Consider the following 71,537-nt stretch of genomic DNA (forward strand, 5'->3'; position numbering starts at 1 on the left):
CTGTGGTCCAGTGGCTAAGACTCCACACTCCCAACGCAGGGGGCCTAGGTTCAATCCCTGGTCAGGGAACATAGATCCCACATGCCACAACTAAGCATTTGAATGCCACAACTTAAGTTCCTGTGTGCTGCAGGGAAGATGAAAGATCCCACATGCCCCAACTGAAAATCCTGTATGTCTCAGTGAAGATCAAAGAGCCCACGAACTGCGCCTAAGACCTGGGCAGCCTGAATAAATAAATAAATGTGTATATATTTAAAAGAATGTAACTCAGGAAGAGCCAGATGGCAGAGATGCACAGGCAAGCTGTGTGGGAAGGGCCAGGAGTGTCCACCGCCTCTGAGAATGCTGCTCTTCCCCAGTCTCCACGAGTTCACCAACCCAGAAGCTCTCAAAAACCTGTTCCTTAGGGTTTTAATGGAGGTTTCAGTGCATAATCATGATTGAGTAAACCATTGGCCATTGTTGGCCACGGATCTCCAGTCCCTCACTTTCTGAAGGTTGGGCGGTGGGTGGGACGTCCGGCCCTCTAACCAAAGGCTTGGTCCTGCTTCCATCCTTGGGTGATGTTGTTGTTTAGTGTCTGACTCTCTGCGACCCCATGGACCGCAGCACACCAGGCTCCTCTGTCCTCCACTGTCTATCTCCAAGAGTTTGCTCAGATTCACGTCCTTGGTCTGACTCTCGGCGACCCCGTGGACCACAGCACACCAGGCTCCTCTGTCCTCCGCTATCTATCTCCCAGAGTTTGCTCAGATTCACGTTCCTAGAGTTGGTGAGACTATCTAACCATCTCATCCTCTGCTGCCCCCTTCTCCTTTTGCCTTCAATCTTTCCCAGCATCAGGGACTTCTCCAGTGTGTGAGTTCTTCACATCAGGTGGTTGTAGGGCCTTTTTAAGAGTCACCTTGTTACAATAACAAAAGCCACCATTTTCCCTCTTCTCAACTGGGAAATTCCAAGGCTGGTAGGAGCTCTGTGCCAGGAACCAGTAGGAAGACCAAATATATATTTACTTAACAGATCTGGGTTCAATCCATGCTTCAGGAAGACCCCCTGGAGGAGGGCATGGCAGTTCACTCCAGGATTCTTGCCTGGAGAATCCCCTGGACAGAGGAGCCTGGTGGGCCATGGTCTGTAGGGTCGAAAATAGTCAGACATGACTGAAGCTACTTGGCACGCATGCATCTATCAGAGGTATGGACGCAGGGATGTTGGGTGGATTGTCTAAGTGAATACACCGTAATGACACCAGTCCTTAAAATGGGGCCATTTTCCAAGCTGGGTTAGAGAGATATGACAATGGGATAAGGCCAGAAGGAAGCGAAGTGAGAGACTCGGTCTGCCACTGCTGGTGTTAAAAGACAAACCGGGATGCGGTAAACATTGTAAGAGTTTGTTTGAATAAAAATCGACTTCAATCAGGTAGCATCCAATCTAGAAGACAGAAAGGACCCCTGAGCAGTGGTACAAAGGCAGAAAGGAGCAGAATTGGAAGTTACACTAGGCAAGAAAGTGGGCTGGTTATCGCAAGGTTACTTTCCCTCTGGAGACAGCAAGGTTCCATCAGGCACCTAACTGGTGCCCATCAGGTGGTTCCTGATTGACTGGTTTAAGATTCCACTTCTGGAAGAGCCAAAACCTTCGTGAAGTTAACTCTTTGTCTGCTGATGTGAGGCTTAGTATAAGCAGCTCCATTTGGGGCTTGCTGTATTGTTTGCGGTATTTTCGTTACCTTTTTAAATTGAAGGATAGTGTGTTTACAGCATTGTGTTAGTTTCAGGCATACAGCTTTGTTGCTGATTAGTCACTGAGTGGTGTCCAACTCTTTTTCGACCCCATGGACTGTAGCCTGCCAGGCTCCTCTGTCTGTGGAATTTTCTAGCAAAGAATAGGGGTTTTCCTGACCCAGGGATCGAACCCATGTCTTCTGCATTGGCAGGCAGATTCTTTACCACTGAGACACCAGGAAGCCCAGCAGATGTAAAGCATCGTTCCTCAAAACTCATAACCCTGGTCTAATCATGAGAAAAACACTGGCAAGATCCAAACTGAAGGACATTCTGCAAAATACCCACTTAGTGCTCCTCACAGTGTCAAGATCGTGAAAAACAAGGCGAGACTGAGAAAAAGTCACAGACCAGAGGAGGCGGAAGGGACGTGATGACTGCATGCCACGTGGAGTCCTGGGCCGGATCCTGGGAGAGAGGAAGGGTGTTAACAGGAAACCTGGGGAGATCCAACAAAGCCTGGAATTTAGTGAGTGGCCACGTACCAGTGTTGTTTAAACAAATGCTCCCTGGTCACGTCAGATGTTAACAATGGGGAAAGTGGGTGTGCACTGAATGGACTCTCCGTACTGACTTTGCATCTTCTCAGTACGCCTACAGTTATTCAAAAATTTAAAAAGTATCTTTAAAAAGTTAGTGGGGAAGACTGTCATTGGGCGCTAGTGGAGGTAACCGGTACACCTTCTCATTTCTCTGATAATTCAAAGGAAATGAACGTCAGGAAGACAGTGCGAGCGGGGGTCTGGAGAATTCGGACTCCTCTTAGATTACTAGTGGGATTGCTAAGTGTTTCAGGCACTCTGAGTGGGGGGAATAAATTAGGAATTTGGGATGAACAGATACACACCACTATACATAAAATGTGTTAACAGTGAGGACCTACTGTCTAGCACAGGGGACTGTGTTCAGCGCCTTGTGACAATCTATAATAGAAAAGAGTCTTAAAATAGCATATGTATGTCTGTGTGATTGAACCACTGAGACACTGGAAACCAGTTGTGATTCAGTTTTTAAGAATGGTGCTGTCATCTTGGAAAATAATTTGGCAGTTCCTCAAAATGTTAAAGATCGAGTCATCATAGGCTTCCCTGGTGGCTCAGTGGTAAAGAATCCACTTGCAAATGCAGAAGACATGGGTTTGATCCCTGATCCGGGACGATCCCACATGCGGCACAGCAGCTAAGCCCGGGAGCCACAGCACCTCGCTCCTGAGCCCTGGCGCTGAGACCACTGAAGCGGCACGCCCCGCAGCCCCTCTCCACAGAGACGCCGCCACAGCAAGAAGGCCCAGTGCCGCAGTCAAGAGCAGCCCCGCAGGAACCCGGCGCAGCCAAAGGAAACAAGTTTGCAGAAAGACCCACAAAAAATCCTGTAATATGGAGCTTATGTTCCAGTATGATGAGTCAAAAAATAAAGAACATAGTGCTTAAAAAAGTTGTCATAAGACCCAGCAATTCAGTCAATGCGTGTACCTGAGTGAAACACGTCCACAAAACACTGGTACACACATGTTCACGGCATCATTATTCACAACAGCTTCCCTTGTGGCTCAGCTGGTAAAGAATGCGCCTGCCATGCGGGAGACCTGGGTTCAATGCCTGGGTTGGGAAGATCTTCTGGAGGAGGACGTGGCAACCCACTCCAGTACTCTTGCCTGGAGAATCCCATGGACAGAGGAGCCTGGCGGGCTACAGTCCATGGGGTCAAAGAGTCGGACATGACTGAGCAAGCAAGCACAAAGTGAAAAGGACGCCAATGTCCATCAGCTGTTGAACAGATAAACCAAATGTTGTATATTTATACAGCAGGATATTATGTGACCATAAAAAAGAGTGAAGTACTGATCCATGTTACGATGTGGATGAAGCTTAAAATCTAAGTGAAAGAAGCCAGTCATTAAAGACCGCATTTGATTCCATTTTATATAATGTCTGGAATAGGCAAAGCCGTGAAGAGCAAAAGTAGATTAGTGGCTGTCAGAAGTTGAGGGAAGGAAGAAGTGAGGTTTGGTAGAGTGATGAAATGTTCTGAAATTAGATAGCCGTGTTGGCTGTGCAATTGTTAATATACTAATAACCAGTGAATTTTATACTTCCAAATGGTGGATTGTATGGTATGTTTATAATCTCAATAGAGCTGTTATCTTTAAAAAAATGAGAGCTATCCTATCTTCCCTAATGAACTGTTTTTCTGGAAAATCACGTGGCCCTGGATGAGGGAAAGCTCTTGTTTACAGAATTTCAGCTAATAAATGTGGAAAGAACGATAGGATCAGAAATGCATCATTTTACAACCTCTAATGAAGTTATTTACTCAGACAAGCATCTTCAAAGGAAGAAAGTATTGGGGAAGGTTGATGAGAAACTTTCCCAAGAATCAGGCTGCTGCCACTCAAACCACCCAGACCACCCACTTTATCATCACTAAAGGATCGGGAAAATCCCCTGGAGGAGGGCGTGACAACCCCCTCCAGTATTCTTGCCTGGAAAATTCCATGGATAGAGAAGCCTTCTGGGCTACAGGTCATGGGGTCTCAAAAGAGTCAGACGCAGCTGAACACACACACAGCACACACAGCACTCAACAGCACCTAGGAAGCCTTCTTACAGAAAACGGATCTAAATCTACTCTATAGCTATTTTACAGGAAACGGGGCTAATCGCAAGACAGCATAAGGAAGGACATAGAAAAATCCAGAATGTAGGTCATTCTACAGGACAAGTGACCCCAGTTCTGCAATAAAGCAATGAAATGGCAAAGAAACAAACAAAAAGATTAAAAAAAAAAACAAAAAATGAGACAAGGAGAAATGATTACTTTGGAAAAAAAGTGACTCAAAAGCCAAAACTAACTGTTGACTAAAAAAGATGCACAACATGAGAGCTGTGAGTTAAGTTTTCTTTGGGGCAAAACGAGGACTGCAGCCCAGGAGGCAGTGCCTCAGACGCTCTGAGAGGCCGCTGGAAAGCGCCAGATGCGCCTGAGCAACTGGGCTGAACTGATATTAGTCCAAGTCCCAATCTAAGGTAATCAGTTTCAGTTCCACTGCAGGAGGCGCAGGTTCGATCCCTGGTGGGGAAGGGGTGGGGTGAGGGGAAGAAGGGTATCTTAAGTACATTTAGCAAAAGTTAACTGTTGAATCTGGATGATAGCCCTACAGAAAATACTTCACTGTTTTCACTACTCTGTGTTCTTTACAAAGTTTTCTTTTCTTTTAACAATTTATTTACTTGTTACTTTCAGCTCACTGAATCTTCCTTGCTGCCTCCGGGCTTTCCCTAGTTGCGGAGAGTAGAGGGCAGCTGCTCTCTAGCTGTGCTTCGGGCTTCTCGTAGCAGCAGCTTCCCTTGTTGCAGAGCACAGGGCTCCTTAGCTGTGGGCATGCTCGGACTTAGTTGCCCCGAAGCATGTGGAATCTTCTTGGACCAGGGGCTTAACCAGGGTCCCCTACTTTGGCAGGTGGATTCTTTACCACTGGACCAGCAAGGCAATCCTACAAAATTTTCAAAATGAAAAGGAGTTTAAAAGTGAATGTCAAGGGTTTATGCCGAGGATGTCCGTGGAGACTAAAGGAAAGCATTGCATGACAAGTGAGCAGAGAAAACATAAAAGTAGCATTTATAAGTTAAAACACTGTTAGATAATTCCTGATTGCAACATGTTTGTAGTCAGCGTGATAAACTAAATTGTGTAAATAGACATTTGTTGGTTTATCTACAGCGTTTCAGGTTTATATCCTCAGGCTGGTCAACCAAATAAAAAAATTCTACTTCGGAAAATGCAAGGTAGCCCACGTGTAAATAGTGACCGAGCTTTGGGAAGACTTTGGTGGGGGTGGTGGTGAGTTTTAGGCTGGAGACTCTGGGGATGGTGAAGGGCCCTGTGTGTCACTCTGAGGGGAGAAGGTTCTGGCGGGGAGAAGCCGGGGTGAGGGAGCTGGTTAGTAACTCACACGAGCACTAGCCCTTGGTGAGAAGGCAGGCGAGTCAGTCCTTCACTCAGTCAACCCGTGCGTGTGTACTTACTCTGGCCCTGTCCCGGCCGCCCACCCCAGGGTTCTGGATTCCTTCTTCTCTATTTCTCTGAAGAGTTTCTGGCATCTCAGTGTCATTTAATGAAGACCAGTAGTGAGTCCAGATTTTATTCAACCAACTGTGCTGTTAGAACCATTCTCAGCTGAATCATTAAAACACCCAAATCTCTGTAACATGCATTTATATAATGATACATTCTGCCAAGTCTAATCCAGTTACACCCATATTCCCCGGTTTCAGCTCATTTATTAGTTAAGACTGCTGTCTCTTCCTCTTTGTCCTTCCTTCCTTCCTTTCCTTTCTTTCTTGTGGGTAAGCCACCTCCAAGATCAGACTGGGCATTTTGAAATTAGACTTTCTGTAGATCTGGAGACAAAAGAAGGGTGGTGGAGTGAGAGGTCTGAGAGAGGAACCAGCGTCTCCTTGCAGAAGAACTTTCTTGCTGTTTGTTGTTCGGTTGCTAAATTATGTCCAGCGTTTTGCGACCCTGTGGACCGTAGCATATCAGGCTTCTCTGCCCTCCACTAACTCCTGGAGTTTGCCCAGATTCAAGGCCATTCATGTCATTTCACATGCTAGCAAAGTTATGTTCAAAACCCTTCAAGCTAGGCTTTAGCAGCACGTGAATCCGGAACTTCCAGATGTACAAGCTGGGTTTTGAAGAGGCAGAGGAACCAGAGATCAAATTGTCAACATTTGTTGGATCATGGACAAAACAAACAAGTTTCAGAGGAACATCTGCTTCACTAACCACGCTAAAGCCTTTGACTGTGTGGAACACAACCAAATAACTTCCTAATTGGGCTTCTCTGATAGCTCAGTTGGTAAAGAATCCGCCTGCAATGCAGGAGACCCTGGTTCAATTCCTGGGTTGGGAAGATCCACTGGAAAAGAGATAATCTACCTGCTCCAGTATTCTTGGGCTTCCTTTGTGGCTCAGCTGGTAAAGAATCTGCCTGCAATGTGGGAGACCTTGGTTCCATCCCTGAGTTGGGAAGATCTCTTGAAGAAGGGAAAGGCTACCCACTCCAGTATTCTGGCCTGGAGAAGTCCATGGACTGTATAGTCCACAGGGTCTCAAAGAGTTGGACACTGAGGACTCTCATTTTCACATGAGGCTGTTACATGCCCTCCAGGGAAAGCAGTTTGGCCTCATGCCATGGGAGGAGGGGCTGCCTCTGCCGGCAAGGGGGTTTCCTTGAATTTTGGATTTCGGGAATCAGGGGAACTCATTGTCTGCATCCACCCAAACATCCCCATTTCAATTCCTAAGTGCACCTTGTTCCCGCTCAATGTATCTGGCCAGGTGCAGTTATATCGCAATTATGTTACAGTTTAGCAACCCACTGATCACTTCTGTTGAATTTTTGACTACACAAGCCCTGTGGCTACAAGAGATAAGAAAACATAGAACAGTCAGGAATGGCCTAGTTCTCTGGCTCTGTCTCGAAATTTTAAATCCTATTTCTTTTTTGAACATCTTCAGTGTAATCATCACCGTTGTATTAGTTCACAGCTCACCCCACACTTCTTACAGCCTTCACTCCCATCCTAACGCTCAGCTACAGCAGCTGCAACTAAAGAGAATCATGATGAGAGTGAAAGAGGAGAGTGAAAAAGCTGGCTTAAAACTCAACATTCAGAAAACTAAGATCATGGCATCCAGTCCCATCACTTCATGGCAAATAGATGGGGAAACAGTGGAAACAGTGACACACTTTATTTTTCTGGGTTCCATAATCACTGCAGATGGTGACTGCAACCATGAAATTAAAAGATGCTTACTCCTTGGAAGAAAAGCTGTGATCAACCTAGACAGCATATTAAAAAGCAGAGACATTACTTTGCTGACAAAGGTTTGTCTAGTCAAAGATATGGTTTTTCTAGTAGTCATGTATGGACGTGAGAGTTGGACTATAAAGAAAGCTGAGCACCAAAGAATTGATGCTTTTGAACTGTGGTGCTGGAGAAGACTCTTGAGAGTCTCTTGGATGGCAAGGAGATCCAACCAGTCCGTCCTAAAGGAGATCAGTCCTGAATATTCATTGGAAGGAGTGATATTGAAGCTGAAACTCTAATACTTTGGTCATCTGATGAGAAGAACTGACTCTTTGGAAAAGACCCTGATGCTGGGAAAGATTGAGGGCAGGAGGAGAAGGGGACGACAGAGGATGAGATGGTTGGATGGCATCACCGACTCAATGGCCATGATTTAGAGCAAGCTTCCAGAGTTGATGATGGACAGGGAAGCCTGGCATGCTGCAATCCATGGGGTGGCAAAGAGTTGGACACAACTGAGTGACTGAACTGAACTGAACAGCAACTGCTCCATCCACCAAAGCTTCATCTTCAGTAGACACTTTCCTCCAGGCAACAATACTTATTGTACTATTTTTTTCCCTGAGTGAAATAGACTACATCTGAATTACCTTCAAATTTAATGCCCTGATTTCCATCTTTGAAGGTCCTTTTCCTGCAGAAATAGAAATCTCACTGGGCTTTCTCTTTAATTAAACCTTTTATTTTGATTTTTAAAAATTTTGAATATTTTTTGGCTGCATTATGGGGCATGTGGGATCTTAGTTCCCCAGTTAGGGATTGAATGCATCTCCCCTGCATCAGAAGTGTGTAGTCTTAACCACTGAACTGACTGCCGAGGAAGTCCCAAATTTTTTCATTTTGAAATAATTGTAGGTTCACATGCTATTGTAAGAAATGATACATAACAATTCCATCCCCTTCCCCATCCTTTATGGGCTTCCCAGGTGGCTGAGTGGTAAAAGAATCCATCTGCCAATGCAGGAGACACTACTTCAATCCCTGGGTCTGGAAGATCCGCTGGAGGAGGAAATGGCAACTCACTCCAGTATTCTTGCCAGGAAAATCCCATGGACAGAGGAGCCTGGTGGGCTACAGTCCATGCGGTCACCAAGAATCGGACTTAGCGACTAACAAAATGATCGCCTTAGGAAAGACAAAGAGCTGCATCCCAGCGGTGGCCCTTTAACTTCACTTACTTGTCTGGCAGGTATCACCTGTGGGCCCGACCCAAGGGCACCTGTGAGGTGGGGGAACGTCGTGACCCACACGAAGTGTGCGGGGTCACTGGGTTTCTACTGTGGTGCTCACGGGCCAGTCAGGGGTTGGAGTCCACGGGGACACAGTCGAGGAAGGTTCTGGTGCGGTATTAGAGCAGCTTAGGTGAGGAAGGTGGGACCTCGAGCCCCATGGCCTTGCACACTGCAGACAGGAGTGTGTGCAGGTGTGCAGTGGTTCGTGAGGGTGCCTTTCACTCCGGTGGTGTCTCTGGAGGATCAGATCAAGAGAGAGCCACATGGGCTGCCAGAGGAAGCGTGTTAGATGCAGGTAATGTGAGATGCTGACTTTATTTCATGAAGAGACAAAGCAGACCGGGTCTTGTGGAGTCTATCCCAAGACCATGGGCGGGAGGCCTTGCACCAAGGCCCAGAGGCAGAGCCCAGAAACAAGGTCATCTCCAGAACTGACTGAGCCCCTTTGTAACCCTTGCTGAGTTGGGCCCATGGACTGTAGACCGGATCACCACCAGCAGGCTTCCTGACTTCACATTGGGCAAAACCGCCCAACCCGGCGCTCACCCTGTTGCTGTGCTGTTCATGCGCTCAGTCGAGTCTGACTGTTTTGCATCCCTATGGATTGTAGTCCCAGGCTCCGCTGTCCATGGCATTTCTCAGGCAAGAACGCTGGAGTGGGTTGCCACTTCCTTCTCCAGGGGATCTTCCTGACCCAGGGATCGATCCCTGGTCTCCTGTATTTGTGTCCCCTTGGCTTTCCCTGGCCCGTTGGGAGGTCGGGCCACTGTGCTCACAGCACCTTCCTTATCTTTGCTCCTTGCTCTTAATAAACTCACTCCCTTCGAAAATGCTCCGTGTCTGAAAATTCTTTCCCAATCTGCGATCAGACTGCCATGACAGGTCTGTTCCCTAAGACTCACAAGGTTCTTATGAACGTGACCCTGGCCTGTGGATGTTAAGGTCATCCTTGCCCTTGGGATGTTGACCAGGCACTTTAAGGTCAACTCAGCTGCTTTAGATTCTTGGGCCACGAGTGATGGTGGTTCTCAGGGTGAAGCTCAGAAGCGTTCCAAGCAAAAGGAGCATAGACACTGTGTGGAAAACTGTTTTCACATTGGCATTCTTGCAGCTTCGAATAAACTACAAATGTTCTCTGCACATGTGCAGATTAATTGGCAGCTTCGAGGGGCCCTGGAGGTCATTCCAGCAGAATGCACTGGGTGCTGGCGCTGCTGCACCTCTGCCCCTGTGCCCACTTCTTCCCAGCTGCAAGGAAAACACTGGTGGGCACCATGGGGCAGATACAGGTATTTCTGTGTCAGCGGCACAGCTGGGCACTGATGCTTGGGGTCCAGGACTCACCCCCACCAGAGCCAGCCCCTCATGAAGTCCCAAAGCTCTCCCAGCACACCTGCCCCATGCCCCCCTTCCTCAGAAGCCCCAGAACCTGAATTAGGAACAACTCTGAGCACTTGTGGGCTTCCCTGGTAGCTCAGATGGTAAAGAATCCGCCTACAATGCAGGAGACCAGCTTCCATCCCTGGATTGGGAAGATCCCCCGGAGAAAGAAACGGCAACCCACTCCAGTGTTCTTGCCTGGAGAATCCTATGGACAGAGGAGTCTGGTGGGCTACAGTCCATGGGGCCACAAAGAGTTGGACACGACTGAGCGAGTGACACTTTCTAAGCACTTGTGGGGAGCCGCCCGCTGAGTCCTGGTCTCCTCGTGGAGGTGATGGGCTCTGGTGTCTCAGAAAGGCTCCTCCCCTGAGGGCCGTGAGGTGAGCGCAGCCCTGGCTTTGCCAAGAGGCACATCCCCGAGGAAACGCTGTGACCCTAACTGCAGGCTGCCAGCTCTCCCTGTTGACAAGCTTATGCTGAGAAAAAGTGAAAGTCACTCAGTGGTGTCCAACTCTGTGGCCCCATGGACTGTAGCCTGCCAGGCTGCTCTGCCCATGGAAGTCTCCAGGCAAGAATACTCGAGTGGGTATGCATTCCCTTCTCCTGGGGATCTTCCCAACCCAGGGATGGAATCTGGGTCTCCTGCATTGCAGGCAGGTTCTTTACCGTCAGAGCCACCACTTGTCCTGAGACTTGTCAATCTTTGGAGGTTCTTGTTCAGTTAGCACCATTTTTTAAAAACTCTTGCACTCAGTGAGAAAAAGGAAAACAAGTTATACTTACTTGTTGGCACTCCCTTCATTACTGTCCATTAGGTCCTTTCACATCAGAGCTATTTTTGGGAATGGGCAGTGTTTACACACTTAAGACCAAGTCTGGAAGGGCTCTGTGAGTGCCCTGGTGGCTCTAAACAGAGGGACTGAGCTCTGAGCGCTCAGACTTCTCTCAAGGGGTGACTCTGCATGCCCACTGTCTCCCCGGGAGCATTCAGTCCAGGGGACGGTTGCGCCCATGGTCGGGAAGTCACCGCCTTAGGCTCCCCTGTTGGTGCCCTTCACGAGGCTCTGGGAGGCACCCTTGTTGGTTTATTGGCTTCACTTGGGTGGGATTTCTGCCTTCTAGATGTGGATTCCAAGGGGCAAGATATGGCTGTGCTTGGCACTGTGTTGGCTCCCCCAAGTCAGCCCTTGGCCAGTAAAGCAGGAGGTGATGGGGCTGGGGGGGAGGGTCTCTGTGCACTAAGGGAATGGCAGGCTGGAAGGCCTGCTGATGTGGGCAGGTTGGTGGTCAGTAGTGGGACAGTGAGCCCCGAGTTTTGCCCATGTACTCAGGATATAGCAGGTGAGAGTTAAAAACCCAAGTCTGTAGCATGAATACCTGCTTTTGCAGAAGTGGTGTTTTTTGTAACTTGCAATGCAAACCTAGGAAAATAGAGTAATATGTAATCCAAGGATAAAACAACATTCAGTAAATGTTCAGATTTTCAGGGGAGAGAAAATGCCCGTTGTGGGGCAGAGCTGGGCGTTGAGGCTGAGTCGCTGGTGGGACCAATGGCAGCCCTGGGATGCCTACGGGCTCTGCTGGTGCTCCTCCGGGCTGGGCCGGGGGCTCTACGGTCCCTGAGCCCTCAGTGAATTCGGGCCTATAGTCCTTTTAGGATTCAAGCAGTTTGTTGGACTGTAGCCCACCAGGCACCTGCGTCCATGGAATTCTCCAGGCAAGAATACTGGAGTGAGTTGCCATGCCTTCCTCTAGGGGATCTTCCTGACCCAGGGATCAAACCCAGGTCTCCTGCACTGCAGGCAGATTCTTTACCATCTGAGCCACCAGGGAAGCATTAGAGGGTTTAATTTTGGTTTTCTATCCACAAGCAGGAGTTGGGTTGAGGGTGGAGAGGATCCTACAGCGGCAAGTGTGGCCGAGGAGCAGCTATCTGACGTGGCCCGGCCTGTGAGTAGAGGCAGACAGACCCACCTGGTGGGGTGCACACCTCCCTCCCCCCAGGGGACTGTCAGCCGTAGTGCAGGAAATCTGGGTTCACCTGACCCTCCCCGGACATGTAGGAGGTATCTTTCCTTTGGATGACTCTCCAGCGGGTGTCCTTGACTATGAGACGGTCCACCTGTTTCAAGTGTGTGGTCCACGGGCACCCAGCAGACTGAAGAACAGTCTCACCCTGGGAAGCCCCTTCACCCGCTGGCCCCCTCCCTGCCTGAGCTCTGCCTCTTTTTGATCGATGGTCGTACAACATGGGAACTTAGGAGGTGGCTTCTGCCTAACATCCGAGGTTTGTCCAGAATGCAATGAGTCTTCAGGTGTCCTTTTTTAAGTGTAAATTCACCCTCCCTCCCACAAACTTGACCTTAATTTTTTTTTTTTTTCTTTCCCTTTACCTTGGAGTCCTTTGGAATACAGAGCAACTTCAAACTTGGTGTTCCGTGTGGGGCCCAAGTATAGCTCTTTGGTCAAGTTGGAGGGGCTTCCAGATTTTTTTCATTTTCTGCCAGAATTCGTTTTCATACCTGAACTTCCTTTTAGGGCTTCCAGCGTCAACTGAGCAGACTCTGGGGCTGAGCCCTCCACCCTACTTGGAGCACCTTTGGGGAAAGATAAGTCGTTTTATTCTATTCCCTCTGGGGTTTAGATTGGTTTTTTTAAAAAAACTATTTGTTTATTCATTTTCATCTTCTCTTTTAGGCCTTTGATTAATTTCTGTAACTGGGTAATTTTTGTTGTCATGGGGTAAAAGGTAAAGATAAGCGTGATGTCCATGCCTCGGGGTAACTAAGCTCTTGCGTCATGGCTGTCAAACCTGTGCTGTAGAGCCCGGAAGCCGCACTCCGGGGCCCGCGAGCCCTGGAGCCTGGCCGCCCAACCAGATAAGCCGACTCAGTGAGAAGCTTGCGCACCACCGCAGAGAGTAGGCCCTGCTTGCCGCAACCAGAGAAAGCCCAGCAGCCATGGAGACCCAGCAGAGCCAAATAAATGCATACAAGTAAACATTAAAAAAGAAATGTGATTTCTAAGACTTGAAAAAGCAAACACATCACCACAGCGAGTGTCCATGGATCTAGATTTGGGACTAGACGTGGGTTCCCAGGCACCAGAACGTTGAGTTTGGCGGCCCCCATCTTACAGATGCTTCTGAACACTCAGGAAGCTGCAGACAGGCCACAATGCACTGCACGCTGCAGCTGCTGCTAAGTCGCTTCAGTCGTGTCCGACTCTGTGCGACCCGTAGACGGCAGCCCGCCAGGCTCTGCCATCACGCTGCAGCACCCCATATTTGCATGACCTTTCTTGCCCCCCAAATCGGTTAACATCAGCAGGCCAATGGCTTCCGAATCTTACCTACTGGCAGAACCTACCTGTACCTGGGATTCCAACTGCTACTGAGTCTGGGAAGTAAAAATTTTAACTTTTTAGATTCTGAAAGGAATGAATGGCAAGTCTCAATTGACTACATCCAACACAGATAGACTCAGAAGTAGAAACTTACATGTTTAGTATTGGGAAGACAAGAGGTTTCCTATCAGATTTGCTATTATTAATATTTTCCTGTAAAAGACAGGGTGACATCAGCTGTTGCTGAGTGTTTTAGTTTCTCTAGCTATTGTGAAGAGAGGAGCAGTGAACTGGCCAGACTGACATCTGTTGAAGTGCCTCTTAAGGCTGGCAGTCATGAGTTTGTAGAGAACAGTCTGTTGCACTGGGTACTTTCTCCAGTTGTGCTTGGCTCTTTAGGTGTTGGTAAAGGGAAAAAGGAGCAGTTGGATTGATCCAGGGTTGAAATTCTTACAAAATCCACATGACAAAAGAGAGCACAGGAGATCAGGGTTTTTGCAAGGGTGTTGTTAAAACTATGGATCATTAAAATAAACAGGGTCAAAAATTAAGAAAGGAGAACTATTAGGAACTATTCAGTTCAGTCGCTCAGTCGTGTCCGACTCTTTGCAACCCCATGAATCGCAGCACGCCAGGCCTCCCTGTCCATCACCATCTCCTGGAGTTCACTCAGACTCACGTCCATTGATTTGGTGGTGCCATGCAGCCATCTCATCCTCTGTTGTCCCCTTCTCCTCCTGCCCCCAATCCCTCCCAGCATCAGAGTCTTTACCAATGAGTCAACTCTTCGCATGAGGTGGCCAAAGTACTGGAGTTTCAGCTTTAGAATCATTCCTTCCAAAGAAATCCCAGGGCTGATCTCCTTCAGAATGGACTGGTTGGATCTCCTTGCAGTCCAAGGGACTCTCAAGAGTCTTCTCCAACACCTCAGTTCAAAAGCATCAATTCTTCGGGGCTCAGCTTTCTTCACACTCCAACTCTCACATCCATACATGACCACTGGAAAAACCATAGCCTTGACTAGACGGACCTTTGTTGGCAAAGTAATGTCTCTGCTTTTCAATAGAAAAGTCAATGGCCTGGTGGTGCTGAAAAGTTGGAAAGACACCACAGAGGCGCTGGTGAAGTCTGCAAGCTGACTTTTGTTTTCAGGCACACTCATTGACACAGAGGTTAACCCTGGACATCCCCTAAACAGGCCCAGGGGCAATGTTTAGCTCAGAAGATAGAAAGATGTAACTGTGGTTCTACAGCTGTGAAGCCACAACTGGGTTCACATCTCTGCTTCACCGCTTGTAAGATGAGTGACAACGGCAATTCATTTACCCTGAAACTCCGTTTTCCCTTCTTCAAAGTGGAAGAAAAACATCGTATGATGGTGAGAGGACGATGCAGTGCACGTAAAGCGGCTGACACTGTGCCTGGCACACAGGGAGCGCTGAACACGCACAAGCTGTTACTTTTATGTTTGAAGCGTAGGAACCCTTCCTAACCCAAGGAAGGGTTACAATGAGAACAATTCTAACTCGAAGAATTGATGGGTTTGCAGAAGACTCTTGAGAGTCCCTTGGACTGCAAGGAGATCCAACCAGTCCATCCTAAAGGAGCTCAGTCCTGGGTGTTCATTGGAAGGCCTGATGTTGAAGCTGAGACTCCAATACCTTGGCCACCTGCTGCGAAGAGTTGACTCATTTGAGAAGACCCTGATGCTGGGAAAGATTGAGGGCAGGAGGAGAAGGGGACGACAGAGGATGAGATGGTTGGATGGCATCACCGACTCAATGGACATGGGTTTGGGTAGACTCCAGCAGTTGGTGATGAATAGGGACGCCTGGCGTGCTGCGGTTCATGGGGTCGCAAAGAATCGGAGACGACTGAGCGACTGAACTGAACTGAACTGAACTGAACAAACTGCAGAGTGTTTTACAGACCGTCTGGATTACTAGGCGCATGCGCGTGTCCACGAGCTACGCCTAGGGCGGGCGCTGCGCATGCGCCGGAAGTTGCGCCGGGAAGCCAGCGCGGTCCGTTCCGCCCGACTCTAACATGGCGGCGCCTTCTGTCTGCCCTTAAGTGCCGTCCCGCCTTCTCGCGGCCGTGACGCCCTCCGCTGCCGTGGGCTCCGGGACACGGCGGGTGAGGGTCAGCAAGCACCGGGGCCGGGGGCGTCCCAGGAGTCGGGCGGAGGCGGCGGAGGATGCGGCGCGGCGGGCCGCCGGGGACGTTTGTGTGTGGGAGGGGAGGGCAGCGGACTGGGACCGGACCCGGGACTGAGGGGACCCCGCACAACACGAGGGTGCGGGGCGCTGCCCGCCGAGCGGGGCCGAGGACACAGGCCTGTGAGGCCCTGGAGGAGCTGGTCATGGTGGAGACCGATGCTGCGCCCGTGGGATCACTTCATTCTTTCGTTCGCTCCGCCAGCGGTGGCTCAGCTCCTCGTGGATTATGAGGGTGGAGCGAGTGACCCAGACCGGCGTCGCGGTTACAAAGTGTAGGCTGTGGAGCCAAGCAGCCGGGTTTGAATCCTGTCTTGGTGCTTGCCAACTGTGTTCTCAGGTACGTTGGTCCATCACCTCCTGCCTCAGTTTCCGCATCCTTAAAGAGAGCTGAGAATGAAATCTGCCTCCTAAAACGATTATAAAGGTTAAATGAGATAACAGGTGTAAAGTGCTGAGAAGGCTTGCTGGCACAAAGTAAATGCTGTGTGTGCTTGTTGCTGTTATTTTTTGTATCATCATCATCATCACCACCCAGAGCTCAGAACCTCACGTGGGAGACCTCCAGAAGTGTAGGCAATTCTGATATGATGGAAGAAAAGCAGAAAAGTTCGTGCTTTGGAAACACTGAGCAGAGGCACCTTACTCGGTTTAGGCGGATCCAGGAAGGCTTTTGTTGCCCAGGAAACAACTGAAGGATGCTTGGGGAGTGTAGGCAGAAAAGCTGAAGAGTATTCTCAGCTGAAGATGGAATGTGAGACATTCTCTGTGCCTGGGGACAGAGATGAAAGAGACTAGTCTGTGGTCTGGTCCTCAGGGGTCTTGTTTTCGGGAGGGGAAGCAGGCATGGGGCATGAGGTGTCCTTACTTCCCCAACCACGGATCCTGTAGTGGAATCTCCCTTAGGGAGGCTTTTAAACCTAGCTGTGGACTTGCAATTTGGGGTTAATGAGGACACATTTAAGAATCAGATTTGTGGATTACAAAGATCACTCTAGTGAAGACTAGATTAAAGGGAATGGGCCTGGAGGCCCGTTAAGAGGCTATTAGAACTGTGGAGGTAAGAGATGACCATGGCCTTGAGTTAGATTAGAGGCAGAAGGTGGGGAGAGATGACCAAAGCTGGTGATGACTTAGATGGGGGATTTAGAGGCTGGGGGAGAGATCAGGGTTGGCTCCGAGTTTTTGACTGGTGGATGTGATGCTGCTCAGTGAGATAGGGAACAGGATGGGGAGGGGGTTTAAGGAGGGAAGATACATTTTGTTTTGAACATGTCTGTAGTAAATGCCTGTAAAACATTCAGATGGAGCTGTACTGTGGTGATCTAGCGTCCATCAGAGGTCTCTACAGTTGTGGGAAGGGATGTGTCACCTGGGTGAGGGTCTGGAGTGAGAAGCACGGGGTCTGGGACATCCCAGAGGATGCTAGGGCTGCAAGACTACTTGGGCATAGCCTCGTTGCTTTTGCTTATCAACCATGTGCTGTCGTTGGTCAGCAGGCTTTCCTGAGCTGCAGGGACTGGGACTGCGTGTATCCATCTTTGTGTCTCAGCTGCCCAGCACAGGGCCTGGTGTGCAGCAGCCCAGTCACAATCCACTGTGACGTTTATTGAGCACTGACTTTGTTGTGCCAGGCTCTGTGCTCAGTGCTCTGCATTTGCCTGTGTTTGGTGAACACAGAGCAGCTCTTAGAACCCTACAGGTTCTCATCAGATTTTCCACTTGGTCTTTGATTCAGGTAGTGAGCTGGAGGAGGAGAGCCAAGCTGGAGTTTCCCTGGACAAGCTATCGGAACAGAGTAGCCTGGGCTTCTTGGAAATTGGAGGTATGTCTGTTAAGACTCACAGATGAAACAAACCAGGAGGTCAGTTTGTTTGCCCTCTTCTCGGGCGCAGCGCGCTCCAACCCACCTTTTCAAGAGAACCTTTCTTTAAAAGTGCACAATGATGACAGAACCCGAGGTAGTGTGGTTAGGAGAATGTTGATGAAGTTGTCGTTTTGCTGACAGAGATCTTGCTAGGTTAATCCCTGGGCAGCGTTCACACCTAAAATGCTCCAAAATACAGTGACTGAAAGGAAATAGAAATTTATTCCTGTCCCTTAACAGTCTGGAAGTAGGCAGTCCAGAACTGGTCCGGGCAGCTCACCGTGTTCTGTGAAGTCATCCAGAGGCAAGGTTCCATTGATCATGTAGCTCTCCTTGCTCAAACCCTGGCTTCCATCTCATGGACCGAGCAGGCTGCTCTGGCTCCTGCCATTGTGTATGCACTGCGTATGGCAGAGAGAGGAGGAGTAGGGAGCACATACCCTTTCCTTCTAAGGTTCTAATGTTTGAAGATATGTATTTTTGTGCAGTGTGTCCCCAAGCCCCCGCCTCTGGCATACAACCAAAGGAGGAGTCACGACTGTTCCACTGCTGGAGGGAAAGCTGGCTGAGAGACCCGTTCTGTCCCCAGTGCGACTGGACTGCTGACTCTGACGGTAGGCCTGAGGGAAGTCCACTGGCCGGTGAAACAGGGTGGGGTGTGTCCCGGGCCTCTGGGCCCCGAAGGCAGGCCCTCTGGCTCTGGGTTGTCCGTGTTGCTTGGCCCAGCGAGCCCAGGCTTGCTCACACAGTGCTTTCTGTGCCTGGCGTGTCAGACACTGCACTGGGGCTCAGGCTGTGGAGGTGAGGGAGCTGGGTCCTGGGGTCAAGGCGCCCTAGCCACATGGTAATCATGGTATGGGCTTCCCAGGTGGCTCAGTGGTACAGAATCCAGCTGCCAATGCAGGAGACGCAGGAGTGGCCCTGGAGGAGGAGATGGCACCCCACTCCCTTATCTCGCCTGGGAAATCCCATGGACAGAGGAGCCTGGCGGATTACAGTCCATGGGGTCACGAAGAGTTGGACACGGCTGAGCACGTGTGCACTCACAGTGCAGCAGGAAACGCCAGAGGCTTGTCCAGAAGCGTGTGGAGCACAGGAGGATGCCTGACGTTGCACGGCTCTGTGAGGTGGTGAAGAGCCACGGTACACCACGTGCTTCGGAGTGCGTTAGAAAGGCCCCCGCAGATTGAGCCGTGAGGACTCCGGGGTCAGGTGTGTATCTCTGCTTCCCGGGTTAGAGGCTCTCTGTCCTGAGGGCCAGTCACTCCCTTGTCGCTCCTCAGTTTCCTCATCTGTGAAATAGCGGCAATGTCGTTGACTCCAGAGAACGGTCTTGAGAATGCCGGGAAATCCAGCATGCAGTTCACAGGGCTGCTGTGTGCGAGTCGGTGTCCTCCTGCCGCACGGTGCGGGTTGGTTCGAAGCCAGAGAGATTGGTTTGCACAGCAGTCACAGAAGCCCAACCTCCGGGGAGGCCAGGCTGTGGTCTGTCCATCTTGAGGCAGGTTGTCCAGATTGGACTCAGAGGATCAGGGACTGCTCTGCACACCCCCTGTTTTTCTCAGGAGTTCCACCAAGCTTTCTAATTGAAGTGGTCCGTCCAGATTCTCAGAGGCTGTCCTCTGAAAGGGCTGCTGAGGGGTCCTTTGGGAAGGAAAGGATTCCCTCTGCCTGGTTAACTCCTTCAAGCGCAAATGCTTCTGGGAAACGTTCTCCCAGTCCTACCCACCCTTCCCACCCCCTCCTCAGCTGACTTTGAGCTCCTCCTCTGTGACCTCCTGGCATCCTTCTGTGATCTAGCAGTACGCTCTTACCCGCTGTGATGTTACGGGTCTCCTTGCCTGTCCGCCTGTGAGGCTGCGAGCAGCTCACGTGCAGGCACAGGGCCTTGTCTCTCCAGGTACTCCCTCTGTGTGGGTCATTTCCTGGCACGGAGCTGGTGCTCAGTAAACAATGGGCTCAGCCAGTGGGGCCAGAGAGACCTCCAGTGTGATGAGGGTTTGGCATGCTGTTGATGAAGAGAGGACTCATGATGATTTCCTTGGTATCTGTGTGAAATATGGCATGCGAACATGGTGAACTATGACCTAAAGTACGAAAGTTTGGGTCAGAGACCGTTTCTCTGTCTTTCTGTCCTTTTCCAGTAGAGCAGTTTCTCAGCTCTGACGTGGTGCCGTTTGGGGCTTGGTGAGTCTTTGTTGTGGGGCTGTCTCGTGCACTTTGGGGTGCGGAGCAGCACCCTGGGCCTCTGCCCACAGGTGCCAGCAGCCCCCGTCTACCTCCAGCTGTGATAAATGGAAACGTCTCCAGAGGAGGCCATGTGTCTCCAGAGCAGAATTGCCCTCAACTAAGAACCTCTGAGGGCTTCCCACATGGCTCAGTGGTAAAGAATCCACCTGCCAGTGCAGGAGAAGTGGGATCGATCCCTGGATCAGGAAGATCCTCTGGAGAAGGAGACGGTAACCCACTCCAGTACTCTTGCCTGGAGAATCCCAAGGACAGAGGAGCCTGGTGGGCTGCAGTCCATGGGGTTGCAGAGTCGGACACACCGGAGCGGCTAGACACAAAAACCAACAGAGAATCTCTGGGCTGCTGGTTAGAAGCATGAACGTCTAAGTCCAAGACACTTGAGCCGAACATACCTGGTCCTTGTACTTACTAGCTGTGTGGCTTTGGACAAAGTACTTGACCTCTCTAAGCCTCCGTTTCCTCGGGTGTGTAGTGGGAATAATGATGACCTCACGCTAGCTTTATGGGGTGGAATTATTAATGAGGTAATGCGTGTAAAATGCTTTATCTAGCCTTTGAGTCCACAGTTGGTATCGAGTGGTACCATGTGTTAGGAGAGGGTGATCTAACAACAGCCTATGAGGGTCAAGAGAGCAAGCGTGCAGAGTTGAGGAAGAAAAATGCTTAGGGTGGGGAAGTGAGTGGCCCTCTCAGGTCTGACCCGGTTCCTGTCCCAGATGACTGTTAACGGCGTCTGTGTGTCCTGCCCGGGCCCTTCTATGCATGTGTGTGTCTGTTTGCGTGTATAGGGGAGACACTTTGAACAGTGTCACGTGGCTTGATTTTGCCGCACGTGAACTGAGCCTTCAGTCTAGAATGCCGAAAGGGCAGCCTCTGTGGGCAGAGCTGCAGTTGGAACAGTTTGCCACAAAAAAGACCTAGGTGCCCCACTCTGTACCGTCCTGGAATTCCCTCGAGGACGGTGCCACACGGGTGGCAGAGGTTCTCAGACCTGGTGAATGGCAGGGTGACGGACATCACCAGAGGAAGGGACCCCAACCTCACGGAAATGAAAACCTCCAAGCACATTTAGTGCACAGAGCATATCGTCCCAGAGACCGTAATTTACCACAATCTACTTTCGCCAGCCGCATTTTTAAATGATTGCAATAATAGAGGTCACAAGACTAGGCATTTTAGCAGCGAGTGATTTTAGCATTTGCTCCAGGTGTCTGGCACTCTCGGAGGTCCTCGTGGGTATCAGTAGCTTAACAGTCTGAGGGCGCCTACGTTGACCTCAATGATGCAGTCACAGATGCTACAGAAAGCCCGGGCGTGGGCTCTTACGTTCACACCCGCTTGTTAGGAGAGATCAGCCTGGAGCTTCAAAGGAAGGAAGCGGAGGGCACGGTTAGAGGTGAGAGTTGCTCATTCATGTGTGCAGAGGCTCAGATGTGGCAGCGCCTGCTGGGAGTCTCATTCACGTGTGCAGAGGCTCAGATGTGGCAGCTCCTGCTGGGAGTCTCATTCACGTGTGCAGAGGCTCAGATGTGGCAGTGCCTGCTGGGAGTCTCATTCACGTGTGCAGAGGCTCAGATGTGGCAGCTCCTGCTGGGAGTCTCATTCACGTGTGCAGAGGCTCAGATGTGGCAGCGCCTGCTGGGAGTCTCATTCACGTGTGCAGAGGCTCCGATGTGGCGGCTCCTGCTGGGAGTCTCATTCACGTGTGCAGAGGCTCAGATGTGGCGGCTCCTGCTGCGAGTCTGCCGAAAGCAGCCCTGGTGGTTCGTTGTCACAGCAGAAATGTACTCAGCTTCTGGTCTTAAAAGGTCTGGCAGTAGAACTTGTTCCCCCTACCCCACCCACCCCACTTCCTCTACTGACCCGATTCATCTAAGCACTGCCTTTCCTGTCCTGAGTGGAAGGCTCCAGGGCCCAGTGGGAAGTTGTCTCCAGCTCAGGAGCCTGGCTGGTGAAACATTTCTCATCTCTGTGGGCTCAGGGCTGGGTGGGCCCCTGTCAGGGACTTTCCTGGTTGAGTGTAACTCAGTCAGCTGCCCAAGTTAATGCTTCAAATCATGGCCTAAAGTCAGAAATAACATTGGTTAATTTTGTAAGCTGTCTTGTTAAATATTGAGTAGATACAAAAGCATATATGCCACCTGAAGGATAAGCATTCAAGGAACACCCACAGTCACCAAGTTTGCACAGAAGAATCTGCCATCACCTTTGAAGTGCCCTCCCTGAGCCCGCCCCACTCCCACCCCACGTAAGCACTGAACCTGCTTTTACTGTTTCCATGCTTTTCTTTTTCCTTTACTGCTTTTCTGGCCCCATGGCTGGTGGGGTCTTGGTCCCCTGACCAGAGACTGAATCCAGGCCAGGACACTGCGAGTGCCGCGTCTTAACCGCTGGGTCGCTAGGCGATTCCTGTCTCTTGCTTTTCTTTAGTTTTACCACATGCGTTTGTGTTGCTAAACAATGTTATTTTATTTAATTTTGCATGTTTTTGAACTCAGCACACCATCATGTTTTTTTCAAGGTCTAAATTTTTTGCTTAACATGTGTTCTTGAGATTAATCCATGTTGCATATCGTTTTTACTGATTTATATTCTGTTGTGTGAGAATTTACGTACCCTTTCTGTTGTTGACAGGCATTTGTTTCCAGTATTTTGCTGAGACAGCCAGTGATACTGTGGCCATTCCTGGGGTGCGCGTGTGCAGCCTGTCAGGACGCACCCCAGGGAGAAGGACTGCATCCTGGAGTGTGCGCACCTTCAGTTTGTCTAAATGGAGCTACACCAGGTTGTTTCCAGACTGGTTTCCCCAGTTTACAGTTCAAGTGACGATCTGCCCGCTTCACAGCCTCTGAACAGCAGTGTTGTCAGATTTAAGCTTTTTGCTAATCTGTTGGCAGCTCAGTGATACCTCACATTCTTCATGGTTATTAGTGGGTTGAGCATCTTTTCATGCACTAATGGATCGTTCAGCTTTTAGCTTCTCTGAAACAGCTGCTTAAGTCTTTTCCCTCATTGTTTTATTGAATTGCCTTTTTATTATACAGAGGCGCCCCCCTCTCCCCCCGAAACTATCCACTTCCCGTCTGTGGCTTGTCTTTTTGCTCTAGTGTTTTTTTAATGTACAGAAATTCTTAATTTTAATGTCATTTATTAACTTTTTTCTTAATAGTTAGCACTTATTATTTAAGAACTTCCTCCCTACTTCAAGTTTATAAAGATATTTCCCCATATATTGTCTTCCAAACATTTTATGGTTTTTACCTTTTTCACTAAGGTCTTTAGTTTGTTCATAATAATTTTGTATATGGTTTGAGATGGGAGGTAGTTTTTTTCCTTTTTTTAATAAGCACATCACATTAAGCCAGCACTATGTACTGAAAAATACATTCATTTCTTGTGGATCATGAAAGCCATCCGCGACCGTTATTGTGCATCAGGTGTCCACAAGCGTCTGGGTCTGTTTCTGGGCTCTTTACCATCTGTCTCTGTGTGCCAACATCCCACCAACTAATGCTCCCTGCTTTTATCGCACAGGTGAGCGGTGCAGCTCTTTAACTGTGGAGACGCCATTAGTCCTGTGTCTGTTCAGGCTCACTTGTCTCTTACTTGCTGGTTTCGTTTTCTGGCTGTGCTGGGCCTGCACCGCTGCTGGGCTCTCTCTGCTTAGGGCGAGCGGGGGCTGCCCTTCCTTGCGGCGGCCGGCGGCTTCTCTTGTTGCTGAGCGCAGGCACGAGGCGCAGGGGCTTCAGTAGCTGTAGCTCGTGAGCTGGGTATTTGTGGTGCCCTGGCTCAGTTGCTGTGTGGCGTGAGGGATCTGCCCAGACCAGGGATCGAAGCGATGACTCTTGCACCGTGAGGCGGATTCTTAACCGCTGGCCCACTGGGGACGCCCCTAGAGTTTCTTAGAGACTGCTGTAGTTGGTCCTTACTCCTCCTTGCACTGAACCCTTTCATGTGGGATTTCTCTTTATCTGCCTGAAGTGTGTCTTGTACAGTGTGCGACTCTGGGCTGCAGTCCCTGGGGGCCGTCTAGTGGTTACAGATTCTCCCAGAGGGATTGTGCCCCTCTCCATGTGGTGCTGGGATTTGATATGGGCTGCTTTCTGTGCCATCTTCTTTCCACTGAGATATAACCCTTTGGGACCCGGCTTTATCCTGGAGGGCCCTCCCTAGAGACCTTGAGCTTGCTGAGTTCTGCAGATGCCCTCGCTGCCCACTCTCAAAGCCCCACTTGCTGTCTGAATTCCAGCCTTTGCTTAAGTTGGTTTGACCTGCAAGTATTCCTTGCTGACCTGCCGGTCCTTTGACGCATTTAAAAGCATCGTACAGTGTTTCTCCAGCACTGGGGCCGTGCGTGGTGAGTCAGCCGGGCGCCTGGTCTGCTGTGCTGTTGTTGTTTAGTCACTAATTTGTGTCTGACTCTTTGCGACCCCGTGGGCTGTAGCCCACCAGGCTCCTCTGTCCATGGGATTTCCCAGGCAAGAAGACTGGAGTGGATTGCCATTTTCCTTCTCTGGGGGATCTTCTTTCTCCAGAGATCAAGCCCAGGTCTCCTGCATAGGCAGGTGGATTCTTTACCACTGAGCCATCAGGGAAGCCCCTACCTCCTGTGCCACGCTTTCAGAAATTAAAATGCTTCAGGGTTTCAATTGTATCTTTCATTTGGCAATTGCAGACTCTGAGGATCAGAACTAAGACTTAATATTGCTCATTTTTGGCTTTTTGTTTAATATATATAACATGTTCTGTAACATCGATTAGTATAAGGAAAGGGAGTTGCCAACTAATGACAGAGAACTTGCCCTTTGGGGACAGACTGAGGATCCAGTGAATCAAGAATTCTGTATCTGTCCATGGCAGCCTTGCCCCTGTTTAAAGTGGAAAGAGCACACCTCACAGAGTGTGGTGGACTTTGGCCTCACATCCTGGCAAGTCACTGAGACCTGGGTGGAATGACAACCTCTCTAAGCCGTCGTTTGCTCATCTGCACAGTGAGGGGGACCATATAACTGCCTTCCGGGAGAATCAGTGTGGGTGTTTGGTGAGGCTGCGTGTATGGAGGAAACACTGCAGGCAGGTTGCCCAGCAGCTATTCCGGTTTCTCCCTCGTGGGCACTGTTGAACTTGTGCGCCGCACGTGCTGCTCCCTTGGGAAACGGCAAGCCTGCTGTTTCTCCTGCCGGTAGCCTCCCCACAAGTGTCCAGCATAGGGGGACTAATCGTAAGCACGGCTCTGTTTTCTCTGGTCACAGGCCCACAGGCCCAGCCACAGTCCTTTCCCAGGACTCACTGTTTCCTTACAGCTGGGTAAGACTCCATCAGGCTAGGAAACCGTGGCTGCGGCACAGTGGGCTCTCTGGTCAGTTAAGTCACATCCAGGCGTTTTCCCTTTGTGCCTGGCCAGTGAGCGCACTTAGCCTCTGCAGAGGCGTTGGCAGGCCGTGGTCTGGCACAGTGAGCCACTCGCTGCTGCTCGCCAGGCGCGCTGGCTCACAGTGGGAACTCAGTGTTTTCCATCTCTGCCACCTTGAAACCGGAAGTGCTAACTTGTACTTATTCATGTTTGTGTGATTATTGGTGAGATTGAGCCTCTTTTTTTCTGTATTGAGTATATTGACCACACGCATATTTTTTCATTTGTGAATTGCCTGTTCATTTCTTTGGCTCATTTTTCTGTTGGAAGATTTTTTTGTTGCTTTTTAATTTTTAATAACAGCTTTGCTGAGACAGTCACACACCCTATAACTCCCTATTTTCCGTGCTCGCTCAGCGGCTGTCGCTCATTCACAGAGCCGTGCAGTTGTCGCCGCGTCCCCGGAGAACCCGCCACTCGCTCGCAGGCGTCCTCCGCTCACCTCTGTCGCCCCAGCCCGAGGCAACCATTCCATCATGATGGATTTGTCTATCTAGGCGTTGTGTATAAATGGAATATTGCAGGTTAGGGTTTTGTGGCTGGCTCCTTTCACAGAGCATGATGTTTTCAAGCTTTGATTCAGACTGTAGCACGTATCAGTACTTAATTATTATCACATAATTCTCTGCATACCACATTTTCAAGCTGTGTTCTGCATACCACATTTTCAAGAAGTTCAAGCTGGTTTTAGAAAAGGCAGAGGAACCAGAGATCAAATTGCCAACATCTGCTGGATCATCAAAAAAGCAAGAGAGTTCCAGAAAAACATCTCTTTCTGCTTTATTGCCTATGCCAAAGCCTTTGACTGTGGACCATAACAAACTGTAGAAAATTCTTAAAGAGTTGGGAATACCAGACCACCTGACCTGCCTCTTGAGAAATCTTTATGCAGGTCAGGAAGCAACTGTTAGAACTGGACATGGAACAACAGACTGGTTCCAAATCTGTGAAGGAGTACATCAAGGCTGTATATTGTCACCCTACTTATTTAACTTATATGCACAGTACATCATGAGAAATGCTGGGCTGGATGAAGCACAAGCTGGAATCAAGATTGCTGGGAGAAATATCAATAACCTCAGATATGCTGATGTTGCCACCCTATGGCAGAAAGTGAAGAGGAAGAGAGCCTCTTGATGAAAGTGAAAGAGGAGAGTGAAAAAGTTGGCTTAAAACTCGACATTCAGAAAACTAAGATCATGGCATCTGGTCCCATCACTTCATGGAAAATAGATTGGGAAACAATGAAAACACGAGAGACTTTATTTTTTTGGGCTCCAAAATCACTGCAGATGGTGACTGCAGCTATGAAATTAAAAAGATGCTTACCCCTTGGGAGAAAAGTTATGACCAACCTAGACAGCATATTAAAAAGCAGAGACATTACTTTGCCAACAAAGGTCCGTCTAGTCAAGGCTATGGTTTTTCCAGTAGTCATGTATGGATGTGAGAATTGGAAAGCTGAGTGCCGAAGAATTGATGCTTTTGAACTGTGGTATTGGAGAAGACTCTTGAGAGTCCCTTGGACTGCAAGGAGATCAAATCAGTCCATCCTAAAGTAGATCAGTCCTGAATATTCATTGGAATGACTGATGTCGAAGCTGAAACTCCAATACTTTGGCCACCTGATGCTGGGCAAGATTGAAGGCGGGAGGAGAAGGGGACGACAGAGGTGAGATGGTTGGATGGCATCACCGACTCAATGGACATGAGTTTGAGTAAACTCCGGGAGTTGATGATGGACAGGGAGGCCTGACGTGCTGTGGTCCATGGGGTCACAAAGAGTCAGACATGACTGAGCGACTGAACTGAACTGATGTATATCCTGGGAAAAATGCTGACTCCCCACTCAAAAACTCAGGTTTTGGGGAAAGCTGTTGCTTTGGAGATGAACGGCTTGGTAATAGCCGCCCTCCCCACTGGGAATCAGGTGGTCCCAACTACAGAACTAGACTGGGACTACAACATGGCTAAAGGAAGATGGGATCAGAGTCATTTTGTCAGATGTGTTCTTGAAGGACTCAGGCAAGCACGTGCTAAGACTTTAAACTCTGCCAAATTGGCAAACACAGAACAGGAGGAGAAGGAAGCTCATGGTAAATTCTTAGATAGACTGAGGGAAGCCCATCTCAGATTCACTAGGATTGATCCTGAAAGTGAAGAGGGGAGAGTGATAGATAGATAGATTAAAAGATTTCTCACTCAGTTGGCTCCAGATATCTGCCATAAGCTATTAAAACAGGCATATGGACCAAAGCAGTCTTTAGATAATCTGTTGCATCTGGCTCGAACAGTCAATTACAGCAGGGAATATGAGGAAAGAAAGGCAGAGAAAGATAAGGGAACAGGCGGAAGCCCTTGTTATGTCTGTCAGAACCGTTCTTAAACAGCCTGAGAAAAATTTCTGGAGGGACACAGGTGAAAAGGGATGGGTTTGCTATTACTGTGGAAAGGAGGGGCACCTCAAGCACCTCAAGCGGGATTGCCCTCAGGTGTCTAACCGCCCCTGGCGCAATGTCCGGTCTGCGAGGGACCACACTAGAGGAAAGACTGCCCCCAGAGGCATAGGTTTCAGGGACCTAGGTTTTAAGAAAACCAGGGCTGAAGGTGCCTGGGGGTCCCCACACAAGCTCCCATCCTAATTACATCTGAGGTACCCCGGGTATTAATAACTGTGGGGGCAAATCCATCGATTTCCTTTTGGACACTGGGGCAGCTTACTCTGTGCTCACCGAAGCCCCTGGCTCACTTTCTTCTCGATCTGCTTCCATAGTGGGACTATCGGGACAAGCCAAACGTTATTATTTCAGTCGTCCTCTAAGCTGCAACTGGGACTCTGTGCTATTTTCACACGAGTTTCTGATCGTGCCAGAGTCTCCCTCACCCCTTTTGGGGAGGGATATACTAAGCAAGGTCCATGCCTCTGTTTTCATGAATATGGAGCCCTCCCTTTCTCTCCCATTAATTGAATAAAATATAAATCCTAGAATGTGGGCTGATGGAAAATCTGTGGGTCGAGCACAAAATGCTATTCCTGTAGTTGTTAAGTTCAAAGACCTGCACTTATTTCCACATCGAAAGCAGTATCCACTGAAACCTGAGGTTAAGGAAGGGTTAAAACCCATCATCAAGAATTTAAAGGAGCAGGGACTATTTATTCCCTGTAACAGTTCATGCAACACTCCTATTTTGGGTATAAAGAAGTCAAGTGATAAGTGGAGACTAGTTCAAGATTTACAAATAATAAATGAGGCTGCAGCTTGTACTCTATTGTCTGAAATCCCTAAACGAGCCATATATTTTTCAATATGCTTTCTAGAATTAAATCTGTACTAAGTCATCCCCTACCTATGACTTTAAGACAATTTAGAGGCTTTTTGGGAATCACAGGCTACTGTCGCATTTGGATCCCGGGTTATGGGGAACTTGCCTGGCCTTTATATGAACTTATAACTGAAACTCAACAGGCCCAAACCGACAAACTGGTGTGGTCTCCAGATACAAGGCTTTTAAGGCTCTTCAGACTGCTCTCCTGCAAGCTCCTGTTGAGTTCACCCTCAGGGTCAGACTTTAATTTGTTTGACACTGAAAGAAAAGGTAGGGCCTTGGGAGTTTTGACGCAACCCTGAGGGCCTCAGCAGCAGCTTGTGGGAGTAGAATCTTAAACTCTGAAGTTAATATTTGGGTGACAGACAGTTGGCTTCTTAAATATCAGTCACTGTTGTTAGAAGGACCAATAGCTAAGCTTAAAGTTTCTGGGAACTTAAATCCTGCCACTTTCCTTCCTGAGAAGGAAAATGAGACACCTCATCACTACTGGGGACAATCCCAATTTCTAACTTTAAACTGTGCAGCTCGGGAAGACGCATTAGACAATCCTGACATGAAAATATTTACAGATGGCAGTTCTTTGATTTGAGATGGGAAGCAGGTTATGCCATGGGGACAGCTAAACAGGTTTTAGAAGCAAAATCTCTCCCCCAGAGAACGAGTGCTCAGTTAGCGGAGCTTGTGGCTCTGACCCGAGGTCTAGAGTTAAGCAAAGAGCACCAAGTAAATATCTACACTGCTTCTAAGTGGCTTGTTTGACTTTACACGCTTATGGTGCAATGGAAAGAAAGACAGTTTAAAATGGCAACAGGAGAACCTATGAAGCATTTCAGAGAGATTGAGAGACTTTTAACTGCTGTATATTGTCCTAAAGAAGTAGCTGTTATGCAAAGGGCACAGCAGGGATGGGAGTAAAGTGGCCGAAGGTAATCAGTTGGCTGACTGTCGAGCCAGAAAAGCGAGACTTTACGAAACCCCTTCACTGCAGACGCCTTTGATCTGGACAGGTCCTGTGGAACAGGAAAAACCACAATATACTGAGGAAGAATTAGAAAGATGAGAAAAGAGGAGCCAAGATTACTGATAAAGGATGGTTACAGTCTGAGGATGGACTATTAATAATTCCTGAAAATGCTCAATGGAAAATTCCAAGGGTTTACACCAGAGTTTTCATTCAGGTGTTGAAAGTACTTACCAGATGGCTTCTCGTTTGTTTGAAGGTAAAAATATAACAAAAACTTTAAAGAGCATTATCAAAAGATGTGAGGTTTGTCATAAAAATTACCCAAAGACTGGAAAGCTAGCAAAATCTGGGTTACAACGAAGTGGAAAATACCCTGGAGAGGAAAATACCCTGGGAAATTGATTTTACTCATATGCCAAAAGCTAATGGGTATTCTTGCTTACAAGTGTGGGTGGATACTTTTACTGGATGGATTGAGGCTTTTCCCTGTTGTAGTGAGCAGGCTAAGGAGGTTCTAAGAGTTTTAATCCTTGAAATTGTCCCCAGGTGTGAGCTGCCACGGAGCCTTCAGAGTGACAACGGCTCCGCCTTTAGAGCTGCTGTAACTCGGGGGTGTCTAAGGCTCTAGGAATAGAACACCGCTTACCCTGTTCCTGCAGGCCCCAATCCTCAGGAAAGGTTGAGAAAGCTAATGACATTATTAAGATACCTCTGTGCACATCAACTCAAGAGACTCAGGACAATTGGACTAAAGTTCTACCCTTAGCTTTAATGAGGGCTTGAACTGCCCCCAAAAGGAGAGACTGTCCCCCTTTGAATGTCTTTATGGAAGGCCTTTCTTATGCACAGACATTGTTATAGACCCTGAAGCCTTGGAATTAACTAATTATGTAACTCAGCTCTCAGCTTTTCAACAGGCATTAAAGGAACTCCGGGAGGTGACTTCTGACCCAGCCTCTGAGTCAAGCAAGCCTCTGTTTGAGCCAGGAACTGATGTCCTGATAAAAACATTGGGATCTGGGGGCCCATCCCTCGAGCCCCTCTGGGAAGGCCCTTACTAGGTTATTCTTTCTTCTCCCACAGCTGTCAAAGTGCCAGGAATTGATTCGTGGGTACATCACACTCAATTTAGGAGGTAGCACCCTGACCAAGACTAAGTGACATCATTTTATGTCTTTACTCTCTATGCTCTGACTTTGTCCTTTCCACATGGGCCTGATAATCTATGTGAGCCTACTTCTGTGGACTCCAAAAATCCTGAGTCTGCCGTTTGATCCTCAACACAATGCTTTTCTGTCCTGTGCTCACTCCTATGCTGCATTCCACAATCGGTCTAACTGCTGGGTCTGTGGAGCACTCCCCTCTTCATCAGTGGAAGGCTTCTGGTGGTGGATGTCTCCACTTCAAGGAAAAGACTTTCTCCAAGTCTGCGAACACCTTCGACATCAACAATCACATGTGATGTCTCTTCTTCATCTGATGACATCTAACAATCCTAAAGTGGACTGGTGCAACACTTTGTACCCTAACTATGGACATAATGTGACTTTAACGTTGCTGATTGTTCTGTTCTTGCTGTTTGCTCCCTGCATCTGTAACTGTGTAGCTGGATTTGTTTGTAGGTGCATGAAAGCTTTTAAGTTACAAATGGTTGCTCAAACTCCTGCCACTGTGGCAGCTTCCTCCAGCTACTCCTCCAACTACTACTTGGGGCCCCTGGATCAGAGACCCTCGATATGAGGGTTAGGAGAATATGTTGCCTCACCAATTTAGAGGCGATGCCCCTTTGCTTAGGCAACGTAATCCTCCTAAGAGAAAAGTGGGGAATGAGAGGGTAACGGGCAGGAAGGCCAGGGGTCTCCAAAGAGGAGGAGGAGGAGACAGGCTGCACACGTCAGACACTTTTTATCTCTCAAGCGGCAGGAGGAGACAAACTACAAGTGTCGGATGTCTCAGCTGGTAAAGAATCCCCCCTGCAATGCGGGAGACCCCGGTTCGATCCCTGGGTTGGGAAGATCCCCTGGAGAAGGGAAAGGCTACCCACTCCAGTACTCTGGCCTGGAGAATTCCATGGACTATACTATACAGTCCATGGGGTCACAAAGAATAGGACGCGACTGAGCGACTTTAAATATAAATGTAAAATACAAATTTAAAAAGAGGTTTCTTTTATAATCTATGTTGCCATGACGACACCTGGTTCCACCTGAACTTAACTTTCCTCAAACCTTGAGCTAACCGATGCGTTTTTCTTATGGAAATGTTTTTCTAAGCTCTGCTAATGAACTATGTATTTACCCTAGGCTGTGTCTTTAAGTCAGTTCCACCTAAGACTTAGAACTGACTTGACAAACCAGTGCGTTTTACTCTTGCAAATGTTCTCTCAAGCTGTGTTAATGAGACTATGTTTTTGCTTGGAAAGCTGTCTTTCTTCAAGATTCATGTTGATCGTTTATGGCCCGGGATGACCGCCTGGTGCCAGTGTTAGCTCAGTGCATGTTGTGGGTGAGGGGCCTGGTGCCAGTCTCCGAGTTTTGAGACGTTTCCTTTCTCTAATCAGCAGCCTGCTAGTAGCTATGTATCACCTGGCTAAAGACTAGCAGGGGGGCACTCTTTCTGCCCCTTTCTGATGTCTGTGTCAGAAGCTTTCTCTATTTCTTTTGTACTTTAAAAAAATATATTACACAGAAGCTCTGAGTGATCAAGCCTCGTCACTGGCCCAGGATTGAATTCCTCTCTGGTGGCCAAGAATCCTGGCGTCATTCATAGCTCAGCAACAGCCTTTCATCTACCTTTGGGCTATTGTGAATAATGTTGCTAGGAATAGTTCTGTACCAGTTGTTTGAACAGCTGTTTTCAGTTATTGACATGTATATCCAAGGGTAGAGTTGGTGAAATAAACAGTGTATTTTTATCTTTCTGAGGAAATGCCAAACTATTGTACATATAGTCTACTATTTTCCATATCCACAAGCAAAGTGTATGGTTTCTGATTTTCTACATTGCTGTTAATATTTGATCTTGATTCTAATTGTTTAGTGAATGTGAACAGATATTGCATTGTGACTTTAATCTGTATTTCCATCATTACAGAAAGGGAATATACCCAAGACAATTTTTAACTCAAACGTCAGCATCCTGCTTAGTGGCCATGGCTATTGCATTTCCCAAAGCTACTAACAGTTACCCTATATATTAAAAAAAATTAATCCCCAAAATCACTCATCAGAATTCATTAGGATAACACAAACAGTTCTACCATGTTAATAAATCCAAACCTATAAATGTATGAAGATTGTGGAAAAGACCTTATAAAACTGTCATGCTAGTGTATGTTCCTTGGCTCTTTGTCTCGTCACAACAAAGGTGTGGAGCGACAGACATTAAAGCCCCCTCGGCATGTCGCAGCTCTCGGGTCTTGGATAGACCGTGTTATAGCTCTCAGGTCTCAAAAGGACCATGTTATAGCTCTTAGACAAATTAGCGTTACAGCTCCATTTTATTTAGAAGATAGCAAGAAAATCCATCTTCAAGGTGTGAGGGCACGTCGATCCAAAGACACAAGAAGAAGGGTGGTGGGGGTGTGTTTGGGTGGCGAGGCGGGTGGGAGGGAGGGAGGGAGGGAGGGATAGCGAGATAGCTTTGGCTCCTCTATTATATGTTTATCTCTCCCTGGGCCTGTCCTATGTAAATTGGGCCAGCCAGGAATGTTTGTTTTACTTGAGGTCTGGGTCCTCGGACCTTCCTTTGTTCTATTTTCGCGGGCTTTTCCCTTCCTTGTCTTTTAGCCACCGCCATTTTGGACTCCTTTTCCCTATTCTACCTACCTAACAAAACTAACAATACAATGAATGTCATCAGTATTCTTATTTGGAATTGAAACATGGCAATGAAAGGAAAAGTCATTGTATTTTGACTGTAAGAACAATAATGATGAGCACTTGAAAATTCAAGATGTTAGTCATAATTGTTAACAGTGCATTTACTGATCTGCCGTCCCCATCAAATATCATAACGAAATTCTCTTGTTTGCTTTGTATTTGTTTACTTTTTCAAATAAAATCACAACAGATTTATTTCTAGCAATACGTTGTACATGAAGTGCAAGTCACATGTACTAATATGTAAATAGTCCATAGATTGTTTGTTACTCACATGGGAACGGAGGTTCCATGTTCGTTCTTTCTTTTACTCATGTAGCAAGAAGCCTGCCATGTGAACTTTACACGGTATTAGAATTATGAACGTTAGAATCAGCTTACTGTTTCTTTAATAGCCATAGCGTTTACATGTTACCTGTTGCAATGAGTCTAAATGTCCTTTTGAGGAGAAACAGGTTTGTCAAGCTTTATTTTAGCCATTCCTCCCATTGGCACTGAGTTATTAAAAAGAATCAGAGGAGGATTCTGGTCCTCATTTGATTCTTTGCCTTCCATTTTATCCTCCCATTTTTTTTAAATTGCAGTTTTAGCAGTTGATTACTAATCTTTCATGAAACAGAGTCTAGTAATCTAACAGGAATCTCATCCAGTTCTAGCAAAATCTCATTTCATCCAACCTACAAAGTTGAGGATCCCTGGGTTGCTTTGTTCTTATTAATAATCTTAATAATTCTAATAGTATTCTCATCTGACCCTCTAGGAGACCCAGAAAATTATACGCTGTCTAACTCCTTCAACACTCTACCTTCACACCAAACTGAAATAATGCTTGTAATTTGCACGTGCTGTTCTGTGGTCTGTTCACACTAAGTGGGTGTATTATCCCTAATGCTCCCAAATGTCATTTGGCAGTCGTCACAGTAGTCTGTATATCAGAACAATAAAGTACGACATTGAGGCCCCTCAGCTCATGTTTTTTGATTCCCAGTAGTGGACCTATTAACAGACGTGAATTGGAAGAGATTCCATTGATTCCATTGATAATGATATAATTGGAGAACTAGCTGCTGCTGCTGCGTCGCTTCAGTCGTGTCCGACTCTGTGCGACCCCATAGATGACAGCCCACCAGGCTCCCCCGTCCCTGGGATTCTCCAGGCAAGAACGCTGGAGTGGGGTGCCATTTCCTTCTCCAATGCATGAAAGGGAAAAGTCAAAGTGAAGTTGCTCAGTCGTGTCCGACCCCCAGCAACCCCATGGACTGCAGCCTACCAGGCTCCCCCGTCCATGGGACCCTCCAGGCAAGAGTACTGGAGTGGGGTGCCGCTGCCCTCTCCAGTTATAGCACTAATAAGCATTATTAAAAGTAACCTGCTAAAGTGTAAGAGTCTTTGTCAGAAATGGAGAGTAATATATCTCCTTAAGACTCAGGGAAGGTGCTCTAGCTCTCCCATCAGCACAGGAAGTTGAAATTCAACCTAAGCTATTTCCCAAACAATTTGCTTACAGGACATAAACACTTCATTAAGTGGCACACAAGCATTCAAAATTGATGCTGTAAAAGCAAACAGTACTATTTGCTTGGAGAATTATATGCCCTTCTACATATATAAGTACAGTACTATGGTTTATTATAGTACTAACCATGTACTATACATACCCTAACCATGGTAATTTTTATTTAAATATTCATTACATGATACATAAAATCATGAATTATCTTATGTGTATAAGCATGTATATCAGCCAGTGCCGGGGTCCAGCCCCGGCTGATCCAGGGTATTCGAAGGAGAGACGGCTAGGCGACCTATTCAAATGTTAATTAGAGATAATAAAGAGGAATAGAATGAGGATAGCTCAGTAGGAAAATTCAGTGGAGAAAAGAAGCTGAGTGGCTTGGTTTACGCAGAAAATCAATATAACCCGTGACACCAGGTTAGCTCTGACCACGGAGGCCGCAGGCGCCCTCTCGAATAGCGGAAGGTGCCCCACCTTAGACACCTTCTCGAGTGGGTCTTAGAAGCCCAGGCAAATAAATGGTCGCAGAGGACATCCACGCTCCAGATGGACACTCAGCTGGAAGTTAAAGGGAAGAATGACATGGGGAGACCAAGCGTTGGTGAGCAAGGCCCATAGCTTTATTTTCAACAGGGGCTTTTATACCCTAAGTTACACATAGAGGACAATAGGGGATGCAAAATCAGCAGTCTTTGATGCTTATCAAAAACCAGGGTTTCTTTCCTGAAAATTTATCGTATACAAATGGTTTGGGTGATTTACATCATCTTCTGGCCAGAGGCCTATTAACATTTTATGACTCTTGACAAGCACTTATCAACAAAGACTTATTTTCTCTAAGAGTAATTATTTTAAGGTTTGGCGCCATCTTCCGAAGATAAGATTACGTTCCTATAGGGTGGATGTGTAATGGGTTTACAAAGGAAAGAATTTACTACCTTAAGGGTCTAAAGTTACTAACACCAGGCCACTACTTATTTTTTCTACATACCAACTATATTAATTAATGCACATTCAAGGATACAATTCAGGGGATGTGAAAACTTGGCAACAAACATTGGCTCATCAATGAAATCTTTTGCTAGCTTTATTCTGACAGTTTCTAATTCTCTGAGAGGCTCTAAGCTATTTGAATATCTTAAGCTTCCCGTGCCTCTGGAGGCTGGGAGACTGTAAACAATCGTATGCATAGCTGTAGGTGTCCGGGTAAACTTGTCAGGCGAGTTAGAGAGCCATCTGAGGGGTTTGGATTTAAACACTCCTAATTGCCCAGGAACTTTATTAATTGGAGCTGTAACTCTTTGACAGAGAGAGTGAGATGGTGGTGGGGGACAGCCCCCAGTAAAGTCAGAGGTGAGAGCACAAAGCAATAAAGTAGGCAGACTCTGGTTTTTTGGGGGGTAGATGCTCGAGAATATCCGGGGGCACTCCCGAGGCTCGATCCCGCCTTTGTGTATGCCGAGCCCCCTTCCTCATGACCTTTGTCACGAGTGGAATGTCTCTCGCCGGCTCCCGGCATCTCCCCCTTTTTTATTTCTTAAAACAGCCAGATGTAGCTCAGTCGCGAGCCTCTGAATGCTCTGCCGAAGAATCCTGACAATACAAGGAAGAATGATTATGAGAAGCAGAATTAAGTTAGAGAAAGTATGGAAGAAATCATTTGCTGTTCCAGCGGCAGTAAAATCTAATCGGGAGTGCTCCATGGTTGCTATTTGATTGTGAAGTTTCCCTAAGTCTAGACCAATGTCAGAGCTGTTCCAGATACCTGAAATATGGTTTTTAATCTTTTCCCATTCAAAATCTGTCTCATTTACTTTCAGGGGTGTTACACATATCCACCGATAGTCAGCATGACAGGACAATGCCATTTTCACCTTTAAAGCCTGCAATTCAGTCCCAATATGTATTACTGCTTCCTCTAGGGCGTCTACCCTCATTTCTAACTTCTTGTCTATAGCTTCCTGTGTTGCCAATGTTAAAGAAACATTTTTGGACATAGAATCAACATATTGAGCAGTATGTACTTGTTGAGTCAATGATATTGCTGCCACAGTAACAGAAGTGATTGCACTTATCAAAGCTGCTATTCCCAAGATAAGTAAGCCCACAAACCGTCGGGTTCGCATTAAATCCTGCAGTTGTTGTAATACAGCCAAACCGTAATTATCATACCAATAAGAATGCACAGACACAGGTATCATGAGATAGGGTGGGCGTTTCAACACAACAAAAGAACAAACATTATATTGGGGGGTCAAACAAGATGAAAGCATACATTGTTCACAACACCACTACCACAAAGGAGCAAACATTATATTGAGGGTTTAAACAAGATGAGCCAGGAAGCAGCTGCAGGCGTCGGCCCGGGGGAGCAGTGTCCCCAGCATCAGGAGGCAGAACGCGAGCGGCAAGCTGTGGGCCTCGGCGCTTACGGCGGGCGGAGGGGCGGGGTTCGCAGCCTTGGGCTAGCTGCCGCGGCTTGGGCTCCCAGCGTTCCCCTCTCGCCGGCGGGAGCGCGCTGGTCTGGACTGCATTCCGCGGGCGCGCTTTCCTCTCTGGCCCTCACTCACCGCACAGACTTCTTTGCTCTAGGTCGCGGGGTGCAGCGAGAAGGGTACCGGGCGCTGCTGGCGGCGCGGAGGCGAGAGCTGGCTGGGGGAGGGGGAGCGAGCGAGTGCGCGCCGCGAACCTGGTCTTTGGGGAACGTGACATGACGAATTTGTCTGAGATCCAAATCGAAGAATCTGCATTCTGTAGAAATATACAAGCATACCCTCTCCCACAAGTTAGCAACACATCTGGCCTTTTTCACTCTCCAGTATGGAGGTCTTTTTACTTGACCAGGGGCCGAGTCGTAGCCTGTAATTCAGGCATCTAGTGTCTCATCATTGTAGTCTGCCCCTGTGTGTTTACGTTTAAGTGATTAATTACAATTTGGACATAACTATTTGTCTAGCTGTTTTTTTTAGATATGAAATTTATACCTTGAACCAGCTGCATTTTGATGGTGAATTTTGTGAGAATTTTTGGCTTTATCAATCTTTTTATTTAAGTTTAAAACAATTACTTTAGTCAATGCATCTGCCAAAGCATTTCCTTCATGTAAAGGGCCGGGCAAGCTGGAATGGGCTCTATGTCCCACAAAATATTTTTTATCTCTGTATTTAATCTTTCTGTAAATCAGATAACAAGGAGAAGATAGTAGTTTTATTTTTTGGAATATTAGCAGTTTCAATATGAGGAAACAACCCAACAATATATCAGGAGTCAGTCAAAAGATTAAAGGTGTGGTCTCCTAAATGTTGAAAGGCCTAAATAACTGCTTGTAACTCAGTCTTGACATTTTATTCCCTTGAATTAAAAGATCTTTTAAAGGCCTTGGAGCTGTAACTTCCTGCACCCAAAAGGCTAGATCACTAGATTCAAATGTTTTGTGGCTCTTAGCTTGAGAAGTCAAGTTTTTTCTTTTCTGATAATAAGGTAAAAGCAAAAGCTATGTTACTCTTTGACCTTTATTAATTTATACAGTTTTGGTAGGCAGTGAGATCAAGACTTTAATTTCTCAATATAATCAGACTCTACTACACCATGCACCACCGAAATTTCTTTTTTTTTTTTTTTTTTATTTGAAAAGAAAGCGAGCTACGCCCCAGGACAAATCTTCCAAAGTCCTCGGGTAGGGGGCCAGCCACTCCCGTTGGAATTGGAGTAAGCGGCACGTCAGGGGTTAATATTGTTGCTCAATCCTCTTGCCTTTTCTCCTAGCCTGGGTGAGACCCCCCCTGAGGGGGTTTTCTCCAAGGAGCACGCTCTGCATATCGTGTACTAAAAGCTCCTTTGTTTAAAAAACTTTTTATCTTCCTCAGGCTTAGGCAACTCTTTGAGAGGCTTTGGGGGCAAAGTGGGGAACTCCTGGGTCCTGGGAGGCACAAACGGAGGCGGTGGCAATCGCCTTAAATCAGAAAGTGGTGGATAAGTTTTTTTAAAGGTTTGCGCAGAGGGGGAGGGAGCTCGCCAGGGCGCTCAGCCGCAGCGTCCTGTAAGCCCTCTCCTTCCTCGGGAGGTAAAGCACTTTCTCCCTCTTTTTTTTTTTTTTTTTTTTCCAATAGCAGAAATTATGATCTGTGCAGAAAGTGGAGACTCACCACCATCCACCGCTATAGCCTCTCTCATAGGCTATTTAACAGCCTCATGACGGAGGTCCAGGACATGTCTAATCATAATACACAGAGCCAATAAACATTTGTCTATTCTTAGATGCAGAGAAACCCATATTTTCTTTTTTGAGAATATTTTTATTTATTTTGTACCCTCTTTACCCTATCTAAACTGCAGAGGGGACTAGAAAAGAAGCCTCAAGGTGAGGATCAAATTTATCCTCGGGACTAGAGAAAACCCCTTTCCGGGAAACTCTTAGCGGAGGCCCTTTACCCCCACATGGAGGAGGAGGCATGGGGGGATGGGAGCGTCCCGTATTTCTCTTCTCCTGTTTTGGAGATCTTTTAACTGTTTGGTGACTAAATCTTACAGACTGTCTGATAAGGGATGTTTCCCTCAAGCTCCTAGGAGCGGATGGTCTGACAGGGGAAGTTTCTCTTAGGCCTTTTGGGGCATCATTGTTTAAGAGATGCCGATCTCCATCAGAGTGATATTTAGCTATTATCTCGCCTAAATTCTCTTTTTCTTTTGGGGAAGGCTGATCTTGTTTCTCATCCCTAACTTTAAGTTGTTCCTGAGTAGTCATGGCTGCTAACATTTTTCTTAGTTGCCGATAGTCAGGTGGGTCTTCATTTTTCTCATTTTCCTGAGGTTTAACTACAGTTTCGACCTCATTTTCCTCTTTAAAGGTTACTTTTTTAGATTCAGGGGCAGGTTTAGCCACAGCATTTTCTTCACTATCCCCTTTAAGATGTACTTTTTCTGAATCGGGGGCAGGGTCTAAGACATCTCTAATGATGTTCCATAAGGAAAAAGCGTCATTAGGAACATTTTCTGAGCCATGTTCGGCATGGTAAGTTTTTAGCTGTTTTCCTACTTTTTCCCAGACATCTAAGTTAACAGAGCCTTCGTCTGGGAACCAGGGACAGTGCTCTTGTACAAATGAAAAAAATGATTGAATGGCAGATTTTTTAACTTTGATTCCTCTTTTATTTAATAACTGTAAGATTACTCCTATAAAGAGCTGTCTTTCATTTGATTCAGTGTTACCCATGTCAGAAAATTAAGTATAGTAAAAGATTTTGCTTTTAGCTATCAAAAGATCAGGCTTTTCTTTGGCCTTTTAACTTCAGAAACTGTTTTCTCTCTCTAAGTCTAACACTTTAACACTTTCGACACTTCCCACTCCTCTCGCCCTGTCTATCCTACAGGGGGGTCCGCGGCACCCTTGAGTGGGGTCCTAGCCGTCCCGAACACTGGAAGAACAATAGGGCTGATGACCCAGATTGTCCCGGGGGAGAAACAGAAGGCTGATGACCCAAACTGTTCCGAGGGGGGAGCAGTAGAGCTGATGACCCAAACTGCTCCGTGGGGGAACAAGAGAGCTGATGACCCAGTTGTTCCGAGAACGGGGGAGCAAAAGGGCTGATGACCCTAATTGCTTTGGGGAGCTTACCTTCGAAAAACCTGTTTCGGGCGCCACCTGCCGGGGTCCAGCCCCGGCTGATCCAGGGTATTCGAAGGAGAGACGGCTAGGCGACCTATTCAAATGTTAATTAGAGATAATAAAGAGGAATAGAATGAGGATAGCTCAGTAGGAAAATTCAGTGGAGAAAAGAAGCTGAGTGGCTTGGTTTACGCAGAAAATCAATATAACCCGTGACACCAGGTTAGCTCTGACCACGGAGGCCGCAGGCGCCCTCTCGAATAGCGGAAGGTGCCCCACCTTAGACACCTTCTCGAGTGGGTCTTAGAAGCCCAGGCAAATAAATGGTCGCAGAGGACATCCACGCTCCAGATGGACACTCAGCTGGAAGTTAAAGGGAAGAATGACATGGGGAGACCAAGCGTTGGTGAGCAAGGCCCATAGCTTTATTTTCAACAGGGGCTTTTATACCCTAAGTTACACATAGAGGACAATAGGGGATGCAAAATCAGCAGTCTTTGATGCTTATCAAAAACCAGGGTTTCTTTCCTGAAAATTTATCGTATACAAATGGTTTGGGTGATTTACATCATCTTCTGGCCAGAGGCCTATTAACATTTTATGACTCTTGACAAGCACTTATCAACAAAAACTTATTTTCTCTAAGAGTAATTATTTTAAGGTTTGGCGCCATCTTCCGAAGATAAGATTACGTTCCTATAGGGTGGATGTGTAATGGGTTTACAAAGGAAAGAATTTACTACCTTAAGGGTCTAAAGTTACTAACACCAGGCCACTACTTATTTTTTCTACATACCAACTATATTAATTAATGCACATTCAAGGATACAATTCAGGGGATGTGAAAACTTGGCAACAAACGTTGGCTCATCAATGAAATCTTTTGCTAGCTTTATTCTGACAGTTTCTAATTCTCTGAGAGGCTCTAAGCTATTTGAATATCTTAAGCTTCCTGTGCCTCTGGAGGCTGGGAGACTGTAAACAATCGTATGCATAGCTGTAGGTGTCCGGGTAAACTTGTCAGGTGAGTTAGAGAGCCATCTGAGGGGTTTGGATTTAAACACTCCTAATTGCCCAGGAACTTTATTAATTGGAGCTGTAAGTTAACTCTTTGACAGAGAGAGTGAGATGGTGGTGGGGGACAGCCCCCAGTAAAGTCAGAGGTGAGAGCACAAAGCAATAAAGTAGGCAGACTCTGGTTTTTTGGGGGGTAGATGCTCGAGAATATCCGGGGGCACTCCCGAGGCTCGATCCCGCCTTTGCGTATGCCGAGCCTCCTTCCTCATGACCTTTGTCACGAGTGGAATGTCTCTCGCCGGCTCCCGGCAAGCCAGTTGATATTACAGAACACATTAAACAGTTCAATCCACTTTAGATTCCAGTTGGTATTCATTTTTACAGGGGTCATTGAAGTCATTAATGGTATATGATAGCTATGTGTATTTATCATATATAACGTGTTAAATCAAATCATCTGTGGTCAACATGCTTATCATTGCTGATAATCAGAGCTTAATTATGAAGATGTGAGAAGTCCACATCCATTTGCCCTAAAATATGCCTCTTAATTTCTGGCCCACGCTCCATGTGGATTTCTATAAATGAACTGTATGTGATATCTGATCCTTACTTCAGGGCCATCTCACGTAAAATCATCTACTTTCCCCCTTAAATAAGACATCACGATGAGCTTAGGCCTAACCCACCATGCTCACAAGTAAGTGGTTTCATGCATTTGCTATTTTTTAATTTTGGGGAGATTTAGGAGTTGGCTCTGGATACTTTGGCCACCTGATGCAAAGAACCGACTCGTTTGAAAACACCCTGATGCTGGGAAAGGTTGAAGGTGGGAAGAGAAGGGGATGACAGAAGGAGATGGTTGGATGGCATCACCAATTCAATGGACATGAGTTTGAGTAAACTCCAGGAGTTGGTGATGGACAGGGAGGCCTGGCGGGCTGCAGGCCACGGGGTCGCAAAGAGTCGGACATGACTGAGTGACTGAACTGAACTGAACTATGGATGTCAGCATCCTTAACAGAGTCAAGCAACTTCAGCGGAAATTGAATATTGTATACAAACATCACGAACCATTGTATGTTATTGGTTGAATGGTCACAGGACAGAGAGCGATGACGTTCATAGGTACACATGCCCATTCCAGATAAGTAGTCTGTTTAATCAAACCCTCGGGAAGGAAAGAGAGAGAGTGCTAAGTCATGTCCCACTCTTGCGACCCTATGGACTGTAGCCTGCCAGGCTCCTCTGTCCATGGGATTCTCCAGGTAGGAATACTGGAGTGGGTTGCCATTTTCTTCTCCAGGGATCTTTCCGACCCAGAAATTGAACGCAGGTCTCCAGCATTGCAAGCAGATTCTTGCACATTTCAGATAAATAGTCTGTTTATGTGTTTCCATGCATGGACAACCACATACACACAGTGGACTATTCCTGAGCCGTAAAGCAGGATGAAGTAATGCCTCGTGCAGCCACATGGAGATGGACCTAGAGATGATCATGCTAAGTGAAGTCAGAGAATGACATGTGTCACATGGTATCAGTTGTATGTGGAATGAACGTTAAAAACATGATACTAGTGAACTTATTTATGAAACAGAGGTAGACTCACAAAAATAGGAAACAAATGTGTGGTCACCAAAGGGAAAAGGTAGGGATTAATTAGGAGTTTGGGATTCGTAACAGATACACACTACTCCACGTGAAAGAAACCACCAGGACCCACCGCTTAGTGTGGTGGTGGCAGTTTAGTCGTGAAGTTGTGTCCGACTCTTGTGACCCCATGGACTGTAGCCTGCCAGGCTCCTCATTTCATGGGATTCTCCAGGCAAGAATACCGAAGTGGGTTGCTATTTCCTTCTCTAGGGAATCTTCCCAACCCAGGAATCCAACCCAGGTCTCCTGCATTGCAGGCAGATTCTTTACCGACTGAGCTACGAGGGAAGCCCACTGTGTAGTATGGGAAACTATATTAATACCTTGTGATGATGTATAATGGAACAGAGTCCCAAAAGGAATATCTGAGAAAGACATGAAAAAACAACCATTGTGCAGCACTAATAGCTGTTGTAATGCTGCGCAGCAGGGCTTACACAGGCCGCTGCAGTGTGCACATCAGTAAGTATATCGTCACCCTGCAGTTACATATGGCTCCTTATTCTCCACAAATGGTCCAGCATTTATTTGTAGACTTTTTAATCATGGCTATTCTGACAGCTGTGAGGTGGTTTCGCTAAAATTTATATTTTATTTTCTTCCAAGTAAATGCCAAAACTATGGACTGTCTGTCTCTATGAGCCTTACGTATTTAAGTATTTGATTAGTATATTTAAAAAGCTAGGTCGTAGTTCTAATAACTTGGGTTAGAAAAATAAGGGCAATATTTTAGTTTTTTTTTTAAAGAACTCCCTATGCTGCTTTGCATATTTCCTGTGCGTATTTGCATACCGACAAGGAGGAATGCTATGCTGTGCTAAGTCACTTCAGTCGTGTCCGACTCTGTGCGACCCCATAGATGGCAGCCCACCAGGCTCCCCTGTCCCTGGGATTCTCCAGGCAAGAACACTGGAGCGGGTTGCCATTTCCTTCTCCAATGCATGAAAGCGAAAAGTGAAAGTGAAGTTGCTCAGTCATGTCCGACTCTTAGCGACCTCATGGACTGCAGCCTACCAGGCTCCTCCGTCCATGGGATTTTCCAAGCAAGAGTACTGGAGTGGGGTGCTATTGCCTTGAGGGTTTATTTTCTCTAAGCCCTCTGTGGGACTTCGTCTCAGTACATCTTAGTGTTTCTGAGCAGTATAAGGTGATTCCCCATGGTGGGTGTGATTGGCCTCGTTTTAGGAGGTAGTCACGTGGAATGTGTTTCCACGTGCTCTTGGCCTTTGGACAGTGTGAGTACAACGTGCCTCTTGAAATGGAGCCCTGCTTTGAATTCTTTTTTTGATGATTTTCCTAGGGACATTACTTGAAGGGCAGGTGTCATTTACAGCCTCTCAGGCCTTTTGAATAAAATTAGGCTTCCCTGGTGGCTTAGTTGGTAAAGAATCTGCCTGCTATGCAGGAGACGTGGCTTCGATCCCTGGGTTGGGAAGTTACCATGGAGAAGGAAATGGCAACCCACTCCAGTATTCTTGCCTGGGAAACCCCATGGACAGAAGAGCCTGGTGGGCTACAGTCCATGGGGTCACAAAGAGTTGGACACACAGGCCTTTTGAATAGTAAAACTCCTTGAGAACTGGTTTTAAAGTGGTTCTACTCGATGTAGCCACAAGGTGGCAGCAGTTCCTCATGCTCAACTCTGGTTCCAGGGCCAAGCAGAGCCTCAGGGAAAATCCTATATGTGGATTGTCAATCAGAGTGAAATACTTTGGCCACCTGATGTGAAGAACTGACTCATTGGAAAAGGCCCTGATGCTGGGAAAGCTTGAAGGCAGCAGGAGAAGGGGATGACAGAGGATGAGATGGTTGGATGGCATCACCGACTCGATGGCCATGAGTTTGAGCAGGCTCCGGAGTTGGTGATGGACAGGGAGGCCAGGTGTGCTGCAGTCCATGGGGTCGCAAAGAGTCAGGCACAATAGCAACTGAACCAAACTGAACTGGGCCAGGAGAAACACCAAACACCGAAAGGTTTGGTGTTCCCCCTTACGCTTGATCCACAGGACACGTCCTAACTCCTCTTCCCTGGGTTGGCAAGATCCCCTGGAGAAGGAAACGGGAAACCCCATTGACAGAGTAGCCTGTCGGACCGCAGTCCATGGGGTCACAAAGGGTGAACAAGCCAGAGCACACACGCATTACGGGAAACACAAACCTGGTTCGGCAACACACGTAGTCAGATCACTAAAAGTCGCAACGTCTGTGAATTCCTAATACCCAGCCCAGTGCGTGACAAATGCAGAGAAAATGCTCCTATTTCTCACGCAAGCTGGGAGCTCAGTGGAAGGTTTTGCTGCCCACACTGAGAGGCAGTCCAGACGCTCACCTTGGTGTGTAAATGCATAAAGCCCAGGTGAGTCCATGGTAAATGTTATATTGTTGAGGTATTAACTTTTATTATTTACTTTGTGGTTCTAGTAACTATTTGCTCCAGGAAAAACATAAACAATTCTGAATAATTGAACATTAGGTTTCTGATCAGCTATATCTTCTAAAATTCAGTTTCTCTGATGGCTCCATGTGGCTTCTGAAGGGAGAAAATTGTGAGCACACGAAGAACCACTCCGACTCTCATCCTAGTGAACAGGCGAAGCCAGTGAGAGTGTAAAGGAGAAAACAGAGTGTAAAGGAGAAAACAGACCACTGCAGGTCCTGGAGATGGGCCGGTCCTCCTCCCGCCCCCAGCAGCATGTTAAAGGGCACAATTCAAGGCTGAGGTTAAGGGTTCCATCTCCCGTCTGTCTCCTTGGAAGCAGGAAATCAGTCTCTCCTGTGAAAGGTACACTCTGGGAGCTGAGGCCCGAGGGTGGAGGGCTGCAGGCCCAAACATCAAAGTGATTAACCAAGTTAATGCAATGATTTCAGCACTTGAGTTGGATATTTCGAGTATGCCATCTGTCGCCTGTGTGGTATAAGGTTGATTGTTCTGTTAATGTCTCTGTTTGATCACGGTCAACTTAAACAGGTCTACCCGAACATGGAGCATCGTCCAGCGAGAAATCTCCAGCATAAAACTTCACAAACTACTTTGGACACATTGACACAGTGTGGGCTCCGGGGACGCCTGGACTCCAAAAACTGGAAGAAGCAGGAAGGAGCCTGGGCTGGAGCCTCTGGAGGGAGCGCGGCGCTGCGACACCCTGACCTCAGACGTCTGGTCTCCAGGACTGAGGGAGGGCAGGCTTCTGTTCAGAGCGTCCGTGTGGTCGTTTGTCACCACCGCCCCAGGAAGCTCATGCAGCTGGTGGGCAGCTCCCTGTCCTGATCTAAAGCCTCCCTCCCATTAGGGGCAGCCCCCTGCACCTATGCTGTCTGCACCAACCATGAGGCTCATGCTGAGCGCTGGCTCTCCTGCTCGGCACTGGCGCTTTGGAGGGTGTGGGCAGACACCACCACGTGACCAGCCCCCAGCCGGGCGCCAAGTCTCTAGTGCGCTTCCCTGAGGGGACGGGGTGGGGGTGACTGTCAGGGTTCCGCCCTCCATCGCTGGGGGAAGAGACACCCAGACACCCTCGAGGGCCGAGGGGTGGGAAGGTGGTGAGTGACTGGCTCAGGGCCCCTGCCCCGGGCAGTCCCACTGCGCCCTGAGGCGCACCTCAGCTGTGAGCACCCAGCCTGTGCTGAGCCTGGAGCCTTGCGGCAGGTCCCGAGGTGAGGCGGCCCCTCAGACCCCGCCCTTTCCTCCAGGTCTAGTAGGGGGACACCCCTTCTTGCCACTGCAGAAGTGGTTCTGGAGCTGATCTGTGAGTGGTTCTGGGGTTTGCAGGTGGAGCCCGTTGCTGTGCCCCTCCTCCCCACGCGAGCCTCTAGAACAAGCTGTCTGCGCTGCGACCTGAAGCCCCCCGCCCAGCAGTGTTCTCAGGAAAGGGTCAGGGGTACTGTAGCAGCATCTGAAACCTCCTTTAATAGGGGTATCTTTGTTCCCAACCCTTTAACCTTGTTCACACCTTTAGCACGATGTAACAAAAGTCTTTAGGGTAAATGGTCTAGAGAGAAGAGAGGAAGCTACGAGCAAAACCAGATGGAACCAGCTGGGACCACAATGGCGGTGAATCTGACCTCCAGCAGACCCCGAGTCTCACTGTGTGGTGATTTTAGTGTATTATTGATGTAGGGGATAGATGGGCTCCAGATTAGATATTTATAACTGGCCTCCTGTTTGCATTTCATGGGACATGAAGCAGTGGGCTTCAGGCTGGATGCTTACAACTGTTAGCATTTCTGAGAGAAGGGAGAGGTGGGCTTCAGTCTAGGTATTTACGGTCAGCCTCCTGTTTGCCCTCTGAAGTGGAAGTAACAACAGAGAGTAATAGCCAGTGTTCTCTCTTATAAACACCGTAAGGCGATAGTCACGGCAAGGACGAAGAGAGGGCAGAAGCCGGCGTGAGTGACGATTCAGGGATCTCTACGCCCAGACTTCTGGGACACGGGAGACACGGCGCATGCACAGAAAGGCTTCTTGGGTCAGAACTCAAGAGAGAATGCCAGGCCATAGATTCTTGCTCCTCCCAGAAGCCCTCACTTCGAGATCCATCCTGCCTGAGGGGTGAGTGTGCACCCAGGGGAGGGGCCCAGGGTCGGTCAGGCGTGGGATAAGAAACCAGGTAATTGGCCTGAGGGAAGACAAAGACCCGGAAGAACTGCCTTAAATGACTGGTATAAATGACTGCCTCTTTGCTGCCCTAAATGACTGGTATCCCCCTCGCTGGGGGACACCCACACCTTCCCCCTGCCTTGCTTAACAAACCATTTCTCTGCGTGCTCTCCTACTTGTTATGCTGTGTCCCTAATAATAAATTTTATACCTGCATTTACAGTTTCTGCCTCCATGGTAAAAACATTTTTCTCTGGGGGCAAAGATCTGGGGAAAAATAACTTCTGGCCTCTAGCCCTTGCTGGTGTGGTGGCTAGAATTCCTGGTTTGCATCCAGGCTTCCCAAGCTCCATTCCTGGGCAGGGAATTAAGATCTCACTTCAGGTCACTGCTCGCTGCTAACTTGATCATTATATTAAGTGATACACCAACCATTGGCCACGACCGAACATGAAGAACCAAAAAAAGGTAAAAAGGAGGTGGCACCCCACTAACTCAGAAAGCCCTGCCCTTCCCATAAGCATACCTGTCCCCCCAGCATTAGCCTCACTCCTTCTCCCTTTGTCTTTACTTTTGAAATGAAACCACTCTCTCCAGGTGGGTGAGAAGTTGAGCTGTGAACTTGGTTCCCACTTCTCCATTCTTTGGCCTCTGAACAAAGCCTGTGCTATGTTGGCTTTGGTTTCATAATCGCCCACTTGAGCCCGAATGGAAGAAGTAAACCTTCCCTGTTGAGGCAGAGCCCCAGCCAGGCTAGGACCCGAGCAGGGTCCATGGACTGACTTGGTGACAGTCTGTAGGGTACGGTGGTCTGCCTGGGGGGCGGGGAGGGCGGACCTACAGCCGCAGTACCGGCAGGGACGGCACGGCCCCCCGGGGCCTGGCCTGTGCTCTCGTCCCTGCGCCCCGACACCACCCGACAGTCGGCCTCGGTGATGCGGGCTGCCGGGTGTGTGGTCAGGAGGGACCCAGAAGCAGCAGCTGGAGCCAGGTCAGCTGTGTCTCCTCACGGGCGGTGGGTGTCCTGGGTGTCAGGACTTGGCGTGCAGAAAACAAGCACAGCCATAGAAACTCATATGCGCTGTGGGCTTGAAACTCCTGTGCAGGGCAAGAGCTCCCACTGGACCCTGCTCAGAAGCTTGTGCACATGTGATGGCCACACCAGTGCTTCCTCGCCAAGTGCTCCAGGCCTCCCTGGTGGGCACAGGCCTCCCTGGTGGGCACCACACCCCACGGGCTCCCCGACCCGGAGCCTGAAGGGCCAATGCTGGCAGGGCCTGGGGACGGGAGTGGTCACTCCACCAACCACCAGACCCAGCCCGTCCCGGGCTCTGCTGCAAGTCTGCTGTCCGGGTCCTGCAGACAGGCCTGCACGAAACGGGCCGTGAGTCCCGTCCTGATGGTGTTCTGTGGAACTTCCATGAGGCCCCTTTCTGCGCTGTTCTGAGCAAATGACTGATCAGTCCGTGCTACTGTCAGCCCACAGGCAGGCTGCGAGGCTGAGGCTCTGAGAAGCCAAGTGACCCGTCCAGAAGGACAGATGTGCAGCCATGGAGTGGGGTGTGTGCCCCCCTCCCAGGGTTAGTGCCCACTCACAGCAGGTTCTCGTCTGATCCTTCACCCCCTCCCGGGGCAGCTCCAGAGCCTCCTCTTAGGGGAACTCACTCACCATCTTTTACCAGGACTCTTGCTCACATCCTGTGTCTGGGATCACCTGGAAGGCTTGTCCCTCTGAGACGGATTCAGTCTCCCTTCAGCAGGGCCGCTTTCCTGGGTCACACTCATCGCCTGCTCGCCCACTCCCCCTCACACCACAAAAGCCCCCTCTGGCCCCGTGCCCTCTGGCTCTGCCTGGGTGCTCACCCCGCTCTGGCCTGGCCCTTCCCTCTCAGGGCCCCTGCAGGGCCTCCAGGAGCTCCCACTGCCTGGGGCAGGCTGTCTGCTGGCCTGGGGAGGCCCCGTGGTCAGGTTCCTGTGGGGCCTCCCACTCGGCACAGCGGCCAGCACCCGCCTCCTGTCCTCCTCACTCTGGATGGGCCCAGGCGGGTTCAGGGCCCCACTGTGTGCTGGTTCTCATCTCCTCCCGGGGCTGCCTGCGGGCGAGTCGCCAAGCTACTCTGTGCCTGCTGCACAGAGGGGGCGCTCGTTCACACACCCCTCCCTGGAGCACAGGGTTCTGCTGGGCAGGCTCCTCCAAGGGTACGGGGCTCACCTGGGCAGGTACCCGCAGGGCTCAGCACCCAGGAACCGAGTACAGGGCCCTCATTGCAGAGCACTCCCAGTCCCCCTGTTGTTCAGGTCTGACTCTGAGCCCCTCAGAGCAGGACCTGAGCTAACAAACAGCTGCTCCTGGACAGGGCATTGACCCTGGGCTTCACTACACAGCCTCCCTCCACCGAGTCTTCCAGAGACTTTCACTGCACCCAGGCACCGGGCCCTGTCTCCACACCCCACCCCTCCTCTCCCTGACTTGTGGTTCCCCTCATTAGGAGAGGGTCTTCTTGAAATTACCTCCCACTCATGGGCCAGATAAAATGATTAGAAAACAAGCCAGAGCTCCAGCCCCATGTCTGTCCTGACCCTCAGGACCCACCCCTGTTCCTTGCACCTGGCAGGCACAACAAGGCCCCTTTCTGCAACTGTGAGCCCCGATGGGGGAGGGTTGGCTGACCTGACCCCCGGCCAGCCCTTCCAGGTGAGCCTGGGCTGAGGTCTCTGTAAGCGGGTGTCAGAGCGCCTGCAGGTACACTCGACGCATACTCTGCGGGGCGTGTGGGCTGGGCTGGCGAGACGGCCTTGCGGTTGCTGTTTGTGATCAGGTCTTCTCTAGACCAGGTAAGGAAGCAGCGTGTCACCTCTGCCTGCTGTTGGACGTCTCCCCAGGCGGGGGCAGGGGTGAGGAAGCAAGAGAAAAGGCAGTGGAGCAGGACTGGAGAGGCAACTCAGGGAGGGGATGGAAAGCTTCCAGAAGAGCCCCAGGTCAGGACCACGGCAAGCGTGCTATTGCTGGGGCGGCCCCAAGGCCTTCCCTCCAGCCTGTGAGGTCTTTGCTCATATTCGGGTGTTTTACCTGGGAACGGTGGATGAGGTTCAGGAGCAGCTAGCCTGGGGCTCAGCCAAGGTTTACTTAAGAGAGGCCTCCGATGGGTCCCCCAACTTCCTACTGAGGATGCTCCTTGGGGGATGGGGTGGAGGAGGGGATGGGGTAAGGGGGTGGAGATGGTGAAGGGCTGCTGGCTGCATGTAAGTCCCCACCCCTGACCATCTTCAGAATTGATCATCAGTGTGGCAAGTATCCTAACTGGGTTTTCACCTGTGTAACTGGTGAAATTAACAGTGTCCTCAGTCAGGACTGAGATGTTACACCACTTGTTCAGGTGTAAGAACCTGGGGAGGCGTGTGCAGCCCTAGGGACAGGCTTCAGACTTGACCCCTCAGCATTCTGGGGTCCAGCCACTGCTTTAGCATTTCTGAGGTCCCAATGCTGACTCCAGGGGTTCCGTAATCCACCCTCCTTCTGCCTTTACTGAGACCCACACTTCTAGGATCCTACAGAGCAGGGTCTCTGTGGCTGCTCTGTGGCCCAACAAATGATCACAAACTGGGTGGTTTAAAACAACAGGAGTTCATCCTCCCCCAGTCCTGGAGACCAGACACCTGAGATCAAGGTGGTGCAGGGCTGAGGTCCCTCCAGAGGCTCCAGGATAGGGTCCTTCCTGCCTTTTCCAGCTTCAGGGGCTCCAGGGGTCCCTGGGCTTGTGGCCCCTCCTGCCTGTCTCTGCCTTCATCTTCATGCGGCTTGTCCCCTGTGTCTGTCCCCCTTCTTTTGTCCCCTACAAGGAACATTCTAGTTAGACTGAGGGCCACCCACACCCAATGTGACCCCACCTCGACATCTTTAACTGCATCTACAAAGACTCTTTTCCCAGATATGGTCTTGTTCACATGTTCTAGGGGCACACACCATTTGGGGCCACCGTTCACCTCATTATCTGTGTGAAAAATCACCCTCATTTTAGCAGATTACCAAGGCCCCATAGAGACAGGCACAGGTGGCAGCCATGTGGGTGGGGGGCTGGGGAGAATGAGGAGCATGGAATCACCTGGAGAGGATCAAGGCCTGGCTTCATCAGAAGGTGAGCTCTTCCACCATGGGGCCTGTGAAAGCAGTCACTCCATCCTGTCTGTGGAAAGGGGCCTGGTGTCAAGTCCAGAAGTGTCTGCCTTGCCAACTGGCTCTGCTGAATGGCATCATCACTACCATCATGTAACCAGTGACGACGGGCTTAGGTGCAGAGGGGAACTAGTGCGGGACTGGCTGTGGGCTCTGGAGGAGGAGCTGACAGTCACCGGGCCACAAGGAAGCGGGAGCCTGGGAGGCCCCTGTGTTACTGAGCCAAACCTGGGCCCACACGCCTGAGTGCAATAAAGCCAATCTACAATGCCAGGTTGTGTGAAGGAATGGGAAGTGATGGTTACAAAAGTACCGCTACATGGAGGACAGCTAACTCATGCTCCAAACCCTGGACTCCCTGAAGGGTTTCAGCAAAGCAGTTTACAGGCCGTCTGAGGGAGGAGGTCACAGAGTTTGTGATCTGCTGGTGCACGGTTCTCTGGTTGGTGAGGTAACAGGTGGCTAACCTCACAAATCCTCAGGCACTGGATGTTGGGGTCCTTTAATGGACCGGGACCTGGTGGTCTGGAGGCGACGATAAGAAAGTGAAAGAGAGAAAGAAGCTGATACTCTCTGGTTTATGCAGAAAACCAATAAAGTCCTTGATAGAGGACTTGCATCTCTCATGAAGGCACCTGGCACCTTCTCGAGAGAGTCTTAGAAGCCCGGGCAGCAGAGTAAGCAAGACGGGTCTCTGTGCTCCAAGGAATCAGCCGGGGGGCGGGGGGGGGGGAGAGAGAGAGAGAGAGAGAGACACGGGGACCCAAGCTCTGATGGAGCAGAGGTGCTTTAATGAATTTTCTGTGAGTATATATAAGCTGTGGTACAAGAAGTTTCTTATGACTATGATAAAGATCAGAAAACCAAGCGTATCACAACCGTTACCAAGGGAACAAGGGATTAAAAATTGCCACAAGGTCAGAAGAACATCCATAGCTCAAGAAAGGGAATCGAGACTAAGCAGTTTTGTCGTAAAGAGAATGTTTACTGAAGGAGACTCAGGCCTGTCTCACACGATGACCCTGGTTTCTGGGAGCAGCGTGCCGCTCTGCGTGAAAAGAAACAGAGGACCTGTGAGAAACAGCGCGTAGGAATCCTCCTGCTAAACACTCCCCGACAACTGGACGCTCTGGGGTGACATTCATGCTCAGCTAGTAGGTAACTTCTTCCACTCAGTGGGGCTTTTAGTGCCTGTAAAACAATGCCCGGAGTGTGCATCAGGTGCTGTTACCCCCAAACTTCAGAGAGGAGATGCAGCAGAGGATACAGGACAGGGTCTGTCCTGGGAGGGCCCACAGGCTCCTGCTCGGTCACACCAGGTGTCTGAGCTCAGCAGCTGGAGAAGGAAGATGGGGCTGCCTCCTGGGCATGGGGAGCAGCAGGAGCGCAGTCCTCGAGGGGCCTGTTAGTCCCCAGGGTGAGATGAGCAGCAGTGGATGGACAGACGCATCTGGGCTGGGCGAGGGGACCAGCCAGGAAATGTCACTGGAACTGTCGCCGGGAGGAAGAGGAAAGGCAGGAGGGGGCAGGTGGCTCACAGCCGACCCCACGCAGGTGATGGTGGTCTTTTGGAAACAACTCAGAGCTGGGAGGACGCTGTCAGGAGGTCAGCTTCATTCTCCTGTTCCTCTGTAAAACATGGTGTCAGAGTTTGAGACACCCTCAGGAGACTTCTGAGCCCATTGCTGCTGTGGCTTCATCAAAGTGGCTCAGGCTCTGCCCATGTCCCCACTGGGGATGAAGCCCCTCAGGGCACTGGGGCCCACAGACTTCAGGGAACACCTAACCTCAGGGCTGATCTCCCTTCCAACCAGCTGCTGAGGCCACATTGTCCCATCCTGACTCCACCCCCAGAGCCTAGGGGTGAAGTGCATAGATGTGTATAGAGTCCAGTGTATAGATGGAACACTCAGTCTTCATGTTCCTGTCGTTGGACATTTTGGTGGACTCTATGTCTTGGCTGTTGTAAATAGTGCTTCTCTGAAAACAGGGGTGCATGTATTATTTCAAATTGTGATGTTCTCCAGGTCTGAGCCCAGAGTGGGGTTGCTGGGTCCCGTGGCTCCTCTGTCTCCTGTCCTCAGGACCCTCCATGCTGTTTTCCATCGGGGCTGCACCCTTGTGCACCCCAACTCAGAGTGAGGGAGGATTCCATTTTCCCTACGCCCTCTGCAGCATTTATTCTTTGGAGAGCGTTCTGACGATGGCCGTTCTGACTGGTGGGAGGGGATTCGTCAGTGTAGATTTGATCAGCATTGATTTCATAATGAGTGGGTCTTCCCTGGTGCGGCTCAGCAGCAAAGAATCTGCCTGCAGTGCAGGAGATGCAAGAGATTCAGAATTGATCCCTGAGCTGGGAAGATGCCCTGGAGAAGGAAAGGGGAACCCAACCAGCACTCTTTCCTGGAAAATTTCATGGGCAGCAGAGACTAGCAGGCTACAGTCCATGGGGTTGCAAAAAGCTGGACGCAACTGAGCACAGAAGTGAGTGAGCGGGGATGTCTTTCCAGGTGCTTGATTCATGTATAGCTAGACATATATATATGTTCTTTTTCAGGTTCTCTTCCCATATACGTCATTACGGAGTGTTGAGGAGGGTTCCCTGTGTTGCGCAGCGGGTCCTTGTGGATGATTTTATAAAGAGTAGTGTGTGTATGTCAATCTGAACCAGCTCATTTCTCCCTGCCCTCTTCTTTTCCTCCTGGGGAGCCGTAAGTTTCTTCTAGGGAACATGAGTCTGTGAGGCCATTTCTCTTTGGTAAAGAAGTTCACGTGTCTCCATTTTCAGATTCCACCTAGAAGTGCTGCCATACGATTCTTGTCTTTCCCTGCTCCCCTACTTCACTTAGAATGATCACCTCTATTCCCTCCCTGTGGCTGGAAATGTTACTTGACCCTTTTAAAGGCTGGATAATCCTGTTGTGTCTAGGTGCCATCTTCTGTGCCCTAATCTGTGTGCTGCTCTTGGATTTTGCTGCCGTGCCCTCTTTATGGTCCTAGTGCGGCTGTGATCACAGGGCTGCAGGCATCTTTGCAAATTTTGGTTTTGTCTGTACCTAGCAATGGCACCCCACTCCAGTACTCTTGCCTGGAGAATCCCATGGATGGAGGAGCCTGGTAGGCTACAGTCCATGGGGTCGCTAAGAGTCGGACACGACTGAGCGACTTCACTTTGACTTTTCACTTTCATGCATTGGAGGAGGAAATGGAAACCCACTCCAGTGTTCTTGCCTGGAGAATCCCAGGGACAGCCTGGTGGGCTGCCATCTATGGGGTCGCACAGAGTCGGACACGACTGAAGCAACTTAGCAGCAGCACACCCAGGTGTGGGATTGCTGGATCTTATGGTACTTGTATTGAAGGAGGATACAGAAAAGGCTCTATCTTGAAAGCAGGACTCCATCTTGGGCTGGACTATGGACTTTGAGCCCAGTATCTATGGAAACAACATACCAACTGGAAAACCAGGCTCCCAGAAGGAAGAGCCTCAGGGCTCGAACCTAGACTTTCCATGCCTATAAGATTACCCTAATTATCTGTGTAACTGAATAGAATTATACATTCTATTATGCTTATTTTGGTATGACCACAAGACTATTGATAATTGTCCACTGTTAATTACCTAGGCTTAAGGTATATGAAGCATGGGTTAACTTTGATTGTATCTTTCTTTTTCCTTTGTTCAGATTAGTTTCAGGGAACCTTATACACTTAGGGTATATAATGTTCTCACAAAAACTGGTCGGGGTCCTTGGCTAAGAGGAGACGCTGCCTTGGGCCGCCGGTGTAATAAACTGCACTCCACTATCTGCATTGTCCTTCTGAGTGAGTTTGCTTCCCGGAACGCGGGGCTACAACACTATGTTTAGTACTTTAAAAGAAACTTCATACTCTTTGCCTAATGGATAGACCGATTTACATTCCCACCAAGAGTGCAGGGGAGTTCCCTTCTCTCCACATCCTCTGCAACGTGTACTGCTGGGATTCTCTGCGGTGGCCATTCTGACTGGGGTGAGGTGATAGCCCACTGGACTTTTGAATGGTCCTCCTCTAACCACGAGCGATGCTTAATGGCCATGTGTGTGCTTCTTCATGAAATGTCCACTGAGACCTGTGGCCCATTTCCTATTGGGTATTTTTGTTTTTTGATATTGAGCTGCTTGAGCTGTCTGTATGTTTTGGAGATGAATTCTTTGTGGGTATCTTTGTTTTGAAATATATATATATTTTCTATTCTGAGTGTTGTCTTTTCCTTTCACTTAGGGTTTCCTTTGCTGTGAAAATGCTGCTAAGATTAATTATGTCACTTTGGCCTACTTTTAAATTATTTATTGTTACTGTTAAGATGTGGATCCAAAAAGAACTTGCTGTGATTTACAACAAAGCATTTTCTGCCTATATTTTCCTCAAGGGTTTTAGAGTGTCCATCCTCACATTGAGATCTGTAAATTATTTAGAGTTTATTTTTGTGTATGGTGTTACGGAGTGAGAAATGGACTACTTCCTGCTGTATAAGTAAACAGGGATGTCATTCAGTTCAGTCACTCAGTCGTGTCCGACTCTTTGCAACCCCATGAATCGCAGCACGCCAGGCCTCCCTGTTCATCACCAACTCCCGGAGTTCACTCAGACTCACGTCCATCGAGTCAGTGATGCCATCCAGCCATCTCATCCTCTGTCATCCCCTTCTCCTCCTGCCCCCAATCCCTCCCAGCATCAGAGTCTTTTCCAATGAGTCAACTCTTCGAATGAGGTGGCCAAAGTGCTGGAGTTTCAGCTTTAGCATCATTCCTTCCAAAGAACACCCAGGGCTGATCTCCTTCAGAATGGACTGGTTTGATCTCCTTGCAGTCCAAGGGACTCGCAAGAGTCTTCTCCGACACCACAGTTCAAAAGCATCAATTCTTCGGCGCTCAGCTTTCTTCACAGTCCAACTCTCACATCCATACATGACCACAGGAAAAACCATAGCCTTGACTAGATGGACCTTTGTTGGCGAAGTAATGTCTCTGCTTTTGAATATGCGATCTAGGTTGGTCATAACTTTCCTTCCAAGGAGTAAGCGTCTTTTAATTTCATGGCTGCAGTCACCATCTGCGGTGATTTTGGAGCCCAAAAACAATAAAGTCTGACACTGTTTCCCCATCTGTTTCCCATGAAGTGATGGGACCAGATGCCATGATCTTCATTTTCTGAATGTTGAGCTTTAAGCCAACTTTTTCACTCTCCACTTTCACTTTCATCAAGAGGCTTTTTAGTTCCTCTTCACTTTCTGCCATAAGAGTGGTGTCATCTGCATATCAAAGGTTATTGATATTTCTCCCGGCAATCTTGGTTCCAGCTTGTGCTCCTTCCAGCCCAGTGTTTCTCATGATGTACTCTGCATATAAGTTAAATAAGCAGAGTGACAATATACAGCCTTGATGTACTCCTTTTCCTATTTGGAACCAGTCTGTTGTTCCATGTCCAGTTCTAACTGTTGCTTTCTGACCTGCATACAGGTTTCTCAAGAGGCAGGCCAGGTGGTCTGGTATTCCCATCTCTTTCAGAATTTTCCACAGTTTATTGTGATTCACACAGTCAAAGGCTTTGGCACAGTCAATAAAGCAGAAATAAATGTTTTTCTGGAACTCTCTTGCTTTTTCATAGTCATCAGCAATTGCAGCCCTTCAGTGTGAGCTGGTGAGCGCTCAGGGAACTCAGAAAGGAGAAGAATATCTGCTCTCTCAGTTCAGTCACTCAATCGTGTCTGACTCTTTGTGACCCCATGAACCACAGCACGCCAGGCCTCCCTGTCCATAACCAACTCCCAGAACCCACCTAAACCCATGTCCATTGAGTCGGGGATGCCATCCAACCATCTCATCCTCTGTTGTCCCCTTCTTCTCCTGCCCTCAATCTTTCCCAGCATCAGGGTCTTTTCAAAGGAGTCAGCTCTTCGCATCATGTGCCCAAAGTATTGGAGTTTCAGCTTCAACATTAGTCCTTCCAATGAACACCCAGGACTGATCTCCTTTAGAATGGACCGGTTGGATCTCCTTGTAGTCCAAGGGACTCTCAAGAGTCTTCTCCAACACCACTGTTCAAAAGCATCAATTCTTCGGCACCGAGCTTTCTTTATAGTCCAACTCTCACATCCATACATGAATACTGGAAAAACCATAGCCTTGACTAATGGACCTTTGTTGGCAAAGTAATGTCTCTGCTTTTGAATATGCTGTCTAGGTTGGTCATAACTTTTCTTCCAAGGAGTAAGCGTCTTTTAATTTCATGGCTGCAATCACCATCTGGGGTGATTTTGGAGCCCCCTAAAATAAAGTCTGCCACTGTTTCCACTCTTACTCCATATATCTGCCATAAAGTGATGGGACCTGATGCCATGATCTTAGTTTTCTGAATGTTGAGATCTAAGCCAACTTTTTCACTCTCCTCTTTCACTTTCATCAAGAGGCTCTTTTGTTCTTCTTCACTTTCTGCCATAAGGGTGGTTATCTGCATATCTGAGGTTATTGATATTTCTCCCGGCAATCTTGATTCCAGCTTGTGTTTATTCCAGTCCAGCGTTTCTCATGATGTACTCTGCATATAAGTTAAATAAGCAGGGTGACAATATACAGCCTTGACATACTCCTTTCCCAATTTGGAAACCAGTCTGTTGTTCCATGTCCAGTTCTAACTGTTGCTTCCTGACCTGCATAAAGATTTCTCAGGAGGCAGGTCAGGTGGTCTGGTATTCCCATCTCTTTCAGAATTTTCCACGTGTATTGTGATCCACACAGTCAAAGGCTTTGGCACAGTCAATAAAGCAGAAATAGATGTTTTTGGGGAACTCTCTTGCTTTTTTGATGATCCAGCAGTTGTTGGCAAGTTGATCTGGTTCCTCTGCCTTTTCTAAAAAGTAGCTTGAATATCTGGAAGTTCACGGTTCACATTTTGTTGAAGCCTGGCTCGGAGAAATTTGAGCAAACACTGAGACTTTTCCTAACTCTCCCTGGACACAGAGCAGTTGATGCTAGTGTTCCATTGCACCCCACTCCAGCACACTGTCTCAGACAGGACCAGGTACTCGCGTCCTGTGTATGACACAGAGATTACTCAGTGGCACATGCAAGCAGTCTGTGCTCCTCCAGGGAATGGCTCCATTTCCTTCCTATAGAGCTGGCTTAGAGACCAGCTTTGCCGCCTCCGCCTCTCATTAAGGGCTTCCACACTGTTCTCCTAGTATAACCCCCAGTGCTCTCCTCTGGAGATATATTGGAGCTCACGGCCATTGCACCACCTCAAGGCCAAGATGCCTGTGGAAGAAGATGATGCTGAGATAGCCCAGACCTCTGTCCAGAGCCAGGTCTCTCTTCCTTGGGTGTAGTATCCAGGGCAGGAAGGTGCGGGGCAAGTCATGGTGGGGGTATTGGTGGGATGAATGGGATGACCAGCTATCACAGACCAGCCTAATGTGAACTAGATTTGGCTTCTTTGATTCCCCTACAATTCGTCCCCTCTGAGGAAAGGCAGTGGGAGAGTCGTGTCTGTGGGTGATGGAGGGAGTCTGGAGGAGACCTGGAAGCCCCTAACTGCTGGACTGGGGTCAGGCTAAAATCAGGGCTCTGTTCCAGTGCGGGAGAGGGAAGATTTCTCCAAAAAGCATTTTGGGGATCTCTGCCTGGGTACTCTGGGAAAATCAGCGAATAACATGGGTTCCATGTCTAAGGGACAAGTCCCTCAGCTGGAGGAGATCTGGGTCACATGGGCTGAAGGAACTGGGGTTCCTTAGAAAGAGTGGATTGGGGGGATCATTTGGCTGATGTAGACTGTACAGGTTGAGAGAACTTGGGATCTTTGAGGCTAAGGAAATTAGGTGGGGAGCGTCTCATTAAGGGGCTTTAGGTTTCCAACATGCAGGACAGTTGGGATCTTGAGAAGCACGGGATTAAGAGTTCCCAGGCTGAGGTATTTAGGGCATCTGAAGATAAGGAAATTTGGTGTCTCTGCAGGTGTTATTTTTAGGGTGCCTCAGGATGAAGGCAACGGCACCCCACTCCAGTACTCTTGCCTGGAAAACCCCATGGATGAAGGAGCCTGGTAGGCTGCAGTCCATGGGATCACTGAGGGTCGGACACGACTGAGCGACTTCACTTTCACTTTTCACTTTCCTGCATTGGAGAAGGACATGGCAATCCACTCCAGTGTTCTTGCCTGGAGAATCCCAGGGATGGGGGAGCCTGGTGGGCTGCCGTCTATGGGGTCGCACAGAGTTGGACACGACTGAAGTGACTTAGCAGTTAGCAGGATGAAGGGAATTGGGGTTCCTCTAGGTATTTGGGGATCTCAGCATTAGGGTATTCGGTGTTTCTGTGGGTAAAGGGACTTGTAGTCCCTAAACTAACTATACACGAGCTCCCTTCAGGTAGGACCCGGGTTCCTCAATGTTGCCGGGACGTAGGGATTTCCAGCCTGGAATGTGAAGCTGTCAGGCTAAGGGTTTATGAGGGTTTTGCAGGGACGTTCCCATCAGTCTCCCAGCTGTCCTCTGGCGATCCGAGCTGGGCGGGCTCTAGCTGTGCCTCAACCCAACCTCCTGGGCTGAGGCAAACAAGGACGAGCAGCTGGTTTCTACAGGCTTGGAAGGCACAAGCTTCCAAGCGGCCTTGCAATTGAAGCAGTCCAAGCAATAGGCACCTGGAGAGTGAGGAGCCCTCAGAAGGCCTGACCAAACTGCTTAGAAATTGGCTGCTCTGCATTCCCTGCTTGTCTGTCAAAAGGCTTCCAGAGCAAAGGCACATCCTGGCTATTTTGCTTGCTTGGGTTCAAGCTTCACGTTCTAGTCCTAGAGTCTCAAGTGGACAGTGGGTCCTGGGACAGGATGTTTCCTTACAGTTTCCTTAACTAGACTCTGGGCTCCCAAAGACTTTTTAAGTAATCTTTTATGCTGGGGAGGGTGCCCTCAAGGGGGAGCTGGGGGAGGGGCAGCGGACCCCATGGGGGCTGACCCCACAGACCCCGGGGCAGCCTGCAGGAGACTCCAGCGGCAGAACTCCTGGGTCGGAGGAGTCCCCGGGGGACACAGAGGTCAAAGGGATGAGCTTCGAGCAGTGGAGACGCCTGCGAGAACACAACCGACTGAAGCCGGCCTTGGAGCTACGGAAGGTCCAGTCTGCCCTGCCTGCCGGCGCAGTCGTGATTCACCAGTCCAAACACGGAGGAGGGAGAAACCGCACGCCGCCCCAACAGGAGCACGAGCGGCTCGACCGTCCCAGCACGGACACCCTGCCTCCGGGGCCGAAGAACGTCAGCAACGGCCCTTGTGCCAGCGGGAGGGCCAGAGCGACCAAGAGGAAGAACAACAAGCCGCGCCCATCTCTGGGGCTGTGGCGGTAGGTTGGATCTGACGCACATGCGTGCAGACGCCCAGGCACACGCTGTGTGCGGCACGCCCTGTGTGACGCACCAAGAGTTCCGACGAGGAGCGAGTTCTCTCGGCCGTGTGCATGATGCAGCCTCCTGGGAAAAGGCAGGGCCTGGAGTGTGCCCGGGGTCTCGGGGTTCACTTGGAACGGGCTCGTGCCTGAGCGGCTGAGCTCTTGAGGGCTGGCTCTGCTGGGAAGTCGCTGGAGAGGATGGGTTGCACGAGCGGGTCTGAGCACAGTCGGAGGGCCTCCCATTTCTGCGAGGGTGGGAGAGTCCTCTCTGGATGGGACTTTGGGTGTGGGTTTGCCTTTCTTTCCCCGTCTCCATTCCCTGGCCGCACCGCTGGCCTCTGGTGAGTGACGCGGCCTGGAGACGCCTCACAGACCGCTCCCAGCTAGCGGAGCAAGGAGACGATCTCCGGAGCCCTTCATGGGGCAGGGAAGAGCGGGTGCAGGTCCGTGGACCGTCTCCTTCCGGCCGGTCAGGCTCTGGAAAATGCCCCAGACGTCGAGCAGCGTCCAGGGATAAGATGGGCAAGTAGTTTTTATGGGTGGCTGTCCTTGGGAGGCCTCGTGCTACTTGGCAGAGGGTCTGGCAGGAATGATGCGGAAATCCGTGCCTCACCAGCAGGACGCTGGTTCGCAAAGATCCCTGGGGCTCCATGTCCGGTGCAAGGAGTGTGCTGGAGAAGCTCTAAGTGCCAAACAGGAGAAGCGATCCACAATGCCATGAGCACCACCACCAGCACCACCAGCACCACCATGAAGGCCAAGGAGAGAAAGGCCACCCAACCAGTCCCAAAGAAACTTCTCCACCTGCCGGGAGCCGGCGTATTGCATATTGAGTGCATATTGCATATTGCATATTGAGTGCAGCACTTTCCACAGCATCATCTTTCAAGATCTGGAATAGCTCAACAGGAATTCTATCAATCACTGCTGGGAGCCAGCAGGAACTCCGCCCGTGGCAAAGGTCATGAGGAAGGAGGCTCAGCATACGCAAAGGCGGGATCGAGCCTCAGGAGTCCCCCTGGAAATTCTCGAGTATCTACCCCCAAAACCAGCGTCTGCCTACTTTCTGCTTTGTGCTCTCACCTACACCTCTGACTTTACAGGGGGCTGTCCCCCACTACCTCTCTCTGAAAAAAGAGTTAGCTTACAGCTCCAGTTAATAATTCCTGGGTGTGACAGTGTTTCAACCTACAAACTCCTTTGGAAATCCTCTAGCCTGCCTGAATAGGTTTTTCCGGCCACATGTGATTGTTCAGAGCCTCCCAACTGTGAGAGGCAGGAGATGTTCTAAACTGTCTAAACACAGATTCCTTTGAGCAGTTAAAAGATTGATTAGAAATTGTATTGGTGAAGGGTTTTTCACTTACTGGGCCAATGTTTGCTGCTAAGTCTCCATACTCCTTACCTACTGTGTCCTTGGCAGTGTATTGATTGATATAATGGGTGTATAGAAATGTAAGTAGTAGCCTCAATGTTTGTAACCTTGGACCCTTGAGTTAATTCTTCTTCTTGTTGTAGCCCACCACACCTTTGCCCTATAGGAATGCAACTTTAATGCTTTTGGAGGGTGGCGCCTGACTAGTCACCTTTAGAGAAAAATAAGTTTTCTGAAGAAAGGGTCTTAAAATGTTAACAGGCCTCTGGGCCAGAAGATGATGCAAATCACCTAAACTTTTGCATATGATGTTTTCAGGAAGAAAGCCTGGCTTACTGCATGACTCTACCCCTTCCCCCATTATCCTCTATGCATAACTAAAGGTATAAAAACTACTTTGGAAAATAAAGCGCGGGCCTTGTTCACCAAAGCTTGGTCTCCTCATGTCATTCTTTCTCTCACCTTCTGGCTGAATTATTCAGCCTCTTTTCTCCACTGAATTTCCTCACTGAGCTATCCTCATTCTATTACTCTTTATATCTTTGATAAATATTTAAATAAATAGGTCGCCTACGCCGTCTCTCCTTCAAATACCCTGGATCAGCTGGGGCTGGACCCCAGCATCCACCAGCATCGCACTGGTGCCTAAGTGCAGATACGTCGTGCAACGTTCATTATTGAAAGCAAAGGTCCTCCCCGCACTGAGGAAAGCCCCAAGCCTAACCTAGAGTATGATAGCAAGACAACTGGACTTCTGACTCTGCCCATCCTGTCTGGCAGTCTCATCCAGCTGGGCCCCGGACAAACGCCTCTGGATGCGAGAGGATGCGGCCGGCCTCCAAAGTGCCTGGGGCAGTGGAGAAGCTGTCCTCCCCTAGCTGCTTTCTTGACTGCCTCATGATCCCGTGACCTGGTGGAGAGGTGCCTGAGGACCCATATCAATCACCTCTTGTGTTTTCTTTCTTTCTTTTTCTTGGCTGATGGCTTCAAACCCCAAACCCTCCATCAAACGGCAGACCAGGAATGTGCGATTTAACATGTCAGACCTCGAGGGACAACTCTGGCTCCTGACTGCGCTAGTCGGCATGGCAAGGAACAGAGAATGTTCCGATGGCTTGTTTCCCCCACATGGTTACCTACACTGCACCATGCCCTCCGCACGTAGAGAGGACAAAGAATGATGAGCGGTATCTTCCCCCAAGAACATGTACAAGCGTGCCCTGCACGAGGAAGTGGAGCCACCTACAGCCCGCCCTCATCATCACCACCCATCTTCCTCTGCCCCATCGTCTCAAATGGACTTACTGCTTGCCCTATCCACACCCTCTGAAGAAGGAGAAGGAGAAAAAGGAGAAGAATGTCGACTGAAGCGGCGTGGCAGAGGGAATGGGAAGGTGGCCTTATGCTGGGGGAAATCCGTGCAAAAGAGAGAAAACTACTGGCTGATCTCGCTTCTCTGTGCCATGGGAAGGAGGCAAGAGGACAGCAAGGGTGTGAGCACTTGGATCATAAAGCACAAAGTGGTAGGCTCCTGGGATGGGATGGGGGAGTGGGAGGTGGGAGGGGTGCAATAGGCTAAGGAAGAAGGCGGGGTCAGGGCCGTTCTTTCCTAGTAAGGATCAACGGAATCAACACTTCAGCTATGGTAAACCTGTGGACGGTCAAACCCCCATAGTCCTGGAAGGCAAGCATAATGTCCAGGACGGGAGAGCAAACAAACACACATGTCACACACCAAGAGGGAAAGCAACAGTCATCCTCCTCCAGGAGAGAAATTCATTCATTTCATTTCAATTCAGTAGGTAACTCGTATTCCTCTCTTTGCAACCCCATGTACTGCAACTTGCCAGGCTTCCATTTCCATTGCATAGTCTCAGTATTTAGTGTGTCTAATATCCTTTGTGTTGGTGGTACCATCCTCCCATCTCATCCTGTATTGTCTCCTTCTTTTCCTGCCTTCAATTTTTCTCAACATCAGGGTCTTTTCAAATGAGTCAGTTCTTTTCATCAGATCCAACTTAGTGGAGTTTCACCTTCAGTATCAGTGCTTCCAGTGAACATCCAGGACTGATCTCCTTTATGAAGGACTCGTTTGATCTCTTTGCAGCCAGGGTACTCTCAATAGTCTTCTCCAACAACACAGTTCACAAGCATCAGGTCTTCGGCGCTCAGCATTCTTTATAGTCCTTTTCTCTCTTTCATACATGCCTATTGGGCAAACCATAGCCTTAACTAAAAGTACCTTTGATGGCAAAGTATTGTCTCTGCTTTTTCATATGCTGTGTTGGTTACTCATAACATTTTTTCCAAGGAGCAAGCATCTTTTAATTTCATGGCTACAGTCACCATCTGCAATGATTTTGAAGCCCCAAAATAATATAAGCTGAGTTCTCCGCCACAGCAGCAGAGAGACTGTGAGGCAGAAACACCCAGATAAGCCATTTCTAGCTCACAGACTGTGAGGAGTTTAATAGGCAAGGTTTATTAGTGCAGTCTTGGAGTAATGCTGCCAGAGAGGAACAGAAAGCACTGTCTACCAGGAACCAGGAACTGACCTAACTACCCACTACCGTCTCCTATCAGCCTCCCTCCAGAGACAACACTTACATTCCGAGCCCCACCTGGCCAGCTCATTTCTGCCTTAATGTTTCTGTGTAAGGGCTGCCTGCTCACAGACGTGCTTCTCCTAGAATTGTGCAGACCCAGCTCCTTCCTTTCATCCTGGTCACCACAGCAAGGCCTTTTAGACCCTCCTGACCACTAACCCCAAGCCCTCCCTCACAACGCCCTTTTTTATTTTCAGTAGAGCACTTGTTCTTTTCCTTCCCCTGTCTGGCTTCCATACTTTTCTCTTTCTTCACTCCAGACCGAGAGCTCCTTGAAAGGTAGGGGCCGCTGGTCATTTTAACACTGTCCTTGGTACCACTGAGTCCCCTGGCATAGAGTGAGTACTCACAGCCTGGGTGCTGAGTAAATAAACGGGAAGATCCTGGGGCTCCCCTTCCTCTTCTGTCCAGGTCAGTCTCTTGAGATGATCACTCTTACTAGGAAGCGCATGCTGTTTCTGAGGCGGGAGCATGGCCAGAATGACCTCTGCCATCCTTTTTCTCTCTCCAGTTGCTCCAGCAAAGCTCAGCCAGCAACCCCGACCCGGTGCCTCCAGGTGGCCCGCGCTAGCATTGCAGGACTAACCGGAACCTTCATTCAGGTCTTCAAGCCGGAGGCTCTCCAGAGTTCCAGAGGTGAAAGTGTACTTCAGGCAGGCTTCCGGGGCTGTGGAAAGACCCAGGAATCTCCTTCTCATTTTTCATTTCCTCTCCTCTCTTTGGGGTTTAGTTCGTTCATGTTGCATCCTCGGCTTAGACAGGGCAACAATTTCCTCCTACTTTCAAATTAGAACCTCTAGAATCCGGTTAGGGCTGGTCTTCTTTCTGGAACCCTGACTCTGGGTCCACAACTGTGCCCTCTCCTGCTCACCACAAGCCCTTGTTCCTTCAGCACCTCTCTCCTCTGAGGGACCTCTGTGAGTGGAAAGCATTTTTCCAAGCTCTCAGAACACAGGGGTCAATGGTGGAGAACCAAGGTCAACAGATTTCCCAAGCATACTGAGTGAACCCTTGGGGGGTCCAACAGCAAGCACACAATGTTTAGGAAAGGAAAGCAAGTCCTTCTGTCCTCTAGCACCATCTATACTGGGGAATGGGGTGTGTGCTCAGCCTGGTTTTAACAGCCCAGAAAAGTGGACTGAGGTACTGAGACCGTGTTCACTGGAGAACACTGTGGAGAGGGCCCACACCCAGGCAGGACTCAGGGAACGTGGAGAATCCCTCTCACGCTTTGGACTTCTGAACGCATTGCCAGGAGTGGGGCGAGGAGGCCCTTGCTCCATGGTAGAGCTGCCTCCAGCCCTTCCTGCTCTCCCAGCCCTGACACTGTTTGTTCTCTTCCTTTACCATCTCACATCGTCCCCCAGTATGGACCCTATTTCTGTTTGTGCCTGCTTGTGTGAGCATGAAAATGCAGAGAGAATAATGGCCCAAATGGGGCCAGGTTGGTAGAGTTCACCAGGAACTTAGGGTCTCTCACTTGCAAACCAAGCATGATGGATAGGACTGCGAACTGGCTTAGGGAGTGGGGGGTCCTCACTTTCCTACTGGCCTCTGCTCACATACTGTGTTCCAGACAATCTGCCTCTTTCTAGGCTTTAGTTTTTAAATTATACCAAGAGGGCTTGGATAAAAAGCTGCATAAGCGCACTCCAGCAGCAATAGATGTGTTGTTGGCATGGGTGGTCTCAGGAGGCCTGTGCTCCTGATGTGGGCAGAGGCAGGCGAGCTTGTAGCAGGAGTGGCCAGGACACCTGCCCTGTCCCAGCACCAGCCAGAGGGCTTGTGCAGGCCCAGGGACAGTGGGCGCACCTGTGCCGGCCTCCCTGCACAGTCACCGACACTGGACCAAGGGCTCTGCTCAGAAGGGGAGTTCTTTCTGATACCCCACCTGCAGCCTCTAAAAGGCCCGCATTGTCTGGAGCCCTAAGGACAGATAATTCACATGGAAGTGGTTCCCAGCAAGTAAATGGAATGTGGAAGGATATTTGCCGTGTATACGCTCAGGCTATGAAAACAAGCCCCGTGATGTGCCATACATTTCCCCTTTACAAGGGAGTGAAATAAGCCCACGGAACATGCCTGTATTTGAAAGCACATGTTGATGATGGAAAATCCACAAATTAAAGGTTGCTGAGTCCCAGAATCTCTGACTGGAGGAAAATCAACAAGAATCGCTTGCTATTTGAAAGTGATTTTTATTTTATTTGTATTTAGGTGTTAAATGAAGAGAGCTTACCAGGTGGTGCTAATGGTAACTGAGAGTGTTAGCAGCCTGGGTAGGGAGGCCAGAGGTCCCAAAGCAGCAGGAAGAAATAAACTGCAAGTGGCAGACTTCTTTCCCTTCTCTGTTGATGACACCTGGTTCCATCTGAACTTAACTTTTCTCAAACCTTGAGCTAACCAATGCGTTTTTCTTATGGAAATGTTTTTCTTAAGCTATGCTAATGAAACTATGTACTTGCTTTGGGATCTCTCTTTCTTCAACTCCGTTCTGCCTAAGAGTAACTTTTGTCTCAAACCTTGGGCTGATAATGGCTCAACAGATCAGTATTCATGTCAATTGTTTCATGGCTTGTGCCATTCTATCTCAAAAAAGCTCATTGTGGGAGGGGGGCCTGGTGACACTCCCCCAGCCTTGATGCGTCTCCCTACCCGAGAGGAAGTCTGCCCAAACCCACGTCCATTGAGTCAGTGATGCCATCCAACCATCTCATCCTCTGTCATCCCCTTCTCCTGCTGCCCTCAATCTTTCCCAGCATCAGGGTCTTTGCAAATAACTCAGCTTTTCTCATCAGGTGGCCAAACTATCAGAGTTTCAGCTTGAGCATCAGTCCTTCCAATGGATAGTCAGGACTGATTTCCTTTAGGATGGACTGGTTGGATCTCCTTGCAGTCCAAGGGACTCTCAAGAGTCTTCTCTCTCAGGACTATGTGCCTGGCAGCCATGGGGATAAGATGCCTTTGGCCAAACTGGCCTCCCAGACTGACAAACATGAGATACCATACCAAGATTTCCCATTGCCAAAAAGATTGTAATAATCCACCATATAGTCAGTCATCTTTGTAAGCTTTATGGCACCCATTGGTGTAGGCTACAATGTCTAACCAGCTGACTCCTCTGATTATGAGTCATGGCTGTAACCTGACTGTATCTCCCTTTAACACTTTCCAGGCTAGGTTTAAGGACTTTGGGGATGAGTACACTTAAGGTATATAAGGTTTTCACAAAAGTCAGTCGGGGTCCTTGGCTAAGAGGAGACTCTGCCTTGGGCCTGCCAGTGTAATAAACTGCACTCCACTATCTGCATGCCAAAGCCTTTGACTGTGTGGATCACAATAAACTGTGGAAAATTCTGAAGCAGATGGGAATTCCAGACCACCTGCCCTGCCCTTGAGAAACCTGTATGCAGGTCAGGAAGCAACAGTTAGAACTGGACATGGAACAACAGACTGGTTCCAAATAGGAAAAGGAGTATGTCAAGGCTGTATATCGTCACCCTGCTTATTTAACTTACATGCAGAGTACATCATGAGAAACGCTGAGCTGGAGGAAGCAAAAGCTGGAATCAAGATTGCTGGGAGAAATATCAGGAACCTCAGATATGCAGATGACACCACCCTTATGGCAGAAAGTGATTAAGAACTAAGAGCCTCTTGATGAAAGTGAAAGAGGAGAGTGAAAAATTTGGCTTAAAACTCAACATTCAGAAAACGAAGATCATGGCATCTGGTCCCATCACTTCATGGCAAATAGATGGGGAAACAGTGAAAAGTGTCAGACTTTATTTTTTTGGGCTCCAAAATCATTACAGATGGTGATTGCAGCTATGAAATTAAAAGATGCTTACTCCTCGAAGGAAAGTTATGACCAACCTTGACAGCATTATTAAAAAGCAGAGACATTACTTTGTCAACAAAGGTCCATCTAGTCAAGGCTATGGTTTTTCCAGTATTCATGTATGGAGGTGAGAGTTGGACTATAAAGAAAGCTGAGTGTTGAAGAATTGATGCTTTTGAACTGTGGTGTTGGAGAAAGCTCTTGAGAGTCCCTTGGACTGCAAGGAGATCCAACCGGTCCATCCTAAAGGAGATTGGTCCCAGGTGCTCATTGGAAGGACTGATGTTGATGCTGAAACTCCAATACTTTGGCCACCTGATGCAAAGAGGTGAGTCATTTGAAAAGACCCTGATGCTGGGAAAGATTGAGGGCAGAAGGAAAAGGGGATGACAGAGGATGTGATGGTTGGATGGCATCACCAACTCAATGTACATGGGTTTGGGTAGACTCGGGAGTTGGTTATGGACAGGGAGGCCTGACGTGCTGCGGTTCGTGGGGTTGCAAAGAGTCGGACACGACTGAGCGACTGAACTGAACTATCTGCGTTGTCCTTCTGAGTTTGTTTCCCTGAACTTGTGACTACAACAGATTTGCTAAATGAGGGAAAAGCACAGTTTGATTCCCTACCTGACAAGCTCCAAGGTATGCCAGCTGTATCCCATTGCTTCAGATAGCTATTGATTCCTTGGAATTAACGCAGGACTCCTATTCTCAAATGGCGAAAAGTCCATAGATTTTCCACTTCCATCTTCTGTTTCAGTTATGTAATTGTGATCAAGGCTGTATAGTAGTGTAGAAAATTTTATTCCAAGCTGTCCTCTGTGTCTAATGGGTTAAACATCCAGTGGAGAATCTGATGGTGGATGTTGGGGGCTCTTTTCTAGGAATTGAAATGGATATGGTCACTGTGGCACAGAATAGAGGCATTCCCCCCGCCCCAGAAGACCTAAAAGCCAGATGACACTCTTATTCTTCAAGCATGGCTCCAAGGAGTCAGGCACACCCTAGGCATGAGAGCAGGCATGGCTGGATCAGAACATCACAAGCGCCATCTGCAGATAGGCTAAGCACTGAGATTTTCCGTGACTTAGCATTCATGAACAGTATGAAAAAGCAAAAAGATATGACACTGAAAACCCCCTCAGGTAGATGGGAGTCCGGTGTGCTACTGGAGAAGAGTGGAGAAATAGCTCCAGAAAGAATGAAGAGGCTGAGCCAAAGTGGAACCGGCGCCCAGTCGTGGAGGTGTCTCGTGGTGAAAGTAAAGTCGGATGCTGTAAAGAACGATATTGCCTAGGAACCTGTAATGTTAGGTACACGAATCAAGGTACATTGAAGTGGTCAAACAGGAGATGGCAAGAGTGAACATCAAGTTGGACTATAAAGAAAGCTGAGCACTGAAGAATTGATGCTTTTGAACTGTGGTGTTGGAGAAGACTTTTGAGAGTCCCCTGGACTGCAAGGAGATCCACCCAGTCCATTCTAAAGGAGATCAGTCCTGGGTGTTCATTGGAGGGACTGATGTTGAAGCTGAAATTCCAATACTTTGGCCACCTGATGTGAAGAGCTGACTCATTTGAAAAGCCCCTGATGCTGGGAGAGATTGAGGGCAGGAGGAGAAGGGGACGACAGAGGATGTGATGGTTGGATGGCATCACCAACTCAATGGACATGAGTTTGAGTAAGCTCCGGGAGTTGGCAATGGACAGGGAGGCCTGGCGTGCTGCAGTCCATGGGGTCACAAAGAGTCGGACATAACTGAGCGACTGAACTGAACTGAGTTTGTATTTGGGCCAGGCCTTTTGCAGGGCTAAAATTTCCAGTTTCTGAGAATGTAGCCAATGGGTGACTCTGAGAGAGGCTCCCGGGACATACCAGGGCTCACTCTTAGTCTATCTGCCATAGAATGGGGTACGGAGAGTCACCGACTGACAGAAAGGCGTCCCTTTTGCCCCAGTGATCTTTCCGTGTGACTAATGCACGAAAATGGCCGACCGACCCAACAGTCACGCCCGACAGTGAGAGGTGACCCCTAAGAACCGTGCAGCTAGGGCACCGTGTGACCTGGGCAGAGACAGATTTCATACTTTTCACAAGTGCACGGGGCACATTCTCCAAAATTGACCATATGTTAGGCCAGAAAATAAGTCTACTCTAAATAGACTCAAATCATACAAAGGAACTTTCTCC

The 71,537-nt window shown here is 48.7% G+C and overlaps 1 long non-coding RNA gene across 4 annotated transcripts; it reads left to right on the top strand.

Moving 5' to 3' along the window:
- The first annotated feature begins 15,664 nt into the window (after positions 1-15,664).
- LOC129647151 (uncharacterized) lies at positions 15,665-48,143 on the top strand. 4 transcript variants are annotated; one of them, XR_008712289.1, is made up of 7 exons: positions 15,665-16,179; positions 17,578-17,664; positions 18,195-18,320; positions 18,575-18,918; positions 22,591-22,741; positions 46,307-46,992; positions 47,108-48,143. It is a non-coding gene; the product is annotated as an uncharacterized LOC129647151 (long non-coding RNA). The 4 variants fall into 4 exon arrangements; XR_008712288.1 differs by having other exon boundaries at positions 18,575-22,204; positions 46,307-48,143; XR_008712287.1 differs by having other exon boundaries at positions 46,307-48,143.
- The last annotated feature ends 23,394 nt before the right edge of the window (positions 48,144-71,537 follow it).

Source organism: Bubalus kerabau, chromosome 3, assembly GCF_029407905.1.
Source record: "Bubalus kerabau isolate K-KA32 ecotype Philippines breed swamp buffalo chromosome 3, PCC_UOA_SB_1v2, whole genome shotgun sequence".
NCBI classification, from domain to species: Eukaryota; Metazoa; Chordata; class Mammalia; order Artiodactyla; family Bovidae; genus Bubalus; species Bubalus kerabau.